This window comes from Castanea sativa, chromosome 1, assembly GCF_040712315.1.
Source record: "Castanea sativa cultivar Marrone di Chiusa Pesio chromosome 1, ASM4071231v1".
NCBI classification, from domain to species: Eukaryota; Viridiplantae; Streptophyta; class Magnoliopsida; order Fagales; family Fagaceae; genus Castanea; species Castanea sativa.
The window spans coordinates 34,044,780-34,116,868 of record NC_134013.1 but is presented as its reverse complement, the minus strand read 5'-3'; the positions used below and the strand labels follow the sequence as shown (position 1 = coordinate 34,116,868).

Genomic DNA, 72,089 nt, shown 5'->3' with positions numbered 1-72,089 from the left:
GTGATAGATGAAAAATACTGACGTAGCTAACGGTCAAAATAAAATATTATTTTCATGCCACATAAACTGTCACATGGATTCCAAGTGGACTAATTAAAACTTGCCATCTCAATTAAAAATCCACCTTAGCCAATATTAACAAAACCCAAATTTTATAAGCATCATTATCTTTCTTCTCCAGAATCCCAAATCTCCTCCTCCTCCTCCTCCTCTCTCTCTCTCTCTCTCTCTCTCTCTCTCTCTCTCTCTCTCTCCATGAAATCACCTATACCCTCCACCATCCACACCACTAGCAACCTTATATTCCTAAACTTCGACAGTGGGATCTTGCAAGAATTCAAGGAATGACATGGACGGGGTCGAATCATAGAGCGGGAGTTACCGAGTTACCATATGGGAAGAAGAGGAAGCAATGTTTGGTGGACATGGTGGTTGAGGAGATCGAGTTGGGTAGAATCGTAAGGGAGTGGTCAGACGGTGCAAAAAGCTCGGATTGGCAAGCCTTTGGGTCGCTGTGTATGTGTAGCTCAGCAAGGGTCTTCGAGTTGTTTGGCTTGCGAGAAAATGAAGGTTTTTACTAAAAATATTTTTTTCAGTTTTCATTTTGATGGTCTAGATACATCTATCATTGGTGTTATTATTTGGTTTTAATGAAGATCTAGCATTATGCTTGAATGGAAGGTATTATGATTCTTGACCGTAGAATAAAAGCTTTATTTGGGAAGAAGAGTGCAAGCTTGGGATAAATGATAATGCCATAATGGAGAGTGATAAAAAAAAATTTGGGTTCTGTTAATCTAATAAAAATCCACCTCACCTTCACCTAACATTTTTTTTAAGTTTACGTTGAGGTGGTGAAACATGTGGCAATTTATATTGCATGAAAATAATATTTTATTTTGACTGTTAGCCATGTCAACATTTTTCATCCATCACTTAACAGTAGGGACCATTTTGACACAATGCCAAAAGGTTAGGGAAACATTTGAAAGGGTAGGGACCAAATTGACATTTAGCCTAAAGGATAAGAACCAAATATGTAGTTTACCCTAATTTAGACATAAGCTACTATAAAAGGAGTAGAATATTAAACTCTAACAAAAATTATTTATGTTTACTTAGAATATAATTTTTCTATTTTATTTATGAAAGTTATGATATATATATATATATATATATATATATATATATATATATTATATTATATATATTTGAAAGATAAATCTTTATATTTATTTGAACAATTTTAGTCAATTTTTTTATTTTTTTACTAATTTAATATGTTTATTTATAATTTAAATAATTATTAAATTAATTATGACATCTATAAAGTCACAATTTGTGCCCGAACCCATCAGTATCAAGAGAACATGCCCAAAAAGCCCAATACATTGAAACTTATAGAGAGTGGGTTTGAAACCTAGGTTCTATGGATGTTGGATAACAAAAATGATGGGCTAGATCCCTAATTCACATGCAACGAACTACTTATGTAACAGAAATTCTCCTTGGACGTATGCCAAGGACAGTTTGTATTGCTTTTTCCTCTTCTAAAGATAAATTACAATTGGGAGTGGTGTGTACAGTGTTTTTCTCTTTCTTCTCCAATCCCCCCTCTTGAATGCCTTTCTTTTCCTTTTATATCATCCTCCTTCTTCCCTCCATCCTCCACGTCTGGATCAGATCACTGATCAAGATACTTGTCCCATCCCCTACTCTCTTGAAGTCTTCAAACAATAGCTGTAAGGCTGATCACCACTGTTCAGATGTCATTTCCTCATTAATGCGACCAGAGAGGTAGGTGCAAAGTCTTTAATGCGGTGGTAGTAACTTTCTCTAAGATATTTCTCATTCGTTCTTCCTCTCTGTGCCCTTGTGGAACACATCTTCATCCACAAGACCTACTAGAATCCTTCTAAACATCATGGCGTATCATATGATCTTCACTTCATTTAGTCAAGGAGATGTCCCTCCTCGGACTATTTTCATCAGCCCCTTTCGCAACAGTTTGCTTGTGAGCTTTTAAGTTCGGTATTGTTACTACCACTAACCCTTCTCGGACAAATAAATACCCTCGGATCAGGCCCAAAGTCCAAGAACATGCCCCGGAACCTTTTGTCCTCACAACATCATTACAGTTCAATCTTGGTTTAACCTGGGTCCAACCTCAAAATTCTTAAATTTCTCCATTTTACGATTCATTGAACGGTCTAGATTTCAAAACTATGATTGTTGTACCTCAAAATTGTAAAAATTTGATTTGGTTGGTTTATTTGAGTTTGTATTGTACGAGCATGTGTAAGTCTCACACATTGGGTGTTTACTAGATGAATATCAGGATATTAGATTTATCAGTGATTACCAAAACCCACTATTGCAACTTGTGAGCTTTTACAAAATTAATTCTATGAATATTAATCAATGTTAATAACAAAATATACATAAACTTTATATAATATCTTATATAAGTGTAAATTGTAATTTATTTATTTCATTACTTATTTTAATTTGCTTAGATGCCCTCAACAATTTTTCATATTTTAAAATTGCTGGATAAATTAAACTACTCTTTGTAATTATGTAAAGAGTATATAATTTAGTAAAATAAATATCTTTATTGCAAAGTAAATTAAATCAAAATAAAAACAAATGACTTATGTAAGAGCACAATTTGTACCCGGACCCAAACGAGTGATGGGCTCGGGCTCAAAAAGTCTTATACAATGAAATTTGTAGAGCGTGAGCTTGAAACCTAGGCTCTACGGATATTGGACAACAGATAGGTGGGCTAGATTGCTACTACCTACGCAATCAATGGATGAAAATAACGGAAACTCTCCTCTGATGTAAGCCGAGAATTACTTATATTGCCTTTCCTTCTTTCAATAAAAGATTAAGATTGAAGATAATATGTACAGTGCTCTCTCTATCCCTTCCTCTATTTTTTCTCCGATCTCCCCTTTCCTCATGCCTCTTTCCTTTCTTATATCCCTTTTTCTCTTCCTTTCATCTTCCACGTGTAGCACAGGTCACCCAATTAGATACTTGTCTCATCCACCACCTTCTTGAAGTCTTCAAACAATAGCTGGAAGGCTGAACATTACTGTTCAGAGGTCATTTCCCCATTAATGCAACCAGAGAGGTAGGTGCAGGGTCTTTAATGCGATCATAGCAACCTTTTCCCTTAATATTTCTCATACATTCCCCCTCTCTTTAACTGTGTGGAACACATCTTTACCCAACAAGCTTTCCAGAATTCTCTACCCAAACATCATGACGTGTCACACGATCTTCACTTGACTTAGCCGAGGAGATGCCTCTCCTCGGACAACCTCATCAACCTTTCTAGCAAGAACTGGCATGTGGACCTCAAAAGCTCTGCTCGAACTGGCTCACACTGCCAAATCAGGCCCAAGGCCCAAATGCATGTTCTGACCATTTTTACCCACACAACTTACAAATAAAACTAATTTTAAATAAATAAATAACGAAAACAACAACTGATCAAGCCTTTGACACTATGTTCTTAAGACAAATGAAATTCACTACTCGCACCTAGCAAACTAAACACTATGTTTTTCTCTCTTTAACAAACTCCAGACATTGCTTGTTGTGTGTGTATGTGTACAGAATTGCCACTTATTTTATTAAGAAAAAAAAACCATTTATAAATATAACTTTAGATTTTAAAGCATCAAGGTATGTTTAACTCTAATTTCATAATCATTAGAAACATGTGGTTGTGCAACATGTGGAGTAGAACTTGTTTAAATTCCACTTCACATTTCATGAGATGCATATGTTTTCCAATAATTTGTTCCTAGATACAATCTATAAAATATAAAATAACAATGTATTTTTTTATCAATGATGACTCTAGGATTTTTTTCTAAGGGGTCAATTGTGTTTTGTTGCAGAGAGAGTAAAAAATAAAATGATTAATTTTTTTCCCTGTATATACAACTTTCATATAATATAAAATAATCTATAATGGTATTCTAAATACAATTTAATACATGGTCACTCTCTTGGAATTATAACACTAAATGACTTCTTGGACTTGAAAATCCATAGAGCACTCATCATACTATTTGATTAGATAGAAAAAATAAAAACATAGAAGGGAGAACGAGAGATAGAGAGAATGAGGAAAGAATCACAGATGCAGATATAGATCTGTTGGTTGTATCGGTAGCGTAATTTTTTGCTAAAAGTGGTGTAATTTTTTACTAATTAAGAAGAAAAAATGCAAGGAAAAATAGTTTTATTCTACCATCAATGGCAAAGTAAGATTTATTTATTTACTTTTTTAAACAAATGAGCAATTTTAAGAGTAGCGCTAATGACACAACATTTTCACACAAAAAAAAAATCTAAGTGGCAAGTTGTTAAAGACCAGTTACAACTTGACACTTAACCTTTATTATAAAATTATTGTAAAAATATTGTGAAAGTAGCACTAAGATAATCATATTTAAGCATATTTTATCTAGATTTAAACAGAATTTAGGGTTAGAGTGTTTAAATTTTTATTTTAGGGTTCAACAAAAATAAAAATAAAAATTTTATATATAATTTTTTTTTGGGTAGCCAACCCCTGCTTTTTATCCTAGTTATATTCTATACAAGAAATTTAGTATTAATTGTTTCCTAGCTACAATATGGAAAAGTAAACAAAAATTGATAAGGAAATGGTTGACAAACTTGATATTCAAAGTCACAGACTAGGTTATATATGGAAGTGAGAATGTGTTAATCACCTATTCCGCACATTCCCTAAATTAGTCTTATGGAGATTGGTGCAAATCCCTTGTTTACTTGTTTCACTCGGATTCAGATCTTCTAGATTTGTTAAGGTACTCTACCAATAGATTTCTTTAAATCCTAACCACTCTTTTATGATTTAAGGGTCTAGATTATGTCATATCAGTATTCCACTAACAATACTCTTAAAATAATAAAATAATGTTGCGAACAAAACAATTAAGATTATTGTTAATGGAATGCTTACATGACAATATCTAAACCATTAAATCATTAAAAAATGTTTAAGATTTAAGGAAATGTATTTGGTAGAATACCCTAAAAAATCTAGAGGATCTGAATTTGATTCACTCAACATGTGAATCTGCATGAAATGCTTGAATGCTAATCATGACATTTATAAATATTAACATAAATCCTAATTGTTGTGCAAATAGCACCCAATGACTCAATTCAATAATAATAAAAGACAAAATTAAATAAGCACACACAATTATGTGGTTTCACAAATTGCCTACCTCCACGAGTGGCAGAAATTTCATTATAAAAGATGCATAAGAATACTCTCAAAAAACCTAAACCCCATAAATACACCATGCTCTCTCTCACACACAATTCATACAACTAGAAGCGGCTGCCTCTCACTACTGCACACCCTTAGTGCGATGGTCATTCTACAAGTATAAGTTTATGGGGTATGGGGGGCAAGAGCCGGGGTTCAAGTCTCTAGAAGGGAGCTTTGCACATATACACACTTAGATTAGGCTAGAGTATAATTTTTATCTTGTAAAAAAAAAAAAATGGTTGCCTCTCTTGTTTCTCTCACACCCGTTACTAAAGCAAAAGGTTTGCTTTTATACATGTTTACATATGTCAGGTAGGGTCAATGTGTAACTAAGTTCGGTCAATATTGTGGCTGACTTGAGCTTGGCAATTCAAGTCACACGGGGCCCGTTTTCTCTCTAGGTCTTCTACAAGGCCCTAGAGGTGAAAAATAGGCTTGCCGTAAGGCAACTTTTCTCTCCGTGTAAACGGTAGAACATTGGTTTCAATATCAATCGGGGTTCATGGACGACATTACGAAGAAGTGCGCAAGTTTAAGATTATTGGGAAGAGAAGGGAGTGAGGTGGATCTAAGTCCACCAGAGAAGGAAACGGGTTTTGTTCTCGCAGGAAAGTTCTACACAAAGAGGAGAGTGAACCTAGAATTAGTGGCGAGAGTATTACGAACAGTATGGAAGACTGAAAAGAACTTTGAAGTTAATGATATGGGTGAGAATAAGGTTCTTTTCCTTTTTTAGAAGGAGGAAGACATGGAAAGAGTTCTCCTGCTCAGTCCATGGTCTTTCAACAAATACCTTCTAGATCTACACAAACTAGGAGTTGGAGAAGTGGTGAACAAACTCAAGTTTAACAAAGCATCATTTTGGGTCCAAATCCATGGCCTCCCCACCATGAGCCAAACGAAAGACGTTGGCTTGCACATCAGTGATACATTGGGAAGGGTGGAGAAGGTGGAGTTTAATTTGAATGGGAGGGTCATCGCCGACGTGGGTGGAGTTTAAATATGAACGGTTACCCATTTTCTGCTATTGGTGTGGGATGATTGACCATGACAATAAGGACTGCATGCAGTGGATTCATAGTAAAGAATCCCTCAGGGTAGAGGAAAAGCAGTATGGACCATGGCTACGGGCAACACCGGATCGTGTTCAGAAGCCTCAATTGGTCTTTGCATCAAAATATGAAGGTAGGAAGGAATACAAGGAGAAGGAGGGGGAGGAGCTTACGGCGATGCGGCAGTGGATCAATTTAGGGAGGGAGGTGGCGGCGGCTGTTCTACAAGGTGCACAAGGGGTGATGACGTGGCTAAGTGTAAGGCAGAGGTGGCTAGATCAGAGGCGATAGAAGGATATGGAGAAATACATATCCTGCGCAATCCGCAAGTTCTGAGATTTGAGGAGTAGTTAAAAGAGATCGACGAAGCTATATCTAGGGAAGTTTTAAAAATGGAAGCTAGTACGCAACAGGTGGCGGGTGCGAAGGAAACATTAAAAAGGATGAGCCAGTTGGAAGTTTCAAATGTCAACTAAAATGTGGACACAAAAAATGATGGTGGGCTGATTTTAGGGCCCAGTGGTAATACGGGCCTAGAAGGGAAGTTTTCAAACCAAAAAAGACAATTGCATCTGAAGGATGAGTTGGACTGGACTTCGGTAAAGTCTAAGGAAATTTTCATTATGGGCTCAAGTACCAAAGGCCTAAGGGTGACACTAAAACAAGAAAGAGCAAGGTTTTGGCCCAAAAAGAGAATAAGTTGGGTCATTGCTCGGTGGATAAGGAAAATAAGATGGATGAGGCTGGTAACATAATACATGGAGAGGATACTGATATGGATATTGTAATGGGGGTGGAAGATAATGAGGTGGGAGCGAAAAGAAGGGGTCAAACTCCGCTGAAGGAAACACCAGACAATGAGAGGACAGGGAAGAAACCAAAAGTGGAAGGCGAGGTACTTACTCTTAGCAAGCTATTGGCACAACAACTTGGAGCAGCGACGGCTGTTGGACAACCCCGCCAGGAGCCATAAGTTCGATATTTTGGAACTATCGGGGGCTTGGGAACCCCTACACAGTTAATACTCTCCAGAAGATAGTTTTGGAGGAAGATCCCATTCTGGTCTTTCTTATAGAGACCAAGTTCGAAATATCAGAGATGACAAGTATCAAAAGGAAATTAGAATGGCAGCAAGGTTTGGTGGTGCTGTGTGTACAACGTGGTGGCAGTTTGGCGCTCCTATGGAAAAATTCTACGAGAGTGGATGTTAAAACATACTCACCCCGCCATGTTGACGCTATTGTAACAAAAGAACAAGGAAACAAGAAGCGGTGGTTCATTGGGTTTTATGATAACCCAAAGACAAGCAAAAGAGAGGAGTCGTGGAAATTTTTGGAACAACTAAGCATGTCATGTAACCTTCCATGGGTGTGCATGGGGGATTTTAATGAGATAATGCACCCTGGTGAAAAGGAAGGAGGTAATGTACGTCCAAATGGGCAGATGAGAAGCTTTTGTGAGGCGATAAACAGATGTAAACTGAGGGATATGGGATACATAGGACCATAATCTACTTGGAGTAGGCGCTTGGGTTTGCGAGGTTGGGTCCGTGAAAGGCTTGACAGGGCACTAGTGTCTACAAACTGGGCTTCGTGTTTCCCATAGGTATGGCTCTTTCACGTGGTAACTTCTGTATCAGATCACTGCATGCTAGTACTTAAGGAAGATAGCGATAGATGACACAATCGTTGGTGACCAAAACTCTTCAGGTTCAAGTCGATGTGGCTGAGGGACAATAGATGTAATGAAATAGTAACATCGGCATGGGAGAGAGGTGTGCTTGGTGGGTCGGAATGTCCTTTTTCAAAATTCATGGAGGAATGCCGTACTTCCTTAGTGTCATGGAACAAAAGCACTTTTGGAAATGTGGGAAGGAAGATATCCTCTTTACAGAAAAAGCTTCAATGGTTGGAGGAATAAAAAGGTAACAGTGTTGACATGGAGGAAATCCACGAGACAAAAATGGAGTTGAACAAAATGCTAAAGGCAGAGGAGGATATGTGGCACTAGAGGTCGAGGAATTGCTTGCTAAAATCAGGGGACCGTAATACTTCTTTTTTTCACACAAAAGCATCTAACCGAAATAAGAGAAACATGATTACAAAAATCATGGATTTTAACTGTGCTTAGCAAGATGAAGATGAGAACATAGGTGGAATTTTTGTGGAGTACTTCAAGGACCTCTTTACCTCTTTGCAACCCGTGGTGAGTGAAGAATTGCTTGATGCTCTACACACCAAGGTGATGGACAAAATGAACTCCATGCTCATCCAAGACTTTTAAGCCCATGAAGTGTTGAAAGCATTGAAACAGATGTGTCAAATGAAAGTGCCAGGTCCCGACGGTATGCCCTCGTTATTTTATCAGCATTTTTAGCCTACTGTGAACAATATTGTTATGCAAACTGTTCTTGGTTTTCTTAACCATGGTGTAGCTCCTCCTAAATTCCATGAAACGCGCATTGTGTTCATACCCAAGACCAAGGTCCATCAAGTGTAACTGACTATAGACCGATAAGCTTATGTAATGTGGTATATAAATTGGCATCTAAGGCAGTGGCCAATCAGTTAAAGATGGTTATAGAACATTGTAGGTGAAAACCAGAGTGCTTTCGTTGTGGAGAGGCTTATCACGAACAATGTGTTGGTGGCTCATGAACTAATGAGTCATATCAACAAGTTGAAGAAGGGGAAGACTGGCGAGATGGCATTGAAGTTAGACATGAGTAAAGCTTATGACCGGGTGGAGTGGGAGTGTCTGCAACAAATAACGAGGAAGCTTGGTTTCCATAAGAAGTGGATTCAGTTGGTCATGAGTTGTGTGTCCTCGGTAACATATGCAGTGTGCGTCAACGGAACTCCCTATGGACAATTCTCACCTACACTTGGGTTGCGTCAAGGGGACCCACTGTCACCCTACCTGTTCTTAATCTGTGCTGAAGGCCTATTTGCACTATTGCATAGAGCCGTCCAAGGAAACAAGTTGAAGGGTGTTGCAGCTTTGGCAAGGGTCCAAAAGTATCACACTTATTTTTTGCTGACAATAGCCTCATATTTGGAAGAGCCACTATGATGGAGTGTAACGAGATACAAAGGGTGTTATAAGTCTATGAGACATCATCTGGACAACAACTAAACCGGAGTGAGACATCTCTGCTTTTCAGCCCCAACACGGAAACAAATATGAAGGAGTCAATCAAAGCCATGTTTGGTGCACAGCTTATTTGACCACATGAATCCTACCTTGGCCTTCCGTCTTTGGTAGGGAAGTCGAAAAGGAATACGTTTGCTCAGCTAAAGCAAAGGATAGCAAACAAGGTATCCAGCTGGAAAGAAAAACTTCTCTCTAGTGCTGGGAAGGAGATATTGATAAAGGCCTTGGCTTAAGCAGTGTCATCATACACCATGAGCTGTTTCAAGCTCCCAAATAAATTGTGCGATGAACTAACAAGGATGGTGAGACAATTCTGGTGGGGACATGTGAAAGACAAGAAGAAGCTAGCTTGGATAAGCTGGGAAAAAATGTGCTTACCTAAAGAGAGAGGTGGGATGGGGTTTAGAGACCTGAAGACGTTCAACCTTGATCTCTTAGCAAAGCAAGGGTGGCAGTTGCTGACAAACTCATCCTCACTTTTTTACCGAGTTTATAAATCCAAGTATTTCCTTAGGTGTGACTTTGTGGATGCAGAGTTGGGTGGCCAGCCATCTTATGCTTGGAGAAGTATCCATGCAACTCAAGCACTAGTAAGAAGAGGTATGAGGTGGCAGGTGGGTAATGGGGAACATATCAGCATATGGAGGGATAAATGGCTTCCTACACCAAAAACATACAAAGTAGTGACACTTGAGAAAGGAAACACACTGGTAACCATGGTCTGTGATCTCATAGATAACGAGAGCAAGGAATGGAAAGTAAACATGGTGCGTCAGAACTTCTTAGCTCAGGACGTGGAGGCAATATTAAGCATACCATTGAGTGTTAATGGAGCTCGTGACAAAATAGTGTGGGCTGAGAATAAGAATGGGAGATTTTCTGTAAGGAGTGCGTACAAGGTGGCTAAGGAGGATGGTTTGGATGGAGAAATGGCAGGTTGCTCAAGTTCATCTAAGATAAGAAAAGTATGGAGAGGTTTATGGGCAATGAACTTGCCAAATAAAGTAAAACACTTTGCATGGAAAGCGTGTGTGAATATTTTAGCCACTAAGGAGAACTTACGGAGGAGAAATATCACGGATAATGGGCTTTGTGAATATTGTGGGACCCATACTGAGACTGTTGGCCACCTTTTCTGGTTTTATGAGCATGCAAAAGAAATATGGTCTTCAAGTAAACTGGTAATGCCTTTCGAGATGATGCCATCATGGGACTTCATGGATGTCATGTGTCAGGTACAACAATGGAATGAGTTTTTGCTAGGTTTGGTGGAGCAGACTGTGATAATTTGTTGGGGAATATGGAAGAATAGGAATGAGATCATCCATGGAGGGAAAGGTAGGCCTGGGAGAGCAGTGGTACGGAGTGCAATAATGCTAATGGATGAGTATCAAAGTGCAAATGAAAGTCCCAAAGTCGGTCAGAAGAGTACACCACGACAGTGAGGTGGAGCCCACCGCAGCAGGAGAGATATAAAGTGAACGTTGATGGCACTATCTTCACCAAGATAAAGCAAACGGGAATAGGGGTGGTTATTAGAGATAGCGCAGGGGAGGTGGTTGCCGCTCTGAGCAGGAGGCTAGCGGTCCCGCTAGGGGCACTGAAGGCAAAAGCAAAGGTGATGGAGATAGGGGTCCAGTTTGCTGCAGAAGTTGGAATAAGGGACATCATCTTCAAAGGAGACTCGCTCATGATCTACAATGTAGTCCACGGTATTGGCACAGCGTCTTCAACTATTCAAAACATCGTCACGGGTATACTCCAAAAAGTTCAAGGTTTTAGAACTTTTGCCTTCTCACATATTAAAAGGCAGGGGAATGTCCCAGCTCACATACTGGCCCAGTATGCATGCAAGATTGATGACTATGTCACTTGGCTAGAGGAATGTCCTAGTCCAATTGATTGTGCATGTGCTTAGGATGTATGTGCTTTTAATATTTCATGAATAAAAGTTTTAGTCTTCCTATCAAAAAAAAAATCACATGGGCTCATGTCAACAAATCTCCTCCTTGGCATAAGCTATAAGCCATTGACAACTCTTTCTTGTTTCATCACCAATGGAGCAAAAAATATTCTAATATCTCCAAATATTTGCCACAAAATACCAAATAAAGATTACCACAAATACAAAAACTTTATCTGCTTAAAGAGTAATGCTAAGGACACGTCCTGCTTGTGCATCAACTTTTAATTGGATTTTAGCACTTTCACATTTATCCACCACATGTACTTGAAGATATGCTATTCATTCAATAATTGACACACAAATAAGGTGTAAATTTGGGTGTGGAAAAAGGTGTGTTCTAAACATTACTCTTATTCAAATGATCTACTCAGAAAAAGAAAAGGAGCAATCGGTATAAATTTTAAACCAAATAACCATATGAGAAAAAGGCAGAAACAATAAAATCATATAAAAAATATATATATAGAGAGAGAGAGAGAGAGAGAGAGAGAGAGAGAGAGAGAGAGAGAGAGAGAGAACTGGGTTTGAATAATTGAAAGTTTCAAGATCAGAGCCTAACTTTGCAAATTGGTTTATCACGCTCAACGAACCTAGAATAGTTGTCCAATAACATAACCCTTGTCAGACCAAATTGAGATAGCCGCCCTCTGAATTGACCCTCAATTCTTGTACCTTTGTCACTTAATCTAGAAGGGAAGCAAATGGGCGGATAAGAAATGCACATTACCTATGGCATGTCCATATATTAAGGATGTTATTACCCACATATTTAGAAGGACAAAGCTTGGCTCCAACCACCAATAGGAAAAAAACATTAATTTTTGTCATGTACACATGGCTCATTTAACTCATCCAACCAAACAAGTCATGCACATTACACATGATGAGATGCATGTCATCTTCCTAGTGATTGGAGTCAAACTTTTTCCTATTTAGAATATTGTGCACAACAAGACTAGCCTTTTTACAAATTTGTATATAAAATTTCAACTTATCTTTGATGTGTCAATAATATATGAATATAAATATCGACATACAAAGAATATTGTCCACAATCAGGAATTAGGATTAATAGGTTCTGATATTATATTATGATGTCGGTTTCATTTAGTTTAATTGGTAAAGTTTCTTATTGTCGAATAAGAGATTTGTGGTTCAAACCCCTATATAAAAAAAATCAATTGGTATCTATGAGAGACTGCATCTCCGGCCCAATCTTTTGAAATTAAAAGGCTTAGCATAACCCACACGAAGTGGTGGAATTGTGTTAATGCCACTCAAGAGTAGAGGTTCTATTGATGTTATCTAGCCTCCTAGGTCAAAGGTTTTACAAAAAAATTGTCAATTATTTAATTGAAAAAAAAAACCAAATTGAAAAGATACATCTTTATTGATGAATTAAAATTGTACATCGTTTTTTTTATAAGAAAAAATTACATTGCTTTGGCCCTAGAACCAATCTAAAACAAAAGTACAACACTTTGATTGCTAGAATTTACAAAGGGAAATTTATAAGGAAAAGCATAATTTACTAACCCTTGATCTAAGTTCGGAGATTAGGTTACAAGATTGAGAATGTGTTAGGCACCCAACCTATCCGGTGAAACCGGTTTTCAAAACTTTAATTGGTGGCCAATGATCAATATCATATCATTCAAACCGTTTATATCATCTAAGAACAAGTGATTAAAAAGTAAAACATTCAAGAGCATGATGAAACCCTATTCTCGGCATGCAAATAATTGAAATTGAAAGACATGTTGAATATGTGTGTAATGTGGAATAAACCTTAATCCAGAGCATGTGAACATGTTATTGAGTTCTTAAACCTATAATTAAATTAGAGACTAAGATTAATAGATCCAAATAGATTTTGAAAAATTTTGAAATTTGAAAAAGACCTTCGGATTTACAAAAAGATTTAATTTTGAAAAGAATTTTTTATTTTGAAACATATTTCATTCTTGAAAACAAGTTTGAGAATTTTAGATCGAAAAATGATATTCTTGAAACTATAATAGAAAATTGATTTTATCATTGGTGCAACCAATATTTTGATGTAGAAAAATATTTAATTCAAAAAGTTAATTTTAAACGGTGCAAATTTTTAATGGAGATAACAGTGCAAAATTTTATGCTGAAAACAGTGCAGATTTTTATGTAGGAAATAATACAGAATTTTATATAGAAAACAATGCTGAAATTTTTGCAGAAAAAAAATGTAGAATTTCATTTTAAAAACAGTGCAAAAAATAGTTCTTCGAAAAACAAAGTAAAGATCTTCTTAACAAATTAGATCTATGAACCAAACTTTAATCAACAAAATAAGCATAAATCTAATACACTTGCATGCAAGAACATGTGATTCTAGTATTTTAAATAAAAAAACATGGAAACACATTTATAACTTGGAAAACCATAATTCTAAACATGTGATGAGCATAATATGTGAATTAAAAAACCCTAGAAACGTAAAAACTATGAAAAATTAAGCAAAACCTAGATCTAGCATACTAACAAATAAGAACTAACTAAGAACATGAAAATAAAGCATGCTTAAATCTAAAAGCTAGGGCATAATTAAAAAATAAAAAGAAGAGGTTTAGAAACCTTACTTGCATGCACCAGCACTTTAAAGCACTCAAAGCAAGAAAGCTTTTCTAGAGCGGGATTCATAAATATGAAGTTGGTAGCCTGAGACCAGAAGGTGGAAGCTATCACTTCTATTGAATTGAGACCAGGAGATCCAAGACACTAAAGCCACCTTCTTACTGTTAACTCTAGAGAGTAGGATAGAGGGAAAGGGGGAGAAATCCTAGTTTACTAAAAATTTCTAAGGATTTTTGGAGTGCTTTGAACTGTTGATGGAGGGGATATTTATACTGGATGTTGGAAAGCTAGGGATGATCTCTGGACAATGTGGGACTTAAGAAAATAGGGTTTTTTAAAGGAAAAATGTAGGGGGCAAAGTCAACTTGAGTAGGGAGCAAGCTAGGCCAAAAAAGGAAGGGATTCTTAAGGATCTGGTCCAAGTGCAGATCGGCACTTGGTCCAAATCCTCTTTGGATCTTTCTATTTTTGGTTTCGTCTATTTCCATTTCAGTTGTGATTTGATTCCTTCCTAATTTCAAGTCTATCTTCTAACTTTCTTAGTCTACAAGCTTAGTAAATTAATTTCAAACGTGCCCAATTAATTAATTAATTAATCATTTTTTTACCAATTTTGCAAGTAATCAATAAATATTGTCTCCGGATTAAATCGGGTACATGTAATACCATAAACCCTATCCTTAGCCAATAGTGTTATGACACATCATTTAATTTAAATTGAACTAAAATTTGACAAATTAGAATTAAGAATTTATAATCACATGTGATCAGAACTTAATTCATGCAAATGCACGTTACCATTAAAACTTGTTTTCTTGATATCTTTTAATTCAGTAGTCCAATTAAGACCCTTGAACTATTATTTTGATCTTTATAACTTCAAGATTTATTTCATGAAATGAATTTGGAGATTAAATGGCTAAAATTACAATTTTGCCCTTGTGACATGATATGGTGATACTATACAATGCAATGCAAGTTAAATGCAATGAAATATCATATATTATATTATATAATATTATATTATATAATAAAAACAACAATTACAATAAACCCACTTGTGGTATGACCTGTTTTCACTTTGCCTACCTGTGGTTTAAAACTTTACACTTTGCTCACTTGAGGTTACTTCCGTTAGGGCTTTGTTACCCACCTCCATTAAAAAGAAGGTTAAATATGTATTTTTGCACCATTCTTTTGTCTCTCTCCTCCCAAAACATAAAACACATAAAATTTCAAGAGAAAACAAGATCAAAATGTGCTATTGGTAAAAAATATTATGCAATTTCTTAGAACTTCAACTTGTATTTGAACTTACCATCTCAACCACAAACAAACTAATTATACATCTGAAAGCATGATAAAGCCGTATGAGAAAAATTGGATAAAAATTAAAACTCATAATCTAACTCAACAACGTTCAAATAAATAAAATCAAATTTCCTACTCATGTCCAAAAACTAGAAACCCAGAAAAGTACAAACAACAAAAATTGAAACTCCTCATGTCCAAAAACTAGAAACCCAGAAAAGTTTAAACAACAAGAATTGAAACTCATCGTGTTCAAAAACTGGAAACCCAAAAAGTTGAAAACCCAAAAAACTTCAAACAACAAAAATTGAAACTCGTCATGCCAACAAAAATTGAAACTCGTCGTGTCCAAAAACTAGAATTCCAGAAAATTTGAAAACCCAAAAAACTTCAAACAACAAAAATTGAGACTCCTTATGCCAATAAAAATTGAAAACCCAGAACTGCCACCAGCACACCCACAATCCATAACCACTACCCCAAAAGTTTCCCGATTTTCCCCAAATTTTTCCGAGCAAAACAACACCCAATTGCCCGAACATGAGGTCGTTGATTTCACGGTGGCAATGGTAACCTCAATGGAGCGGTTGTTGAAGGATCGAGAGTCGTTGTTGGAGTGTAAGTAGAGGGATTTTTACGGCGTTTTGGTGGCGTTAACGAAGCTAGAAGAGGAGCGGCAGCGGAGGAAAGATGGGCTCGTCGCGAAGAATCAGCTGTGAGTTTGGAGGAAACTCAATACGGCATCCACCAACGGCGATGGTGACCTCGATTTCACAACGTTGAGACAATTTTAGTGTGTTACAGAGATGAGAGAGATATTTGATTTGATTTTTAGCGTGAGAGATGAGAGAGATATTTTCTATGCTTAGGTTATGGCGTTTTGTGTGTTACAAAGATATTAAAAAAGGTCCCAATGTTGACCTTTTTTAATGGTTCATCATAAACAATCATATCTTTCTTGCCTTTTTCATTTCTTGATTATTTTTCAAAGGAATTTCAGTAAACAACCTGTAATTTGCATAGAGACACAAAACCCCATAACCCAAGCTCTTTCAAGAAAATTCAAATCTTAATTTTTTGATTCGTGTTATGTTATGTTTTGGTGGTAAAAGTTGTTTTTTAACGCAAAGCCAAAGGTGGGTAATAGAGTCCTAACAGAAGTAACCTTAGGTGGGCAAAGGGTAAAGTTTTAAATCACGGGTAGGCAAAGTGAAAACGAGTCATATCATACGTGGGTTTACTATAATTATCCCTAAAAACAATGTCCTACATGTTAGAAAAATACTATATTTAAAACATTTTCACAATAAATCTTAAGTGGTAGGTTTTTACTGGTTGTTATTATTGAGACAAAAAAGTAATCTCAGTGACAGGTTCAAATTTGAACTAATAACAATTAACTAGTAACCACCTATAATTTGTTGTGAAATGTTGTGGACATAACACTTCTTTACATATTATGGTTACACAAAGTGAATGCCCTTTTTATTTTTTCATTATTAAAATTTTTCATTTTTTTTCTTCATTAGATCATTCCAAGTATATCAAATTAATTAAAATATTTTCTCTTTACTCTCAAAGTTTCAAAAAGTATAAAACAATTACACTCAATAAAATTCTACTACAATAAGAGTTTTTAAACTTTAAAATAGGTTTTTTTTTTGTTTCTTTTATATTATTTTAATGATTTATGTTCTTTCATTTTTACTATTTATTAAATTATTAAATTATATTTATATTATCAAAAATATTTATTTAACTTATATATATATATATATAATTTTTAATTTATCCGTTCCTTACATGAATTTCTTGATCCATTTTCAAATTTCAATAAGTTTATTTTATATTCCTAATTATTAAAAAGTATTATGGGTCCGTTTGGTACATGTGTTTAAAAACTGAAAATTGTTATTTGAAAATATTTGTGAAAATACGTGTGGATGAAAAAGTGTATGAAAATTCATGTAATGTTGTTTAAAAATTGAAAATTGTTGTTTAAAAACACAAACCAAACACAAACCTATTTTCCTATTTAAAAGACTTTTTTTCATCTTTAAAATTTTGATTTAATTTATTTATTTTTTTATTTTGGAGTTTGGACTTTTTGAGTGTGTTTGGATAGAACTTATTGCTGAAAACTGAAAATACTGTAGTAAAATAATTTTTAAATGTGTAAAAAGTACTATTTATGCAAAAAATTACTGTTTATTGGCCTAAAATTACTGTTCATGGCCAATAAACAGTGACAGCCGCACTTAGAAAAAAAAAAAAAAAACCCCAGACGTGGACGTGGACGCACAAACGCGCTATCCAAATGCCACCTTTGAATCCCAAATTATTGAAAAATTAATAAATAAAAGTCTTTAAAAAGTCAATATATATTTATGTTAAAAAAAAACAAAAACAAAATTCAAACGACATCAATATATTTTTTACGTTTGAAAAAACAAACTGACCGGATTTGTGTGTAGATACAAGATAGGAAAAATGATGGCGGAGGATCTGGGTGTGGAAGCGAAGGAGTCGGCGGTGCGCGAGGTCGCGAAGCTATTGCCGCTGCCGGAGCTTCTTCAGTCCATCGCATCCATCAAAGCCGATTACATTACTCGCCAGCAGGTCCCGTTTTCATTCCTCTATCTATCTATCGCGTTACAATTTGGTTAATTCTACGGTTTCCTAGTTTATTGTTTGTTCATAAATTGAAGGCGTTGAAATCTAATTTTGCAACTTAATTGAGGAAATTCAATCACTATAGTTAGAGAGAAATTAGTTATGATGGACGAGATTAGATGTGTTTGATTGATATGTAGTGTTCTTGACTCTCATGTGTTTGATTGTATTATGACACGAGCAATTTCTGAAAATTTATAATGTCTATTGACAATGCTTTGGGTGGGAATGGGATGCCTTTATGATGTCTATTGACAATCAAGAGCGTAGCACTACGTTCAATGCTTCTATAATCTGACTTATTCCGAAGATAGTTGTTGCCCTAGATATTAAGGATTTTAGGCCTACTAGTTTGGTGGGTAGTGTTGCTAGTGTGCTCTGACTCAAATGACACTTCCTCTTCCCACAAGTATAGGTGGAAAGTAAGGTTGCAGGTTCAAAACTTGCCAATTAAAAAAAAATAATAATGGCCAGTAGTGTTTACAAATTACTTGCTGAAGTACCAGCTAATAAATTGCAAAAACTACTTGGAGATGTAGTCAAATTATGGATTTGGTGTTTGTGTGTAATAGGTGTTTGAATGGTAGATTTAAGTTGTGTATTTGGAGATTTGTGTGGGGCGGATCTTAAAGAGCCGATTAAGTCAATTGTGTGGTGTCTTGGTTTTGGAGACCATTAGAGATTACAGATTTACTTTGTATTTCGACATGTATAGTTTCCATTTGGATTGATGGTGATCCTAGCAACTTTTACAGTAGTTTTAGTCTTGCAGAGTTTTAAGGAAAACACACCCACTTTCACAACTTATTTATTTTTTTATGTTTGAGGCACTTAGTTTGTGGTTTTTTTTTTGGAAAATATTATCAGAACATTTCCCGGAAAATATGTTTGGGGCACTTTTTCCCAGAAAATATTGGTCAATAATACTTTTCTTCAAGTTTCTCTGTATCTGGGATTGGTGAGGTTGTTTCCTTAATGACTAGTTCAAGAAAGGAAATTGGTTTCTTTAATAGCAAATGAATTTTTTGATTGGTTGGTGAGAATTGGAAGAAGTGAGTAGCATTTTGTATGTCAACTGTGAGATTTTGGGCAATGCTTTGTTACTTTGTTGCAAGTATTATTCTCATGCATGTAGTTAATAGGATGGAGAAGATTCAAATAAATGAGTTCAATTTTCATTAGGTTGATTTCACCTATAAAATTTAGTGTTCTGGGAGTGAGGAACTTGATAACCTTTAATCAAACTTTGCTTATTAGGTGTTTATGGAGGTTTGTTGAGGAAAGGCAAAGCTTTCAAAGATGTCTAATTGGTATAAGATATGGGTAAGCATGGGGTGATTGGACCACATACTTGGTGGCAAGGCCTTATGGGTGTAGCCTATGGAAGGTTATAAGAGCTGGATGGGAGAAATCTGCTATCAAGGGCAGAAAATAGGTCAAACCATACACGAGGAGGTTGCCTCAAACTGTACAAAGCCTTTCAAAGTTGACAAACAAGGTGTTCACTACTAGTAACAACATATCCAGGGGATAGGGTGATTGAAAAGCAAAAAGATATTGAGTTGAAAGAAACTGTATTTGTTGAAAGATTAAAGGGTGACTTTTGATCAAGGGCAGTTTATTGAGTTGGCCCACATGTTTCTCACCTCTTTTCTATACCTGTCCTATTGAAAATATAATTGAGAAATTACCAAGATATTTTCTTGAGCTTACCTAGGATATGAATTCAAATATCATGTGGTGAACTGGTAAAGGTGTCTTCCCATTTTACAAAATGGATTTCGGGTATCAGAAACCTTCATGTTTTCAATCAAGCATTATTGTTATTGGATAAAAGGTTGTGGGGATATTTGAATGAATGATATCATCTATGAAGGCAGGTAGGATGGACAGTGATTAATATTGCTGATGTTGGAGGCACCTATTGAGTGGGTTTATGGAAAAACATCGGGATCGGATTTTATTTATTTATTTAAAAAAAGCTGATTAGAGCATGTTTTTGGGATACCCTAAATTGTGTGGATTTAATTGAATTGAATTGTTTGAGTGTGTTGTGTGGGTGTATGATGAGTCCCACATCAGGCATATACTGGGTAACAACTACAAGGAGCCTAAATTTTAACTTGACTAGTCCTTTTGGGGTATAAGCGTAGGTGTAGTTAGCGCTTTCCTCATGTCATTATAAATTGTATTAGAGCAAATGGTATTGCCATGTGGCTCGAAGACATTATAGCACAATGTAAGCACTGACGAGGATGTCAAAAATTTAAGTGGGGGAGATTGTGATACCCCATTTTGTGTATTTAATTGAATTGGATTGTATGAGTGTGTGTTGTGTAGGCATGTGTTGAGTCCTATATTGGGTGTTTACTAGGTGGATCTTGGATTTATAAGTGATTACAAGAAGCTCAATTGCAACTTGACTATTTCTTTTGGGTTGTAACCGCAAATTTGGCTAGCGCTTTTCTTAGTTCGTTATAGTTTGGACATAGTTCTTGTTGAAAGTTTATTTGCTTATTTGCTGAAAGTTGGTCGAGATATGGTTGTACTTGGAAAAGAGATGTTTTAAAAAGTTGGTTAAAGTATAATTGTAGTTAGAAAAGGCATTATATTGGCTTTTATTTCAATGACTTTCTTTATTAACCTTTAGATTGTCAACTCTGAATGTTGCTATTGTTTTTATTGACAGGCAAATGATGCACAGCTTAGTACAATGGTCGCAGAGCAGGTTTATACACAAATTCCATTCCTTTTTGTGGGGAAAGTTGCTGTCATAATTATTTTCAACCATGTCTTTTCTCTTACGTTCTATACAGAGACTTTTACAGAGTTGAGGAAGCTTAACAAGTCTCATATTTCAATGTGCTTACATGATACTTCTTTGACTCTGCAGGTTGAACAGGCACAAGCTGGGCTGGAATCTCTTTCCTCATCTGAGAAGACAATAGACCAACTCCGTGAAAACTTTGTTTCTATTGAAAAGTATGTTGTTGATGAGATATATTGAGGGGGTGTTCTAACATTATAAGGGGTTTAATTTGGCATCCTATTTGTAAACTTCCATTGCAATATTTATGTATCTGACTTTGTGGTTAATATTACTGCCTTGTGCATCAGGCTATGTCAAGAATGCCAAAACTTAATTGAAAACCATGATCAAATAAAGCTCCTTAGCAATGCAAGGAACAACTTAAATACAACCTTGAAGGTGGGTGTGTTTAGCTGAGTTGAATAAGCTTTTTATCCTGAATATTACGTCTGTGTGTTGTGCTAGTTTATCTATACAATTTGTGCACTCTGGAAATGGAGTTATATTGTTCCATTTTCAAAATTTCCCATCTATCTTGGGGCTCAAGAAAAACCCCAGTGGTTCCAGTAACTCCTGTAGTGTTTCAGCACTTGTGTTTGAACCCCACCAGTCCCATGCAACTAATCAGCAATCAAGTGGAATTGGAATAGCCTGATAAAATGTTCTCTTGCCAATTGGAATAGCCAGTGGACCAAGAGGCCATTGACTATTCATGTTGTTGATTTTTTGTGAAGCATGCCTATTTATGTTTTAAATCTAGAGGCATGAATCTTTAGAATCTAATGATTTGTTTTTTCTACTTTGCGGTGTGTTTGCTGCTAGTTGACGTCTTGATCTTTTGATAGGATGTTGAGGGCATGATGTCCATTTCTGTTGAAGCAGCCGAAGCACGGGATTCTTTGAGCGATGATAAAGAACTTGTTAACACTTATGAGGTAATAGTTATCTTTCTTATGTACTTATTATTACTTGGAACTAACTTCAAATACTATAGTGTATGAGTACACTTTCTTTTTATTTTTTATTTTTTATACCTATCAAAAAAAAAAAAATTGCACTCATAGTCTGGTCTTTGGATTTTGTCCTTAAATTTGTCTTAGAGGTTAACAGCTCTTGATGGGAAGCGGAGGTTTGCATTAGCAGCTGCAGCATCTCACAAGGAAGAGGTTGGCAGGCTAAGGTCTGTATTGTCTTGTAAAGTTCTTTGTCACATTCTTGACTGGTGCTAGCAGGGGCCAGGGGATCCCTTTTTGTCATTCCTTTCGACAGAGGCTCTATGCATCCCTCCCACCCTTCTCTCAACTTCTATTTATTTGTCAATTCACCCAACTAGAATGATACTTTCCTACAAGCTTACAATCTATATTAAAGCTTGGGGTGATTCTAATAAGTAAATAGTAACAGAAAATCGAAAGTTTCAAAACTAGGTGATTTATTTTCATTTGTATTTCCATCACATGTTCATATTGATAAATACAATTATAGGAGATTATATGTCAAGCCAAAGTTGTTTAATTTGTAGAAGAATAAGAAAGAAACTGCTCCAGCAATTATCATTCGACATTAGCAGACAAAAGGGAAAAACTAAGATACAGTACCTTGGGTATTGTTTTTTAGGTATCCCTCTTAAATTTTAGACATTTGTCTATTTTAAACATCTCATCAAATGTTGATAAAAACCTATCTTTTTGTTTACTTTTTTTTTTTTTCTCCCTAAACTCACAAAAATCCAATGACTTTAGATTTCTTCGGACTTCTCACACTCATCCGAAGAAGAAATCGCTTCAGTAAAATCCACAATCCATGGTTTGTTTTCGAAATTATGAAACGCTTTGACTTCAATTTTTATCCAAAATATATTTCTTGGTTGGAGAGATGTGCTTTGCTGTACAAAAACTTCAAGGTTCCTTGAACTCTGTTTCTAATTCTCTCATTGGACCGACAATTTCAACACTAGAAGCTCCCATTGATGGCAACAGAGAAACTATCACAAAAATTTCCTTACCACCTCTAATGGATGTCTTTCACTGGCCAATTTATTATATTTGCTGAGAATTGAAGGAATGACCAATGCAGTCAACAAGTTGGAAGGCCTTGCAGATTTCAAGCTTGCAATGGACCAAATCTGAAGGAATACAAAAGGATTGTTGACTACTGAAGCCAAATTTCTTATTCAGTTTGAGATGTGGAGAGATCTGAAGCCATTAGGTTTTCACAGAGAGAGAGAGAGAGAGAGAGCTGATGTGAGCCAGAGAGAAAGAAAATGGAAAAAGATTATGTTTTAAACAATGTTTGGTGAGATGTTTAAAAGTGACGGATGTCTAAAACTTAAAAGGGTTACCTAAGGAACAGAATTCAAGTTACTGTATATAAGTTTTGTCCTAGACAGAAAGTTACTTATACTTATTGGGTACTACTTAGAACAGGGGAAAAAATGAACAAAGAAAAAAATGTTAAGCTAATTGTAAGCTCAGTACTTGCCAGTTTTCCAGCAAATCTTTTGGTATTTTTCAATCCTAATACTATAGCCTATTTATGAGGATTGGGAAAATTCTTATTGTGGCAATTACTATGACTCTACATCCGAATTAATTTTTTTTTATAATTGTATCAATGAGCTTGACGTTAAAGATGCAATTGAGTGGCTAGTTTAATCTGGAGTTGCTGATGATTGGTGGTTTTTAATTCTTGGTTCAAAGCAGCATTGGTGCTTTCATTTTTATAAATTAAAGTTCAAACTATCTGTCTTCGATGTAGTCAACATTTAATTACTTTGAAAATTTGAATGATTTTTTTTTTTTTGGCTGCAAGAACAACCTTAGTGTGGAAAGTAGAAATTGGCTTTGATGATGATGGTGCCTTTAATATTAAGCCTTTAACTTCAATAGTTTTATTTCTATGATTTTTTTTTGGTTAATTCTACTCTGAGGCTTAGTGACTTCTCTCTCTCTTATTTGGAACATGAAACAGAGAATATTTTGAAGACGTGGATCAGACTTGGGAGACATTTGAGAAGACATTATGGGGTCATATTTCCAACTTCTATAAACTTTCTAAGGAAAGGTACATTTTTTTTTTTTCCAATCTGGAAAAACCTGGAATTTGTGATAGTATTTTTTACCATATGAAATTCTTTTTATTTCTTGCACCCAACTTTAATGAGGTTCTTTCTGATAATGATTTTGTACTTATTCAACCTTTATAAATTATGTATTACTTGAGATTTGATATAATACTTTGTGTTTGGTGGTTTGAACTGGCCTGAGATTTGGCTTTGATCCATGTTTTTGAAAATGCTTATTGGTATTTACTTGCCTTCTAGTTTATCTTATTTGCAAATGCCACAAAGTAAAAATGTGCTGAGAAATTAGTATGATAAGCATGTTAGCAATTATCTCTGGCTTGCTAAGAGTCATCTCTACCTTTCTCTTTCTCTTCTCTTCTCTTCTCTTCCATCATTGCCCCACCCAAAGAATAAAAAAGTAAAATTGAGATACATGTGGGGCCAGAGGTGGTAAACACACACATATATATATTTTAAATTTCTCTGCTTGAAGGTGGTGTGCATTTGATGTACAGGCAACTAATTTTTGAGGGAGACCATTGAGAATGGCACACTGCATTGATGACCAAAATTAGGCCCAACGTAGTGAGAGATCTGTTTGATCCCGCAATTTTGTGCAGCAAGTAGCCGAATACTAAAGCTTATATTGCTTAAGCTTTAAAAATGTGGAAGTTGATGGCTGTGATACAGTTTTGGGTTGATATTTGGCGTCGAGACTGATTGGCTTTTATTTTTATTTTTCCTGGTTTAGGCTGTTGATCATTTTTGTGATTTCATGTTTATTTGGGCTAGATTTTGTGAGCAGAAGAATATGCTTAGCTTAGATGAATTACTAGCATTTTGTATGCTTCACGTACAACTGCTGCAGTCCCTCATGCCCCTTGTAATGATTGTATTAACTAACTTATATCGTCAACCATTTAATCATAAATAATCTGAAAAAAAATATATTATTTTTAACGAAATTATTAATTGCTTCCTCTGTCCCATATTAAGGATCTTGCTTTCCATTTTGGGATGCACCAAAAGGAGTGTTTACTTCCATTAATAACAACAAACAGCAACATCAAAGCCTTAGTCCTGAAATTTCGCGGTCAGCTATGGATTCTCAACAAATTAGTTAGGGTTGGCTACATATATCTTCTTCTCCATTCAATTCTATCTAAAGTTATACTCTTTGTTACTTCCTTTTTTCACATGTCATTTTTTATTACTTCTACTAATGTGATTTTTGGTCTTCTTCTACATTTTTTTTTTAAAATTCCTGCAACTTGGATTAACTCACTCTTTCTTATCAGTGCATTAGTTGCTCTCCTCTAAACATGACCAAACCATTCCAAGCGACTCTCCCTCATATTTTCATCAATAGGGGCTAATTGTATCTTTAAGTGAATTTCCTCATTTCGAATTCTATCGTTTTGTGTTCCACTTATCCATTTTAACATTCTCATTTCAATCATACTCATTTTATCAATATGTTGCTTCTTAACAACCCAACATTCAGCTCTATAGAGCACAACTGGTTGTATAACAGTCTTATAAAATTTTCACTTTACCTTAAAAGGTATTCTATGATCGCACAATATTCGTGATGCACTTTTTCACTTCATCCACCCTACTCTTATCCTATGATTCACATCACATCCTCTTCAATTTCTCCATATTTATGAATTATTGATCCAAGATATTGAAAGCTGTCGCTCTTTGGTATCACTTGACAATCAAGTCTTTCTACTTCTTCATATTTGTTTCTATTTTTGCTAAACTTACATTCCGTGGACATTTTTTTAGTCCTACTTAATTGAAAGCCTTTATATTTTAGAGCTTCTCACTAAATTTGTAACTTGGCATTAAATCCACTTCTAGTTTCATCCATTAAAACTATATCATTTGCAAAAAGCATACACCAAAGGACTTCTTATTGTGCTGATTTAGTGAGCTCATCCATCATTAGTGCAAAGAGACATGGACTTAGTGCTGATCCTTGATGCAAACCTAGAGTGATAGGAAACTCACTTGTGATTTCTCCACTTGTTCTCATACTAGTTATAACTCCGTCATACATATCCTTAATCAACTTAATATATTTCAGAGGGACTCATTTCTTTTCCAAAATCCACCACATAACCTTTCTAGGGACCTTATCATATGCTTTCTCTAGATCAATCAAAACCATATAAAGGTCTTTACAGGCATCTCTAAAAGGATTGTTCACTTCCAAAAAATAAAAAGCATTTTTAACTTAAGACTCCCATATTTTCCCTTATTTAAAACAAAATTCATTTCACCTTCAGGCATTTTGGTAAGGTTATTATCCTCTTTCTTGGTCATTAGACATTATTTCATTTCAAACTATGACATTTAAATTGGAATAGAGGATTAAGCTTGTTAATGGTCTCTTTCTTGGTCATTAGACATTATGGATTTATTTTCCTCTCTTTTGGTACACATGCTTCAAAATTATTATTGCTTAAGTTACATATGGAATTTGTTTTGTGATTCTTCTGACGATCATTTAATTGTTTTACGTCTGATCTTTTTTGCAGCCCACAAACTTTGGTTCGTGCTTTGAGGTATGTCTCTGTGATGAACATCCTTAGTCTTTATCATCTTATATATAATCTTGTATATTATTTTTGGATTTTTTTTTTTACTTTCTTTCTTTCCTCTCATTCTTCCTAAACTAGTGTTGTGGGGTTACTTTGGTATTACTATTTTTTTTTTTCAAAAAAAAAATGATGTGCCTTTTGTTTTTAAGAATCATAGATGTTTTTATTAAAAAATAGAAAAATAATACAAAATTATATACCAATTGAAAATTAGGTATCAATCCCCTTCAGAGAATGACATGTGCATTTTGTTTTGATAGGTGACAGAAAATTTATAGAAAATAATTCAAAGTTATAGACCAATTTATAGAAAATAATTCAAATTTTGCAATGTTTGGGATCCAATGGGTAATGCCGAGGTCAGTTAGCTCTTTTTTCTTTATCTAGAGAAACTGGTTTGGAAAACATCTTTCAACCATTTGGAATATGGTCCCAACATGTTTAATGTGGTTAGTTTGGCAGGAATGCAATACTCGCATTTTTGAAGAAAATGAGAGAACATTAGATCACCTAAAATCTCTCCTCTTTGGTACTCTGTTTCATTGGGCTCGTAGTTGGGGTTGTACAAATTGTATTCCTTTATCTGAATTCTTTGCCTCTATTTCCTTTAGTTCTTGATTAGATTGTATTTGTTTCTTGTTCGGAGTGTTCACCATCGTGAACATGATGTTCAATTTTTTTCAATAAAAGTCTGATTATCTATCAATTTTTTTTTAAAAAATTCCGTACCAATCCCCTTGAGAGGATAACATTCCCAAAAAAATCTAGAAAAGGTAAACACCCCCCCTTCCCCCCCCCCCCCCCCCCAAAAAAAACCCTACAAATGCCCTGTATATTCCATACCACCAAAAAATCCCCCCTAAATCCAGAAACACCAGAAAAATCCTCTGGACTCCTTCAACATGCATAAAACCCCTCATTATTTCTAGATGTCCCTCTTCTTCCTCTCCAACCCCTCATCATTTCTGATTTCCCTCTTCGTCCTTCCCTTTTGCTCCTTACATCATAATTAAACCATTATACCCCTATCTGAAACCCCAATTTAGGAAACTGGCTTATGTTAGTAGAGTGGGTCTCACTTAGATTTTAGGATGATTTGGTCCAGAGTGGGGACTTTGCAACCCCGGATTTAACATTTGGGATTTTGACTTTTCGACCCAGGTTTTTATATTTTTTAAAGGAAAGTTTGGCTTCAATCACCAATGGAAAGATGGCATTAGTCCTTGTCATGTGCAATGCACATGACTCACTTTACCCAACCAACCAAGTGAGTCTTGTGCATTGCATATAATGTTACACGTCATATTTCTATTGGTGGTTGGAGTCCAAGGCTCTAAACATGTTTGGAGTCAAACCTTTTCCTTTGTTAAATGCACCCTCTTGTGAGTCATTGCCTCATGGGCTTTCAATGTAATAGACTGCACACCCTGCATATTATTTTTCTTTTGATGGATATCAGGCCATCCATATGATGCCATGCGGAAACGGGATACGAGAAGTTTCAAGGGTTGTGAACGGTCCATCCTTGAGATTAAATCTCTCTTTTTTTTTCTTTTTCTTTTTTTTTTTCTTCTTTTTTTTTTCATTCTTTTCTGAATTGGAGTGTAGCCTTTGCATCTCTTCCCTGTTCTAATCTTTTAGATTTGCTTGGGCATTTTAATTTGAAAACTTGATCATTCTGCTCAACAAGTACACCCTGGTAAACAGGGGCTTCCTCTCTTTTTTTATCAATAAAATTTTGTTACTTATAAAAAAAAAGATGCCGCGCGAAAACAGGAATGGGAGATACCCATAAAGTTGCACAAGTACCAGTCAACCACCATTGACATGCTATTTCCATAGAAGAGTGTAGGGCGTACAAAGGCTCCTAAGAAAGTTGTTATCTTAAGGAAAATGGCTTTGGGGAAGATTATGATGGGGCATAATGTAATTAAAAGAGGTATCACTGTCGTTATTGCAACAGTTGACCATATGCTAATTTATTGCACAGTTTCTTATGAGTTGTTCGCTTTATTTTGCTGTTCGGGGTATAGTGGTAACGCCTAAGGGTCATAGATGTATTCATTTGTTGGCCATCTTTATTTTTGCCTGAGTTTTGTTGCAGATTTAATTGATTTCCTCTTTTCTTGTATGTAACAATTGGAGGGTGTAAGTGAACATCATTTAATGCGTTGTCTTTTTTAAATAAAAGGTACAAATTTTCAAAACAACCCTCATTAATTTAATTCTAGTGAAGGAAGTATATTGACTTTTTAAATAAAGTAAAGGGTAAGCTGGAAATTTATTTATTGATTTTTCAAAAAGGACTACATTTTGGGACGTCCAAAAGTGGAATAAAGAAATTAGAATTTGGGACAGGAGTTTTTATTTAGGTCATTTTGGTTCATTTCACTCTTGTGCTAGTCTTGTAGTGTATAATCATGTTCCTCTTCTGTTTCTATCCCTTCTAGGGTTGTTGAAATGCAAGAAATCCTTGATCAACAACTTGCTGAGGAAGCCGCTGAGGCTGAGGGAGTTGGTGCACTGGCATCAATTGCAAATCCTCGTAGAACTGCCAAGTAAATATTTTGAATTAATTTTCTATTTCAGTTACTTTCTTTCAACTTGAAGTTTGATTGTGATTTCAAGTCACGGTTCCTTATATTCATATTGCGTATAATCTGTCACAGAAGCTTTCTTAAACTGTATATCACAACCTTATTTTTTAAGATGCACATATAGTTTTATTACTTTTTTCTTATTTCCTGCAGGAAGTCAACCAATGTAACAGTTTCTTCAACAAATATAACACCACAGCAGAAATTGAAGGTTCAGGAAAAAGGCTATAAGGATAAATGTTATGAGCAAATAAGGAAGACTGTTGAAGGACGATTTAACAAACTTCTGACAGAGGTATTCTTTTAATGTTTGCTCTGATATATAAAAATTGAAATGTTAAGTATCTCTTATTCTGACAGTAATTTGTGTATTAGCTTGTTTTTGAGGACCTTAAAGCAGCGTTGGAGGAAGCTCGAACAGTAAGTACAACTTAACTTTACAATAGTTATATTTTTGTGCTCTACTTCTAGGTGGAGACTGAAGAAAAGTATTTCTGATACTAGTGTATGTACTATTGAGTGGACACACACTCGTGTGTGTGTGTGTGTGTAAATTATTAAGTTAGAGAGTTTTAAGTTAGTTATAACTTATAAGATGAGTTGTCTTACAAAGATATCATAATCTCTTATTGATAAGAACATAACATTTTTCATCCCTAAAAATAAATAATCATGTCCCTTGATTTAGATTAATCCAGGTTGTATGTAATAAAAATAATTCAGAAGCAAATATCTTTAAATAAACTAAAAATAAAGTAGGCTGCCATATTACCACTTGAACAATATAGCTATATAAACATTATTTCTTTATTATACATTTTCAGATTGTGTTCCACATTATTTCTCCGCATGTTGGAAGACAACTTGTACTCGAGTTTGTTTTCAATATCCTGCTGTCTATTGGAATTCTGAATAATCCTTGCTGTCCTTTCTTTCTTTGTCACCTTGCCCAATATAGAGCAAGCTCCTTAGCTTCAATAAGTCGATCAGATTTTTATGCATAAAAAAACTTGAGCTTGTGAATTCTTCTTCAAATGAACAGTAGGCAATGAATAACAAATTAGCATCTTTAGGGAACATGCAACACATGACTTTGCCCTTTTCATGGTAGGTAGCATTAGAAATAATGATTGCATTATTCAATTACTATTATGAGCTTGTAGAAAATCTGATTTAGATTTTTGTTTCATGCTTTTCATGCTAGGTAGCGTCAGAAATAATGATTACAATATTCAATTACTATTATGAGCCTGTAAAAAACCTGATTTAGATTTTTGTTTCATTCATAATGTTGGTTGTTTCTTTTTTGACATTCAGATTGGAGAAGAGCTTGGAGATATTTATGACTATGTCGCCCCTTGTTTTCCTCCAAGGTTTGCACTGTGTCTAATTTACCTCTTTCTTTCTTCTTCTTCTTCTTCCTTTTTTAAAATTTTTTTTTTTAAAACTTTATCTGTTTTCTTAGTGAGCATTCAGTTAGTGTATCCATCTTTCTCTTGATTTGAGGTTTGTCATTAAGATTAGCTTCTCTCTTTATCATCTTTTTACTCCTTGATTATTCCCTTATGGTGTACTGTTGGATGTCTTAGTCTTTTGACCTAAATAGGCTTGGTTTTACACCTGTTGTTACCTTCTACTAAAGGTTTTGTTTGTTGGTGTTGGTAGTAGTTAGATGCCAAACAATTGGCTTCCCTGTTTGTTAATCTAGTAGTGAATGGCTCAGCCCTCCAAATGTAATTCTGTTCTTCCAGGGCTCAAGAAAGATTTTGGCGTTAATTTGAGTCTATATCTCTCTTTTGCTGATCCAAATTTCAAATCTATGCAAACTTCAATTCACAACATTTTACCAATGGAGACCCAAAGTCACATTATTTTCTATAATTCACCTTCAGCAAAGCACTACAGTTTTTGCCTTGAACTCTTAAAAGGCAGCAGTCTGAAAATTTCTGGAGGAATATGGGAATGAATGGTTCTGTAGCTTGTTACATCTTACCATTTTGTTTTCATTAAAAAAAAAAAAGAGTTTCTTAACAGCCATACACCTTACAGACAATCCAATACTACTGAGTGCAAATTCTAGTGGGTTGCAATGTAATAATTTAAAAGGAAAGATTGATTGTCTATGAAATAGTAAGATTGATTGTCTATGAAATAGTTTGAAATAGTTTGAAAACTTTCTTTCATTTATAAAAGTTTTCTGATTACTTATCCAAAAAAAAAAAAAGAAATAGTTTGGTAGAGGTCCTTTAAAAAAAAAGTTTGATAGAGGAGAGCGATTAATGCACCAATGAGAATGAGTGAGTTGATTCAAATTGAGAGAACAAAGATAGGTAGAGAAAGACCTAGAATGGCATTAGTAGAAGTAAAAAAGCACGTCAATTAAGGAGGTAAACCAAGAGTATGCCTTTAGATAGAATAAAATGGTGGAAAAGAATATTTGTCCCATACTTGACTAGTTTGTTGATAATCCATAGCTGGCCCCAAAATTTTGGGATTAAGGCTTGGTTTTAGTATTGATTGTCTTTGTACCTGTTATTAATTTATATTTGGGCTACATAGGCTCCTGGTAATTATATGGTTTACTTTGGTGCTACATGTGTGAGCCAATGGTCAAAGCCCAGTCGAACTTTTGTGAGCAAGGTTCTTGTTTATTGGAATGGTTAACTCCGCTAGCATTATAATTTTGTAGTTTGTGCAGGTGTATGTGTGTGCGTGAGCTCACATGGATGGGTCTGTCATCATATTTGCCTGTACTTAAGTTGAGCTTAGGAAGCATTTTTTGTGTTGAGGGCTATATTCCATGTAAATGTTTTATTTGTACTGATTCAGTCTTCCACGCTGGCAGATATGAAATATTCCAACTCATGGTAAATCTATATACTGAGAGGTTTATTCAGATGCTTAGATTGCTCGGTGACAGGGCGAATGAACTAACAAATATAGAGATTTTGAAGGTATTTTGCTCAATTCCTTATGATTTTCAAGCAAGCGTCTTATTTTTGCGAATAGTCTTTGCAGAAGTAAACAGACCATGTGCTATGGCACATGGAACAACTTGTCCATTTGCAAGTTAACTCATATCAAGATGTGCCATTGTAGCTATACTTGCACTTTGGATTTTGATGGAATCTAGTTTGGATAAATTCAATTTTTGTTACCATTGTAAAGATATTATAATAGTAACAGTTATGCTAATAGAAGTTTGTTAGCATTTCCTTTGTTTATCAAGTGATGAATGATCTAAATTCATAAAAATTGCTGATTAGTTGATGATAAACTCCACTTTGCTGTTTCTGATGCTGCTGACTGATGTAATTATTGGTCCAGAGGTCATTCATAGTGCTCTACAATTGGGTAATTACATCACTGGAGTGCCCTACTGCCTAATAATTACATCAGACATGGCACTTTTCTTAGAAGCAACTGTGGTTAAAGTACTTGGGGGTGGAAAAATGGTTTCAGTATTTTGCTTATTGAAGCATATTTTCTTTCTGACTTTTTTACGTATAATGTGTTTCATATTATCATTTGAATTTCTTATTCCCGACTTTTTGTTTCTCTTTCTTATTGCCTACAACTAGGTAACTGGTTGGGTAGTTGAATACCAAGATAACCTGATTGGGCTTGGTGTTGATGACTCTTTGGCTCAAGTTTGTTCTGAGAGTGGTGCCATGGATCCCCTCATGAATGCATATGTAGAGAGAATGCAAGCTACAACAAGGGTAAATTATTTTCCAGCCTTATCAATCTGTTGCAAATCATATTTGATAATTTATGATATTGCGCAAATCACCTTGCTTGTTGAGCCAGACCACTTCTCCCATGTAACTATTGCTTTTTACGGGTTTTGTTTTCTAGAAATGGTACTTGAATATCTTGGAGGCTGATAAGGTGCAGCCACCAAAGAAAACTGAGGATGGAAAGCTGTATACACCAGCTGCAGTTGATTTATTCAGAATCCTAGGAGAGCAGGTGCAAATTGTTCGGGATAATAGCACTGATGTCATGCTATACAGAATTGCTTTGGCAATCATTCAGGTGATTAAGCCAAACTTTCATAGACATATTTGATATGCATTAATCCCTTAAAAATTAAATTACAACTCTTAAAAGTTCAAAATAATTCTTGAATTGGTTCACATAATTTAGTAATTATAAAGTGTGCATGAAACAATTTTTTTTCTTCAATTTTCTCCATGTATATGATTTTTTCAGTCTATGCTGCAGTCATAACAACACTCACATTAATAAAGTAAGTTTCTTATATATATATATATATATATATATATATTTAAAAAGTGAATACTGCCTTGGGAAGTAATCTTGGCCATAAAAAATGTCTGCTCTGTATTCTTTGTTGAGGGGATGAAATGAATTGAAAGTTAAGCTTGTTGAATTTTTACTTGGAATTGTCCTCCCTCTTCCTTCGTATCTAATCTTATCTCTCGTTGCCTTTCTCAGCTTTCTCATGTCATATTCCTTCCTAACCTGATTTTCAACAAATCAAGTTTTTTGCCTTCTACATATCCAACCTAAGATTCTAAATCTTACCCACTTGATTCTCACCACATTCCTAGAAAGAAAGCCCCTTAATCACACGTATTCTAAGACTGTCCTGCATCAAGTTGGACTATGACATTACAAAACTTACAGAATTAGAGTGTGGAATATAGTTCAACGCTATTTTCCGGACATTAAGCTGTTCTTCTTTAAAACCTTGTTGGATTGGATGTCAGTTGTGGGTTGCTATTCATTATGTTCAATTTATGATTTGATTGATCATTGTAATCCGTGGGCTTTGATTGTACTGTCCCCATTTGTATACATCCTGTATACTTGGGTGACTATTTTTTTCTGGTATCAATAAAGTTTCATTACTTGTAAAGAAAAATATAGTTCCATCTCGTTTGAAGTGGCAAATTTGGAGTGAAAGGATTAGGAGGACTTTTGCGGGGCAAGAGCCATCTATGGAAAGAGTAAAATCTCATTGTGCTGGATCTCTCTTCTATTTGACGACATTGGATGGAAGCAGACCTTCCAAGGGGTCTCTCTTCTATTTGATGTCAGTGGATGGCAGTTGAATGATGCAAAAGAAAATTTTGGAATTTCAAAGAAAGAGAAAGAAAGTGGCAGCATAATGAGAGAGAATTCTCAAATCTCAATTCTGATTTTTTTTAATAAGTAATGGTTTTTTATTTTTATTTTTATTTAAATAAATAATAAAAGTTTTATTCAAACATTAAAAAAGAGAGTCACCCAAGTATACACGACGTATACAACTGGGGATCAATACAATCAAGAACACAAATTACAAGCATCCATCAAATCATAAATTGAAGAGATAGAGTGGCTTTCTGCAATAGACATCCAATCTAGTATCGTTTTAAAAAATAAAAGTTTTAGATTCATTATTGTCCTTTCAGAATCCTCAAAAAATTGGTTGTATAGCTCCTGCCAAATGCACTGCATCAAACAAACAAGGAGGGACAGCCATCCAGAGAATATTGTTGTGATGACAACCGAACTTCCCTTGCCAACATGCTAGAGGTTCAACCACAGACTTCGGCATTACCCAGTAGAGACCAAACAATGTGAATACCATAGACCAAAGCTGGATTGCAATAGGCCAATGCAATGAAAGATGATCTATTGATTCCCCACTGCATTTACACATTTAACGCCAATCTAGAACCCATAATTTTCTCGTGTATGTTATCAATTGTCAAAATTTTCCCCAAAGCAACTGTCCAAACAATGAATGCTACTTTGGAACAAAAAATTTTATTAGAAAGAAAACAACCTAGTACACCGGCGGTGTACTTAGAGAGAAGTACAATCAGTTCAAAATACACTGATCAAACAAATTTAAGAGAGAAAAACAAGGAGGAAAAATAAAAGCAACACTCTAATCCAATAAAGTACGAAGGAAGAAGGCTTTAATTTCAACTATATTTTGTTCACATCCCTCGAAACTTCTGGAATTCCGTCAAATCTCAATTCTGATTCTAGAGGAAATTTTTATTCAATGACAAAGTTGAGTTTACAATGTCCAACCTTACTATTTATACACTAAGGGGTTGGTTATGCTAACCGCAGGTGGACATCATCCCTAATAACAACCCCTTAGCAAACTATAGCTAGCACATGCAAAAACAATTAATCATGTGTTAAATCATAACAAACTATAGCTAGCACATGTAACGCAATTATCACACGTTTAAATATCATAACTATAACCTGCCAAGAGCCTTGTAGCTCAACTGGTTGGCATCTCCTGGTGTGCTCATGATATCTAAGATTCAAATCCCCCCTCCCCTATTGTAACCATCGAATGATCAAAAATTGTAACTATAACCTGCACATTAAAAACAATTAGTCACATGTTTTAAAATAACGTCCATTGCCATGTAGATTACTCAGCCATGTCATCATCCCATGTGGATTAGAAGGCCAACTCATGATGCCCATGTAGATTATTTGGCCATGTCAGCATGCCATGTGAATGGTTGGCCACATCATAATGCCCTATATCATAGACCTTCAAATTTGTATGATTTCATAGATTCAATGTATTCATGATCTTTGTAGCAGAACTCTTGGGTATACAGCCAAAATACACCACTTGTTCCCTATTTACTTGTACAATCTTTCATCAATAAAATTCTTACAAAAAAAAAGTTACTTCTTTCAAATATGAATGTATTCAATTGCTTCGCTTGAGGGAGTTATTAACGAATGATTTTTCTTAGTTTCTCTTGATGATAATATCTCTTATGTAGTTCTTTACTGTGTGAGTGGGTTAATTGATCAGTTATTATTGCTAGAAGTCATTATTATATAATTAAGAGATTTGATGTGGATTTTTTTTTTTCCCCCATTTTTGGACCTCACAGTTTATCTTGCTTCAGGTTATGATTGATTTTCAAGCCGCTGAGAGGAAGAGACTTGAAGAACCTGCTTCTGAAGTTGGTCTGGAACCTTTGTGTGCAATGGTGTGTGAGTTATTTGATCATGTAGCCTGGGACAATGTTTGGCACTTGCATTGAAATTAACTTATTATACGTTTCTGCTATTGACATTGTGTACATATTAACAAAAATCTCCTGTTGTCATTGTGTACAGATTAACAACAATCTGCGCTGCTATGATCTTGCAATGGAGCTAAGTACTAGCACTATGGAAGCTCTTCCACAAAACTATGCTGAACAGGTTATATTTTTTATTGATCTGAGTTCTTTTCTCTTCATCTTCTTTTATATTCCTCTCTCTCTCTCTCTCTCTCTCTCTCTCTTGGGTTCCTGACTACTGCAATGCTAAAATAAGTCATGACCCTGCTACATTCCGTATATCAATTGGTTCCTTTTAGCTTTTGTACTCTAATGTATTTCTTGAACTTTTGTTCATATTACGTATATCCCCTTGGAGTAAGCATGTCATGAATTCATGTGATTGTATGACTTTGCTGCCTTTCTTTTTGTCTTAATTGGGTTTACTGGCCAGTCTCATCTAAATTAATTAATCAGTGTTATACTTTGTTCAATAATTTAGGTAAGCATGTCTGTTGGTAATCCTGAAAAAACATTGTCCATCATCTCTAGAGTCAGCAATATTTTCCAAGCAAAGGAGAAGCAATTTTTCATCTTCTTTTTAATTTTTTTGTTTCTTTTTAAATAAAATTAAGATAACAGGCTGAAAAGATGGACGTCACTCCTCCCCCATTGTAACTATCAAATTATACAAAAAAAAAAAGGATGACTTTTCTCCCACTCTTCAAATGAATCAAATCGCTCAACCCAAACAGATTGAAACTGAGTGCCTTATTTTTTGTTGTTTTTTTCCCTGTTCATTTGTTTTGTATTTTTTTTTCCTTCATGTGTGTGTTTTTATTGTGCTTTTGCCCTAGCGATGTGTTGTGGTTATGGGTTTGACATAAGTGAGAGCCTTGTGTATTGGGTATAATCTTTTTATGTGTGTGCTTGGTGTGAATAGTAATTAGCATATCATAGGCTCCTCCATTTTTCTTTTTTCCGTTGATGTGAGCTCTTGGGGAAGACCAGCCTATTATCCCTAGAGTAACTTTTTTTTTTTATTTAAAAAGTTCGTTTGTATTAGTCGTTTTCTGATTTATGAGGGATTAGTCGCATAAAGTCTTGTTACAACAAACCCAAGGAGTAACCAGGCATAAAGTCTAATATTACTGCCACTTATTATTTTGGCTTAGTGAGTCTTCTTCTGACAAACTGTTGGCACCACTCCCCAACAAGCTAACCAGGCATAAATATTTAATCTTCCTAGGTTCCATCTTCTTTGGCATCAAGGTGATGAATTCAGCATTCAAAGATTTCTCAAACATTCATGTCTCATAAACATTTTGGAGAAAAGATTGTGACGTCCCCCTCAATTCTCCCTGCCAACAACAACGCAGGCAAGGCAGTGAGAAGCCAAATTCTTTTTAATTTTTAATTATTTATTTCTTGTGTTAGGGGTAATTCTGTAATTTTCTGGTTTATGGACATGGGTTGTACTATTGGTCCCTTGGGCTTATTTTGGTGTTTAATTATCTGACACAGGACATGGACAATAATAAAATGGATGTGACCAACTAATTGAAGAACAAAAAAATAAAAAAGATAGATTACTTAGGAGTCAGCACTCAAGACTTACATGGAATCAGCATCAAGTAAGAGAGAACAAACCTAGAAGTCAGTACCTGGTGTTGGATATGTTTAACATAAGACCATTAGAAAATTTAAGAGAAATGTTATTAATCAAGCACGCTTGTCTCGTTGCAGTATAATAGCATTCTCATATAGAGTGCTAGAACTAAACCCTAATTTTAGTTGACTTAGGAAAGCCAATTAGTGAATCTTTTTTTATAATTGTTACAACAAGTGGAGGTAGGGGGTATTTGATCCCTAGTTCTCTTTATAAAGGAGACTAGAAAATGCCATTAAGTTACAAGGCTCTTGGTGGGAAGCCAATTAGTGAATTACAAAAATAACCTTGACTTTAGGAAATTAATTAAAATACTAATAACCTAATTAACTATGAATGCCTAAACTAAAATTGAATTGAAAAATAGAAATACAGCTGACTTCCAAAAAGAAATAAAACTAAATTAAAATATATATATATATATATATATATATATATATATATATTCTTTGCACTTCCCATATCATTATTTGATTTGGTTTTCTTTGTGAGTTTATTTATTTAGTCTGGGCTAGTTATCAAGCCCAATGAGTCATATATGACAGATTTAACCTTAATGAGACTTTGTCTCCTTTGGCTTTGATACCTAAGTCCAAACTAAATAAATAAACTCACAAATAAATCCCACTAAAATAAACAAACCCCAAAATAAGACCCAATCAACTAATAGTACATCTCATGTCCAGATACAAAAAGATTGCAGCTTACGCTTAAATAAAATTAAAATGAAATTGGCTTCTCATTACCTGAGGGTGGTTATCCCACCATAGACCCGTCCCAATCCAATGTAGATTTGGAAATACAGTCCCACATTTGTCTCGTCTAAAAAGCGTCATCCTTAAACTTATCCCATCCCATCCCATCCCTTTTATTTCTTTCAGAAACTATCTTTCAATCCAAGAATACCTTCATTCTATGGGGGTCTTCAAAAGAGTGTTTCAAATATTCTTTGGTGGCTAGGGAGAAGGTGCGTTCACCTTTAGATATAAATGGTTTGGGGATTAGGAAGTTAGTGCGTTTCAATCAAGGCCTATTAGGAAAGTGGTTATGGAGGTTTGGACTAGAAGGAACCCATCTTTGGCAGAGGGATGTTGCAACTAAATATGGAGAGGGTCAAGGGGGTGGAATACTAAAGTATGTAGAAGGGCCCATGGGTGTGTTCTTTGGCGTGGTATTAATGAAGGTTGGGAGAGAGTCTCCAAACATTTGGCCCTAGTGGTGGGTGATGGCTCTTGTATTCTTTTTTGGCATGATAGGTGGGTTGGGGATATCTTACTTAAAATGCTCTACCCTCAGTTGTATGCGTGTTCAAATGACAAGGAAGCTTGCATTTCTGATGTATTGTGTCATTAAGAGGGTGGAAATGATAGATTTTGGAATTTGAGATTTTATAGGGACTTTTGGAATTTGAGATTTTATAGGGACTTTCACGAGAGGGTATTAGAAGTTGTCTTCTCTTTCCTCGATTTCATTCAAGTTCAAATTCCTAGGGGTGTTGGGTGTGACAGTTCCCATTAGTGTCTTGATGGGAATGGCCAGTTTGATATTTGGTCCTATTACAATAAGATCTGGGGTGGTTCTATCCCTAGTTTCACTTGGAAGGGTATTTGGAAGGTTAAAGTTTCTAAAATGGTGGCTTTTTCATGTGGACAACAGCTCATGGTCGGATACTTACCTTGGATAATCTGATGCTCCGGGGTCTTTCTTGGGCGAATCGGTGTTGTATGTGCTGCTGTAATGAGGAATCTGTGGATCTTCTCCTACACTGTCCTATAGCTCACTCGTTGTGGGTACAAATGTTACAAGTATTTGGGATCCAATGTCACAGGTTCTATGGAGAGTTTGGTGTCTTGTTGGAGTTTTTGGCTAGGGAAATTTACTTCAGACATTTGGAATATGGTTCCTGATTGTTTGATGTGGGTTGTTTGGATGGAAAAAAATTGATGCTCTTTTGAGGCTAAAGAGAAATTGATTGTTGAGTTACAAGCTCTAAGCCCGAGTACTTTGTTTGATTTGTCTAGGCGCTGGGGTTCTTTGACTTATTCTTCCATTATTGAGTTTCTTTCTTCCCTTAGTATTATCCCCTAAGTTGCTTTTTCTATCTTTGTTGTTGTTTGTTGCTTTTTCTAGTGTTTACCATCGTGAACACCTTGTACTTGCTTTATTTGTTCCTTCTTCATGATTAATACTATTATTATTACTTATCAAAAAAATAGAATACCTTCATTCTAGTTCCATAATTTAAGCTCAAAACACACAAAACCAATAATCATTACTTCAAACCAATAAGCTCAAAAAAATGTGTATATATATATATGTATGTATGTATGTATGTATGTATATGTATATGTATGTGTATAGCCAACGAGTCATTCCTTATTCCATAATAACAAGATGGAAGGTGAGGTCATGGGTTCAAGATCCACTAGGTGCGTGTGCAGATTACCAATAAAAAATTGTACGTATATGCTTTCTTAATATAACTAGTGTGAAGATTTTATTAGAAAGATGAACAGCCTAAGTATAGAGGTTGTACTAAGGGTTTGAAAGAATTAGAATTTAATATCATCAAGAAAACCTACAAGAGAGAGAAGAGACACTGCCAATCACATTCACTCACAAATTTATATGGATTTCTACTCAGAAGTAGATAATTAGCGCTGTTGAAAATACAATTGTTTCTCCGTCCAAATTGTTCACATAAGGCAGAGTGGGGCAATGCCCTAAGTTGGACCATTTCTATGTCTTAAAAATACTTTAGGAAACAAAATTGGGTTTTGAATATTTAGCACAATCCATATACTCAGATTAGATCCAAAATATAATTGCCTAGATGTATCTAGGGAGAATTCACTCTGCAGCAACTAATCCCTAGATATACATGTTGCGATATTTTATTTCACAATTGAAGCGTTAAAAAAAGACCTAAAGTTAAGGGTTTATCAATTGGTAATGTCGCTCCAATACCCAACCAAAAGACTACTTTGATACCAATCTAAAAGTCCGTTGTTGCTAATTGCCAACAAAAATATTAACAACCTTTTTTAAATGTAAGAAATTTATTTAAAAAGTGCAGCAAAGGGTACAATCCTAATACGTGGGACATATGCAATAGGTACACCAATAATCTATTAGTGTACCTAACAATAAAAAAATCAACATACATAATCAAATTTGAAAAGGAATGACAGCTACTGTATTTTTTTTTTCTTGGTTTTATTTTTGTAGTTGACTTGAGCTCTGCTATAAAGATTTTCATCTCTCCCCTCAACTTTATTGTTTGGCCTTTCTTATCTTTTTGTGTTAATGCAAATATTATATGTTAGAAATTGTAAAATATATGCCAAGAATTTTTCTCTTTTTAAGCTTGCTTTTCCTTTTTCATATATAGGTTAATTTTGAAGACACTTGCAAGGGTTTCCTAGAGTTTGCAAAGGTATGATCAAATTTGAAGGTTTTCATTATATACTTTTTGGTGTATTTTCCTTCAAATTTCACATGCATAATGCCCTACATACTATATATTTATTATTCTATTACTGCATTATATACTTGTTAAAGAAGGGGGTTCCTTCTTCCTTCTGTGGAAGAAGGGGGTTCCTTCTTCCTTCTTCGTATTTTCGAGAGAGGCAGAGGTTCTCTACAGTCTGTTTTCATGGGAAAAGAGTCTGCTAAGAGACTGTTATCTTTGTTGGAAGACTTTATTTACTCCAAACCCCCTGGACACTTTGCAAAAACTGTTAGAGATGGAGAGAGCCGGTTTTATTCTTCAACTCGGGTCTCAATGCACATGGCTCTTTCCTTATGATCTGCGAACTCCTTCATGGCCGGCGTAAAGGCTTCATTGTAGTGCCGGAAGGTAACCGGGCTGAAATTTGTGGTTGGAGAGGTTTTGGTTGTCACTTGAGAAAGGCAATAGCTCTGAATCTCACGCCTTTAACCGGCCCCAAGTTCTTACAGGGTCCGAGATTCTTAGCCTCCAAATCCTTTGCGGCCATTTGTGGAGCAAGGCTGTTGTAATGAACCCCTTACTTTCTGGCGAGGTCGTGGCGGCGAATCCTCCTCTCGTCCCGAGATCCCGTGTTGCGAATCCAACTCATTTAATGTTGGACCCTCGAAAGTCCAACTTTGCAAATCTGAATTCTCGGACCCGGGATTCTCGAGGGAAAGTCTTGGGAAGGTGGATTCTCTGACGAGAGAAGATCTTTTCGGTAAGAAAGTGATGATGGGATGAGTTTGGAACTCTCTTTTAAGCCAGTCCAGTGGGCCCGGTGGTAAGTGGGAGATCTGGGTCCAATGTCAAGGGAGGTGGTTCCTTCTATGGGCCTAGCTTCTAACTTCAAGCCCACCTTTTCTTTAAGCCCAGCTCCTCCTGTTTAACCATATTCCAAACCCATTACCATCTCAAGCCTCTAACCCAAAGCCCTTTCCTAACCCAAACCCACCGCAATCTGTCCTACCCGTGGGCCTAACTCCAAAGCCCAAAACACATCCTTCCTGCCTAACTCCAAACCCAAACCCGTGGGCCTAACTCCAAACCCAAACCCAAAACACTCCAAACCCCGAAAACCGTACCTTTAAATGGAAACCCAAACCTTCCAAGCCCCTCGTGTTTAAGTCTCGACCCACCCACTTGGCTTTCTTCTCCTCGCAAGCCCTCGCTCCCACCTTGTTTCGTCGGCGCGCAATTACGGGTTACGCTAAGCCGTCGGCGTGCTGTCTCTTCTCGGAGCACATCGCGCTTGGAACCAACGTGCACCGAGAAGTCTCTCGGTGCGATATCTTCGAAGCCTCCGTGAATGAGTCCCACGCTGCTCCGATGCCTCGGTGGAGGTGTCCCTGTGCTCCGATAATGATGGGGGTGAGTCCCTGTGTTCCGATAATGAAGCGGTTGGGTCCCTGTGCTCCGATAATGTTTTGGATGAGTCCCTGTGCTCGGATACTGAAGTGGACTTGCATCGTGACATCCAACGGATCATCCATGAGCACACAGACAAAGCCATCAGGAAATGGGGTAATTCTGAGCAATGGGTTCTTGAATTACGAGACGGTAAGAGAGTGGCTGTCCCGATTCTTATTTCTTTGCCATCGGATGCTGCGGTTGTTGGAACGAATGAGTCGAACCAGTTGGTGTTGGTTCCAGAGGAGTCATCGGAACCTAGGGAGATTAATTCTGATCTGGATAATGGGGTTGAGGTTAGTGTGGAGGATTGGGTTTCAGATATTGGTTCAGAGGATGTTTCCCAATTCTCTGATTTTTCGGCTCCTCTCAATGTTGAACCCCTGGCCGTCTCCTTACCTACGGGTGTCAGGGATATTCCTGAAGGGTCAACAACTTTGGTGGATAATTTGTTGGGAAAGGGCAAGTACTCAGTGTGGTTTCAGGAAAAATTCAGTGGCTTTGATGATTTTCTTGGGACATCCCTCAAAGGTTTGGAAGAGCCAGTTACCAAATTCCTGTTGGCTGTGGAAGCTGAGTTACAGCAAAGGGATTTTAAGGTTCATTCTGATAAAGCATTGAAGAGCTCAGGGAGGAAAGGGATTAGGGAATTGAGGGGTTTGTTTAGCTCTGTCAATTATGGTCCAGCCTCTTATAGGCGCTTTTATATTGGTAAGTATTGGGCTCTTTTTATTTCACAATTAATGTGACGATTATATCTTGTACTGTCAGCGGTCTGAATGGCACGAAAACACGACTCAAGGTTCGTAATCTTTTACGCTCTTGGAAGGCTGATATAGTGTGTTTGCAAGAGACAAAACTGGAATGGATTACAAGAGGCCTTGTTAGAAGTATATGGAGTTGTCCTTTCATAGATTGGCTTTACTTGGGTTACGAGGAGCTTAGGTGGTATTCTGCTCTTGTGGGATAGAAGGGTGGTTGAAAAAATTGAAGAAGCAGTGGGGTGTTTCTCAATTTCGTGTAGGTTTAAAAACGTTAGTGACCACTTTGAGTGGGCCTTCACAGGTACCTATGGCCCTAATTTTTATAGAGAGCGTCAATATTTGTAGGAGAATTGGCTGGCTTGATTAGTTGGTGGAATTTACCTTGGTGTTTGGGAGGGGATTTCAATGTCACCCGCTTTCCTTCGGAGAGGTTAGGGGCGGGAAGATTCACCCGCTGCATGACTGATTTTTCAGATTTTATTTCTCTTCATGGGCTAATGGATAACCCTTTGGAGGGAGGCCTTTTCACATGGTCTAACTCTTCCTCGGCCTCTAGAATTGATCGGTTCCTCTTTTCTCCGGCTTGGGCAGATCACTTCTCTCATTTCTCTCAAAAAAGGCTTCCTAGAGTGTTATCCGATCATTTTCCTATTCTTTTGGAGAGTGGGAATCTTCGCAGAGGGCGAACCCCCTTTCGTTTTGAGAATATGTGGTTGAAGGCAGATGGGTTTCTTGATAAGGTGCAGTCTTGGTGGGGTAATTACCATTTTCAAGGGTCCCCTAGTTTCATTCTTGCCAAGAAATTGACTGCCCTAAAATCTGACCTTAAGCAGTGGAATGAATCAGATTTTGGCAATATCTCAGTTAAGAAAAAGTTGTTATGGAGCAAGTTGAATTCTCTTGATGTCAAAGCGGACACTCAACCTCTTTCAGATCAAGAAATGTTGGAAAAAGCTTCCCTTCGTGTCGATCTTGAGAAGGCAGCCTTGTTAGAGGAGATTAGCTGGAGGCAAAAGTCCAAAGTGTTGTTTTTAAAGGAGGGAGATTCCAATACGAGGTTTTTTCATAGGATGGCGAATTCTAATAGAAGAAGTAATTGTATTGAAAACCTTATCATCGATGGGGTTTTGTCTTCCAACCAGGATAGAATTGCTGACCATATTGAACAATTCTATTTGAACCTTTACTCGGAGCGACAAGAGCAAAGACCCTTTCAGATGTTTTGGATTTTCCTAGGATTTCTAGGGATAATGTGGATTGGTTAGAGAGACCTTTCGAGGATTCGAGATTTTTGATGTCATCATGGAGTTTAATGGGGATAAATCTCCTGGGCATCGACGGTTTTTCGATGGCTTTCTTTCAATCTTCTTGCTGGGGGATTCTCAAATCAGACATCATGGCAGTGTTCCACCACTTCCATGATACTAGCCAATTTGAAAAAAGCTTGAATGCAACTTTCATTGCTCTCATTCCCAAAAAAGTTGCAGCAGTGGAAGTAAAGGACTTCCGTCCTATTAGCCTTGTTGGGGGGATTTATAAAATTCTTGCCAAAGCTTTGGCTAATCGTCTTCGCATGGTTTTAGGAGAGATCATCTCAGCTCCTCGAATGCCTTTGTTCTTAATAGGCGAATCCTTGATTCATTCTTTTACGCCAATGAATGTCTTGATAGTAGATTAAAGTCCGAAAATTCGACGGGGGTTGTTATGTAAGTGGACATAGAAAAAGCCTTCGATCATGTGAATTGGAGATTCCTTAATTACTTGCTTGAGCGTTGCGGTTTTTCGCATAAGTGGAGACGTTGGATTTCCTTCGTGTATCAACGGTTCGTTTCTCTATCCTCATTAATGGTACTCCTCATGGGTTTTTTGGAAGCTGGGGGTTGCGGCAAGGTGATCCTTTGTCCCCTTGTTATTTGTTTTGGTTATGGAAGCCATTAGTAGAATGTTGGATAAAAATTTGCCCTTGAAGGCCGTTTATCCGGCTTTAGAGTTGGTGTTTACGATGGTAATCCTTTGATGGTTTCCCATCTCCTTTTTCGTGATGATACTCTTATTTTTTTGTGATGCTAACATTGATCACTGCCGACTCTCCGTATGGTGCTCATTTGGTTTGAAGTGTGTCGGGTCCGAAGGTTAATTTGGGTAAGTCTGAGCTGGTGGCTGTGGGGTCAGTGCAAGATATGGATCTTTTAGTGGCTGTCTTAGGTTGCAATCATGGGTCCCTCCCTATGAAATACTTGGGTCTTCCTTTGGGGGCAAAATTTAAGGACAAGTCTATTTGGATTCCTATTCTTGAAAGGATGGAAAGAAAATTAGCAGGTTGGAAAAAATTATATTTATCCAAGGGAGGTAGAGTCACTTTAATTAAAAGCACTCTCTCCAATCTTCCTACTTATTTCCTTTCCTTATTCCCTATTCCTGCTTCTGTGGCCAACCGAATTGCTAGACTTCAACGTGACTTTCTTTGGGGTGGTCTAGGAGATGAGCCCAAATTTCATCTGGTTGATTGGTCTTCGGTGTGTTCTCCCCTCTCTTCAGGTGGGCTGGGGATTAGGAATCTGAGAACCTTCAATATTGCCTTATTAGGGAAGTGGTTATGGAGATTTGGGCAAGAAAGGGATGCTCTTTGGCGTCAAGTGATTGCGGTGAAGTATGGTTGTGATTGGGGTGGCTGGTGTTCTACCTCTTTCTCTGGTCCTTATGGTGTCAGTTTGTGGAAAAACATCAGACGGGGGTGGCACTCCTTATCTCGTTTAATTATGTTTGATATTGGAGATGGATCAAAGGTGCTGTTCTGGCTAGATCATTGGTGTGGTACTTCTTCTCTTGCCGTTCGCTATCCGGAATTATTTAGGATTTGTCGTAGAAAAGAGGCTACTGTGGCGGATCTTTTGAGGTACACCAATGGAGTCCTCCATTGGGAGTTTCAGTTTTGTAGAGATGTGCAGAATCGTGAATTGGAAGCTTTCGGGAGCTTCATCAATTCCATTTATAGCACTCCCGTAAGGGGGATTGGGGAGGACAAGTCTGTTGGCTGCCTGTAAGAGTAAGGGGTTCACGGTTAGTTCTTACTACCATCTTCTTGTTGGCCATAAGGAGCAAATTTTCCCTTGGAAAAGCATTTGGAAGAGAAGATCCCCTCTAGATAGCTTTCCTTGTTTGAATTTGCGGCTTTGGGAAAATGTCCGTAGACAATTTAAGAAAAAGAAAGATTTGCATCTTTGGATTGGTGTTATATGTGCAAGTGCAATTGTGAAAGTGTTGACCATCTCTTTCTTCACTGCCCGGTTGCCATGGAATTGTGGGACATGGTCTTCGGTTTATTTGGAGTTTACTGGGTTATGCCAAGGTCTGTTGTGGGGCTTTTGGCTTGCTGGCAAGGTCGTTTTGGTCGCCATCGTAATGGAGATATTTGGAAGGCCGTTCCTCATTGCTTGTTGTGGTGTATTTGGAAGGAGAGAAATAGTAGATGTTTTGAAGACATCGAGAGTTCCATGCCTGTTCTTAAGTCTCTTTTTTTCCGAACCTTACTTGATTGGTTCTCCGTGTGGAGAAACCTTCCTTTTCTTTCTATTTTGGATTTCCTTGTTTTTTGTAATGTTCGTCTTTGATTTGTTCTCCCTTGTATACTTCCTGTGTACTTGGGTGACTCTCTTTTTTCAATAAATTTCTTTATTACTTATCAAAAAAAAAAAAATATAGAGAAGCGGAAGTCAGAAAGAGAGAAGAACACAAGGGATTATGTGGTTTGGCCAACGGCCTACAGCCACAAGATAAAGCCCTAGCAGCTACATTTTTATAGTATACTCAAGTAAACTATTACACTGCACCCTTAATAGGATATATAGAGAGACTAGAAGCTAGGGTTAGCCCAACATCAGGTTACACCATAACTGGGCCTCTTAGGCCATTACATTGACATAAACATGATACTTTAACAAAACTTAAATGCTTTATCATTAAACTTGTGAATTGTACTTGATGGCATATTGAATAGCTTAAAATGTATGTTATGTCTTATAATATATCTTGTGACATATCGGAGTTGGCCTTACTTTTCACACTACATTTCGTTTGAGGTTGGGGATGGGTCTAGAGTGAAGTTTTGGCAAGATTTTCGCTGTGGGGAGAACCCTCTAAATATGTGTTTTCCAGAGTTATTCAAGATCAGCCGAGATTAGGAGGCTTTTGTGGCAGATCTTATGAAGTTCTTTAATAGGGTTTTTTATTGCAATCTGAATTTAATGAGAGTTATTCAGGATTGGGGGCTGAAGTCTTTCTCCAATTTTATGGATATTATTTATGGCATTTCTATGAGAGGTTGGGAGGATAAGATGTGTTGGAAGTCAGATAAGAGAAGGGCTTCCGAGGCTAGTGGCTATTTTTGGGTTTGGACTTGTAGTGATCACTTTTTACCTTGGAAAAGCAGATGATGGAAGCCAAAGATCCCTTCTAGAGATTTGTGTGTGTGTGTGTGTCTAGATTGCCGCATTGGGGAAAATTTTGATGATTGATAATTTACTGGAAATGAATGTTTGGATTTTGGATTGGTGTTATATGTGCAAAAGTAACGGAGAATTAGTAGACCATCTTTTACTTCATCACCCTATTGCTACTAAGTTGTGGTGATGCAAGGAGCCCCAAAGTCAAAAGAGCATTTATGTTTGATTTTAATTTGGAAGCATGCATGGTACATGCATGCTTAGCTGAAATTGTTGATTTGTTTTTCAAAGCAAGCTTGATGTGTGGTGATTTTGCAGCTTGATGTGCGGCAATTTTGTTTTAGCATGTCTTTCTTGATGTAATCCTCGAACCCTATAAATCTAGGCTATTGTAATGGTGAAAGACAATATATTTTGGAATAAGAATTTAATGAGTTGAGAATGAGCTCCACTTTTGTTTGGTGGTGATGCCAGACACCCTTAGGTGGTGATACCTAAGGTTTCTAGGCAGATTCTACATGGTGAAGCTTAGGATTTGTTTTGTTTATCCTTTTTGTTACTCATTTAACATGTCCTGCATCGTGTGGTCTATGATGTTCGGTATGTTTGGAGTTTTTTGGGTTATGCTGAAGACTCTGGTTGATCTACTAGCTTGTTGGCAGGGGCAATTTGGGCATCATCGCAATGGTGTTATTTGGAAGCCTATCCCTCATTGTTTGATGTGGTTTGTTTTTGGAGGGAGAGGAATAATCAGAGCTTTAGGACTCTGAGAGGACTTTACTGGATTTTATACTTTTTTTTCTTTAAAACTTTGTTGGATTGGATGTCAATTGTAGGAAGTCATTATCTTTGTTTGATTTGTGATTTGATGGATTTTTCTAATTTGCGTGTTTGGTTGTATTGGTCATTATGGTATACTTCCTGGATTCCTGGGTGACTCTTTTTTTAGTTCATGATATATATATATATATATATATATATATATATATATATATATATATATATGGTTGCGAATTACTCCACCTTCCACTCTTTCTCAAACAAGTTGACAATAAACCTGTATATGCTTTGTCTGCTCATGAAACACATGCTTAGAATTAATGTGAATTGCTACTTGATTGTCACAATATATGGCTATAGGGCCATAGGCAATTGCACATCAAACCTAATTCCATGAGAAGGAACTTAATCCAAATATGCTCACATGAAATATGTGCCATGGCCTTGTACTCGGCCAATGTACTAGATTTGAAATGCAACTATAATTTTTTGTAGTATCCATTTGGATCAGTTCAATCCTAAACTGGCCCAAGTGTATTTCCTCGTGCTCGATAAAGTTGTTATATGTGCTGTTAGCATACATTGTAAATTCTGATGGGTTAATGTGTTTGAAATAGATGTTTAGAACTAATATTTAAATTCTGCATTGATGATAGGAAGCTGTCCATCAAACAGTTCGTGTAATATTTGAAGATCCAGGAGTGCAGGAGTTACTCGTAAAGCTTTATCAGAAAGGTAAATTATTTTAACCATTTGCGGTATGTTACTACATTTGAAGATCCAGGAGTGCTGGAGTTACTATTAAGCTTTTTCAGAAAGGTTAACTAATTTTACCATTACTTGTCGGTTATACAATGGAGATCAGTTTTGTTTGGAATTTTTCATTTGTTCATTGTCCTAGTGACGATAGGGCTAGATGAGGGCTTTGGGAGCAATTGGCGAGGGTACGTTCATGGTAGATCACTCTCCTATTATTTTGGATTTCGGGGAGGGTGGGCGTGCTTGCGCACACGTGCGCCGGGGGGGGGGGGGGTTATGCATTTGGGAAAAGACTTTTTAGGTTCCAAACCATGTGTCTCAAGGCAGAAGGATTTTTGGATAGAGTGCAACAATGGTGTAGTTATTAGTTTCAAAAGGACCCCATTTCTCTTTTAGGTAGGAAGCTCAAGGGGCTGAATCTAGATCTTCTTGCTTAGTAATAAACTTCATTGAAAAAAGATTTAAAAAAAATACAGACCACGTGCTAGAGGCAACAGGGAAAAATCTAAGTAACAAAGAAAGTACAAAAAGCAAGCATATTAGGTAAAGAAATAAAAGTAAAAACACCCGTAGCATTTTCCTAGTCAACAAAGTCTAAAAAAAGAGAAGCTTCAACTCATGAATCAATCTTTCAATGGTACGTGTATTCCTTTCCTCCAAATGACCCACATAAGACAATGAGGGATCATTCTCCAAAGCACCATAGATCTGAGTCTGTTGAACTTGCCTGACCAACTTGCTAAAAGTTCCACAACACTATGTGGCATATGACCCAATGAACCCCAAATAGTGAACACATCATATTCCACAACTCTTGAGCTATTGGGCATTGTAGGAGTAAGCTGGGATGCACGGACGCGGCACCGGAGGTGCCGCACCCGCGTCCGACGCGGCGAGACTCGCCGACGCGCGAGGGACGCCACTGCTCGCGCGTCGGTGCGGCATCCGGCCACGTGGCATCTTATTTTTCCCGCCGACTCGCGCCGATTCGGTCCGATTCGGCCAGAATCGGGCTGTTTCGGCCGTATCGGTCCGTATCGGCCGGCGACCGAAACGGCCGAAACGGGCCCGAAACGGCCGAAACAGGCCGAGAATCAGGTTGCAACAGCCGAAATCGGCTCTAAATGAGATCCAAAAACCCTAAATCTATCATTCCTTAATTTTATTTTGAATATTTGTTGCTTCTTTTGTGTTTTCTTTTTGGTTTTGTGTTGTGTTTTGTGTTTCTTGCTTTTTTCTTTCTTTGTTTTGTGAATCAAGGCATAGTAAATTAGTAATATGTTTTTTAAGAATATTTTAATAGTAAAAATATATAGAAAATATAAATAAAAATATTTTTAATAATTTTTTAATTGCCGAGTCCCGCCGCACCCGCACCCACTTTTTTCAAAAATTGCCGAGTCCCGTACCCGTACCCGCAACCGTACCCGCACCCGCACCCGCACCCGCACCCGTGCTTCATAGGGAGTAAGTGGTCAGTGGTCTCTCTGTTCCTCTTACACATGCAACACCAATCTACCACCACCACTTGTCCCCTCCTTAAATGATCAACGGTTAAAATTTTCAGAATACTATTTCTTCTCTATAAAGGACCAGAGATGCCTTGCTTACGTATCATTGGGAAGTGCATTAACATAAATACGGCAGTAAGTAGAGGTAATACAAAAGTGTGTAAACTATAAAAACGAGTCAGGGTGGATTGTCCTACACTAGCACTTCCGCGCAATAACTCTACCAAAGGCGATCCTATTACAGGAATAGCTTCCGGTACGCCTGTTACAATTTTGACTGCCCAATAACCAATTTGGTCCCGGGGTAAGGAATAACCAGTCACGCCAAAAGATGCGGTCAATACAGCTAAAACTTTTAACCCAAAGCTGTTGTCCAAATAAAGGAGCTAACATTTGTTGGCACTTTTGGTTTCCACAGAGGTTTCCATGGAAAAAAATTCCGGGTTTGGGGGTTGTAAGGCCCTATAATAAGAAAGAACATCAAAAACACCCCTAGGAGAGAGTTTCCAATATTTTATCCACCCCCATTCCTTCTCCAAGATCCAGAATATATAAGGTCCATAAAGGATGCGACCAACTCTAAGTCCCAATCTTGAACTGATCGAGTAAATCTGATATTCCAACGGTAGTTGGCCTCTGAGAATGTCAACAGCTAGCCACTAAAGCGTCCTCGTTGCTAGCAATATTGTACAATTCTGGGAAGCTATTTTTCAAAGGAAGCCCCTCACACCACGGGTCACGCCAAAATTGAATACAAGAACCATCCCCCACATTAAAGATGATAATAGGATAAAAGTCGTTGTACCCCTTCCTGATATAATGCCATAAACCAACCTCATAAGGCCACTGCACACTACACGAACACCCCTTCCCCCAACATGCTACCATATTTAGCTTCTATTACCCTTCTCCACAGGGCATTCATTTCCATAGCATATCTCCACAGCCATTTCCCCAACAGAGACTTATTAAATAAAACCAGATTTCACACACCCAAACTCCCATATTGAACCAGTACACAAACAGTCTTCCACTTAACCAAGTGATACTTAAACTCATTGACGTCCATGTTAAGAAATGTGGAATTTGGAGGAAGTTCATTGATGTGTGCGTTAAGAAATTTGCCCTTGTAGAGGAGATTAGATGCTAGGGTATTATGAGCTAGTCAGGCAAAGACCTCGATTTACTTTCATCGATTTAGTTAGAGCATAGTGCCTAGTTTACTTACCTACTATATGTTGGTAAGAGAATATACGTCAGTTTTTTGTGGGAGCAGATAAAGGGATGTGGTGAAGTATAATTTCAAGAATTGGGTGATGGCTTGCTCTCAAATTCCTTCAAAAGGTTTGGGCAGTAAGAGCAAAATATGGGGAGGGCTGCAGTAAATGGTATACCAGTGAGGTTAGGGATGCACTAAAACAGATAAAAAAGTCTAGAAAAATAATCTATGCCTGAGATTTGAAAAAAATATTAGATTGGTTTGGGAAATTTCAACTTTTTATCAGGTTTAATTTTAGGAATGGCAATAATTCCGTTTTTACATGACTTGTGGTTTATGGTGTGGAGAAGATCCTAGAAACTCTTATTTCTGGGATATTTAGAAATTGCAGTAGACATAAAATTGAGATGTAGCCATAGCATGTCATATGCATTGTGGGCATTATAGGACTGCAAGCTTGAATCTGTTCAACATCTCATTGATTTGCTTTATGTGTCTGAGTCCATTGGAGTGGGGATGAATTGGATGGGATGCTATTGTTGGAAGGATCCAACTGTCTGGCAATAAGAAAAGGAGCAGAGGTTAACTTCAAGTGGTGACACAATCAGCTGGGGCCATGCCTCATGAAGTGGAGGTTGCTAGTTAAATCTCCTTCCCGCTTATCCGGGAGAGAGAGAGAGAGAGAGAGAGAGAGAGAGGACGGCATGTTAATTTTCCTTGGCACCATTTGGAAGGAAAAAGCCTCTAAAGGTGGCTCTTTTAATTTGGGCAGCAACACGGTAAAATATTGACAGCCAATAATCTCAAGAAGAATAGCAAGTTTATAACTGATTAGTGCTACTTGAATAATGAGGGGACACAGTGAACCGCCTTGTTCAATGTTAACTTGCCTGGGAGCTATGGTCATAAGTATTCTCTTTGTTTGGGATTTGTAGAGTTTGTATTACTGACTTAGTGGTTGGGTAATTGGTGTGTTAGTAAACAGCAGAGTAGCATCATTTTGGATTTCTATACCTCTATGCCTTATGTAAGAATTTGGAGGGAGGGAGGTTAGGACCTTTGATGGGACTCAATGATCAATATTTAAACTGAATACTCTTCTTTGAGGTGGTTGTTTGATTGGATGAGAACAATTGAGAGATCTTGTTTTGGCTTTCTTGAAATTTGAAAACTTTTGTAATTTTAGATCTTAGTATTTTACTATGGTGTTTTCTCTTGTATAACTCCCGTATTTAAAGGCTATGGCCTTCTTGACTTTATTGGCATAGGAAACCCTAATTGCCTTGTTACAAAAATAACCTTGCTTCCAAATAGTAAAATACTAATAGCCTAATAAACTACTAAGAACTAAAACATAAAAATACAATTGACTTGCAAGAATAAATAATACTAAATTATAATAAAAATCACCTTGTGCATCCTGCATCATTCTACCCTCCCTTGGTTGGAGAAAACTCGACCTCGTGTTTTGAAGTGCTGAAGGATCAAAATTTTGCCAAGTAACACTTGCTTCAAGTCTGGAATCACCTTGGGGAACATTGAGAATAGAAAATCTTTGCATTTCAGGATTTTCAGCACATCATTAAACTCAATATGGAATCACAAAATCAATGTGTGAAATCAACATAATCTTATCTTGAATATTATGAACCATAGGGACCACTGTGGTATCAACCTTTTTAACATCACCAAGTTGTAAATCTTTGGGCACTATGGAGTGTTGATCTGTAGCACATTCAACAACTTCAACTTTCACATCATGTACTCCCTCTAATGTGGTAGTCTCTTGTTGAATCTTCTCTTCGTCAAGTATAATGGAATCGTCCTTCTCAACAATAGGCAATATATCTCACTCTTCAATTGGTTGAATTAAATCTACTATGAATGGTTTAAATTGCTCACTTTCTTGTTTAGGCTCTACAATAATGTCTTTTGCATGTGAAATTTTACCTTTAAAGTTATTGTTCACCTTTTGAGACGCTTCAATTAAGTTTGCAGAAAGATTTTGGAGGTTTGTCAATTTCTCTATTGCTTTCTCCATGGTAGACTGCGCTGGAGTGGGCTTAGGACTAGAAACTGCACAAACATTCATCCTATTTTCTTCAAATTGTGCAATTGGTTGTCTGTTCCATTGCCTTATACTGTCTCTTGGATCTTGAAAATTGCAATGAGAAGATTGGGGTAGATCCTTGTAAAATACAATACAAATGTATTCTTTCATTTTTTCCCAAGTAATTTGAGACCGGTGACAACTAAAGTGAAGCCACTCATAATGGTCCCAAGTCCTAACACTCTAAATCTATACCAGAAACTCTCATTTTGACATACCAAACCTTTTCCTTTGCATCTGATAAACTCACTTGTGCTAATAATTGGTCCACGTCGAATAACCAATTCTTGAAAAACCATGGGTTGTTGTTTGGAAAACCATAAAATATAGGTGGTTCCAATACCACAATGGTTCTTCTGGAATAATCTTCAACAAATAATTGCAACTAGTGACTCAAATGATTGCATGTGTGCTGGTTGGAGTAACCTAATTTATTTATTTATTTATTTTCACTTTTTTTTGTGGATGTTTGGGTCGGGTCAAAAGGCATACAAACAGGTTTTTTTTTGGGGGGTGGGGGGGGGAGGGGTCAGTAAGGTGGGGTTGTAATCTAAAATGGACTGGGTAGGGTATCAAAGGCTATCTAAAGAAGCTGGGTTAGGGGAGCAACTCAGATGGGAGACCATTGGGTTACCTTTTGAGATTTGGTCGGTGGGTTTGGCATGACTGAGCAACGTCGTGTGAAAGTAAGGCCTGCCAAAGGGATGGCGGCAGTGCAGTGTAGAGACAGTGACAGTGTGTGGCAACGCAATGTGGATGAGGACCCAGATCGAACCAAAGCAGGGCTGCCCTTTGGTGCTGGTCATCGGATCCAAAAACCAGGCTTGAACTCTGGTGGTTGTTTCTGGGCTAGGTCTTGCAGTCATGGGTGGAGTCCAGTGGTTTCTAGGCTATGGGATCTGTGGTCAGCAAGAGGTGGTTTTATTTTTGGAGTGTGTAGGGCCTTGATTGTAAACTGGGGCCTCAAGTGTGCACTGGAAAATAAAGGATAGAAACCTAGGAGTCGACAACTAGGCTTGCTTGGAGATGGAGTCAGCACCAAGTGAAGAAAAAACCACTAGGAGTCAGCACCAAACCAAGAAAATATCTTTTTTCATTCATCAAAATCATCTCCAAGAGGAGTAAAAATAGTTGCTATATAGATTAACTAACCCCAAATTTTAATTGGCATAGGAAACCCTAATTGCCTTAAAAAAAATAACCTTTCTTCCAAATATTAAAATACTAATAGCCTAATAAACTATCAAGACTAAAACAAAAAATACAAACGACTTTCAAAAATAAATAGTACTAAATTAAAATTAAAATCTCCTTTTGTATCCCGCATCACAGGTACTTTGCCAATTTTACCGTATCCATGCATCATAGTTTTGATAAAGCCAAAAGAAACTTTTGGAAGCATATTTTGACATACCATTTAGACCATAGTGTAACGTCATATTTACCAGAGTTAACTGTTTAACCCTCCAATTTATTTTCTGAATTGAATTTACTCTGAACCATTTAAAACACTGGTAGGACCAGAAAAGCAATGAGTTACTGCAGTTCACATGACCTGGCTTGTTTTTGTGCAGGTTATTAAAATATCTTATAATAAGTGATAGGTCATTGCCATGAAATATGGGGAGGGAAAAGGGGGTTGGTGCACTAGAGCTTGTCGTAGGGCTCATGGTTGTGGGTTATGGCGGAGTATTAGTGAAGGGGTGGAAACTTTTGCAAAGCATGTCTCTTTTGTGGTGGGGGATGGTTCTTGTATCCTTTTGTAGCATGATAAGTGGAATGGAGATGTTCTTCTTAAATTTCTTCATCCTCAGCTTTTTCTATGTTCATCCAATAAGGAGGCCTTTATTTCGGATGTGTTAATCCCTCCTATGGGTGATAATGGCAGAGTGTGGAGTTTAAGATTTTATAGGGAATTCAATGATTGGGAGTTAGCGGCTTCCAACTCCTTTCATTTCATCCAAACCCAAACTCCTAGGGGGGGAGGGTGCGACAGCTTAGTTGGGATCTTAATGGAAGTGGGAAGTTTGATACTCGGTCTTTTTATCATAAAATTCGAAATATAGCTCCTTCCACTTTTCCTTGGAAGGGCATTTGGAAAGTTAAAGTTCCTAAAAGGGTGGCTTTTTTCATATGGACAGCAGCTCATGGTCAGATTATAACCTTGGATAACCTTATGCTTCGTGGTCGTCCTTTGGCATATCGTTGTTGTATGTGCTGTTATAATGCGGAATTTGTGAATCATCTGTTACTTTTTTGTCCAATGGCTCATTCTTTACGGATGTATATGCTTCAATTGTTTGGGATCAATTGAATCATGCCAGGTTCAGTTGTAGACTTATTATTTAGTTGGTATCATTGGCTTGGGAAACATAGTTCTGATATTTGGAATTTGGTTCTAGGCTGTTTAATGTGGACTATTTGGTCTGAATGGAATCGGCGGTCTTTTGAGGATGAGGGGAAAATTGTGGTTCAGTTTTTAGAGTGCTTGCCAGCGGACCCTCTTTGACTGGGCTCGATGTTGGGGTTTCTCGGATTGTTCTATCCTTATGGATTTTCTTTCGTCTATTAGAATAGATTAGGGGCTACTTAAGTCTTTTTGTTTCTTTTTTCCTTTGTTCACTACCGTGAACTCTTTGTATTTTTCTTGCTTTTCTCTTATTAATAATATTCTCTTCTTATCAAAAAAAAAAAAAAATTTAAGAAAAAAAAAAAAGTGATAGGGATTTGATACCAAAATTATGGAACTATGTTATCTTTGCATGCTTGATAAACTTTTATCTTTTTTATACTCTTATTTATAGAGGTTAATAGAGAATAAACACATGGAATTTATTCCCTTAAGCTTTTAGGTTATATAATTGTGGGCAGCTTCCAAAAATTTAAAATTTAAAATGTAAATGTCAGTATTTTTTCTTGCCAATCAAATGTAATATTAAATGTGTAATCAACAATTAAGATTTTTCTAACATTAGAATGTAACTTCGGTATGATTGTAGTCAGCCTGACAGTGGACCCTTTGACTATCTTCTTGACAGTTACAAGTTGGTTGTGTAATGGGCCTAGTGGCCACTGTCACATCAATCCATAAGTTGTGGATCATTAAAATAAACACGCTTTCATCTTAACCAAAACCCAAATGCTTATTGTTTTGTGTGGATTTAGTATATCAGGCTTCAATTTGGTGGTCCAAAATGTAGTTAATTGTCCCCATATATATATGATTATGTACGTCAGTTCTAAATATGTGTACTGAGTTATATTTCACCTTAAATTTTAAGGAAATTTCTCCTTGATTAAGAGTAAAGGACAAATGCAATGTCCAAAATGACATGGACAGAGATGTTGAGAAAAAACTATACATTGCTAAGGACCTAACAGCAGATTTTGTTGTGATTAGTGCAAAAGTGTCCACATGGACAAGCCCATGTAATTGGAATTAAGTTGTCATTGAGTTAAGTTCAAATTATCTCTTGGGGAAAAATAGATTAGGTAGGCAGAAGGCAGTGTCTCTGGAAAATATGCTATCACTGAAGAAAAGATTTCATGATGGATGTCATTATGTACAAGATACAACCAGACCATCAGTAGATGCATTTTGAAAAAAAAAAAAAAAAAAAGTGATGTGGGCTTTTCATAGTATTTATGCATAAGATCAGGAAGAGTCCCAGTAAATAAAAAGTGTATAAGAAATTTATGTTTATTACTTTTCAACAACTTGACAAATTTTGAGCATGTGCCCAATAGATCCCATGGAACAACTTGATACATATTGCTTCAAAGTTAATCAATTAGTGATTTTAAATCATGCGGTCATTGCTTTTCTTATGCAATTTACGCACTTGTTAATGATGAAACTGTTTTAATTGGAAATGGTTTCATTGATTTTGTTACTTATTCTTCAAACAACTTTCTTTGTATCTGAGTTGGGTTTTCACCTTTTGCATATTCCAGAGTGGTGTGAAGGACAAGTTACAGAGTACCTGGTTGCAACATTCAGTGATTATTTTTCAGATGTGAAGATGTGAGTTTTCTTCCTCTCTGACCTTGGAAACCTTATTTTTCGCTGTTTTTAGGTTTCAATACTGCAGGCTTTTGTTGGTTCAACACACATTTTGTGTACCTTTATTGTTTTGAATTAAAGTAGTGTTTGACTTGGACAGGATTACAGCCTTTAGTGTGCTCCCTTCTTCTATCTTATGGCCATCTATTATCCTTGATATGTTTTGTGTGCATCAGGATGGCATCGTAAATTAATCATTTTTTCTAAATATTTTTATCCTGAAGCATAGCCTTTATAAGATGGGACTGGCAACTATTTGAGGTGGTTAGGGACCAACATTCAGATTAAACAACATATTTGATTGGATTTTCAACATGCCTTTTCTTTTCTTCAATAAAAAGAAGAAAGCTTGGAGCTAACTTTAGTGGTCCCCTAAACTGGTATCAGGGACATATGGTGTTAGTGTGTGGAAATCAATTAGAAGCAGTTGGTTAGCTTTTTCAAAATTTCTTTGGTATGGCATGGGTGATGGTACTAATGTGAAGTTTTGGGAGGATGTATGGTGTGGGGATTGTTCTCTTAAAGAAGTATTTCCAGAGTTGTATAGTATTAGTCAGGCAAAGGAGGCTTCTGTGTCGGAGGTCATGCGTTTCTCTCATGGGAGGATTCATTGGGACATCCGGTTCCGTTGCCCAGTGCAGGATTGGGAGGAGGAAGCGTTGGATTTGTGTTGGGGTATGCTTTATTCTACAAATATACGGGGCTTTGGTGCTGATAAGGTTTGTTGGAAACCAGCAATGAGTAAAGGTTTTGAGGTTAGAGATTTTTACCACGCTCTATCCCCTTCTTCTAACATTTTGTTTTCTTGGAAAATGGTGTGGCAATCAAAGATTCCTCCTAGAATAGCATTCTTTTCTTGGATTGCCTCTTTCGGTAAGATTCTAACTACAGATAATCTTTGGAATGGACATATTGTAGTGCTTGATTAGTGCTATTTGTGCAAAATGTGTGGTGAATTGGTGGATCATCTTCTTCTTCACTGTCCGATAGCATATGAGTTGTGGTATATGGTATTCTATTTGTTTGGTATCCATTGGGTTATGCCATATAAAGTTATTGAGTAGTTGGCTTCATGGCAAGGCAAGTTTGGAAGATATAGAAATATAGATTTCTGGAGGTTTGTGCCACATTTTCTGTTTTGGTGTTTATGGCGGGAATGGAATGCTACATGCTTTGAGGACTAAGAATGGTTGATCCTTGATATAAAGTCCTTTTTCTTCCATATTCTCCTTGAATGGAGCTTAGTTTTACCTTCATGTGCTTCTTTGTCCCTCCCTATTCTTCTTGATCATTGTAATTCGGGTCACTAATTTCTTGATTCTCAAAAAAAAAAAAAAAAAAAAAGGGTTACTAATTTCTGCCACTGTAGTACATTTCCAGTGTACTTGGGTTGGCTATTCTTTAATAAAAAGTTCTTACGTTATTTATCAAAAAAAAAACTTTAGCGGTCCCCTAGTCTTTTTCTTTTTCTTTTTTCTTTTATTTTTTTTAATAATGAAAACAAAATTTTAGTATGATAACCAATGAAAAGGGGATGATGTAGGATGATATTGGTCTCCTAGTTCTTGCTTGGGTATAATATGTAGGTTGAATTTATCTCCTCCTAATTGTCTTATTGACACCAGGAGTAAGGAATGCCTGATCCTCAATATCACACAAAATCAGTTTTTGCAAGTTACTTCATGTTATTACAATTGTACGTGTTGTACCACATTGATCGTATGATATTTTTTTAGTTTCCTCTCTTCCCAAGATAGTAGTGATGGTTTATGCCTTTTATTTCTGAAGGATATTTTCCTTTCTGAATTTTGAGGAGAGGAGGGATTGTTCCCAAGACCCCCTTATGGTTGGTGCATGTTATGATCTTCTCTTCTGCTAGTTTTAATATTAACAAATGTGTCTATTAAAATTTAATAAATCCTTGAATCTAAGAAATGAATAGTTCTGTTCCTTGAACATTCCAGATGAACTTCTGTTATGTGTTCTAAACATGCTTGTGCCTGAGTCTTCCTTCTATCTGATCGTTTTGTTTTAAATTAACCCAAAAATCACTCATTAATTCGCCTTAGACTTGTTTGAGTATCGCCAATTTTGGAACTCTGGCTTCAGGAAAGCCTGGCCAGAACCACACGTGCAAGTTTCCCTGCATGTAGCTCGTCCGTGGTAACTTCTTCAGATTTGCATGAACTAGCAGGCCGATCACTAAGTGGGAATGCATTTTGAACAATTTTGCTGTTGTAGAATACAGATTTTTCCCCTTTTGAGGGTTTTATACTTAAGTTTGGTATTATGGTGATTATGTTACTGCTGTATGTCTCATACAAATTAAACATTTATTTTTGGCATGTTATTTTGGGTATTTAAGGTACATTGAAGAAAGATCGTTTCGGAGATTTGTTGAAGCTTGCCTGGAGGAAACAGTGATTGTTTATGTTGATCATCTTTTAATACAGGTTTTTTATTTCACATTAAAAAGTTGATCATGCTTTTGTTTGTACTCTCTTGTAATTTATATCTATGCTGTTATTTTTATTTTACGACATCATGAACCTAATGATGCTTGTGACTGTAGAGAAACTATATCAAAGAAGATACCATAGAACGGATGAGGCTGGATGAAGAAGTTCTTATGGACTTTTTTAGGGAATATATAACTGTTTCTGTAAGTTTTATATATGTTTTCGAACATTTATCTTTTGTTCCCCAACCTCCCCCCAACTCCCCCCTCTCTTTTTGGGTGAATTTCCAAAAAGTATGCTTATCTGCCGGAGTGAATTCCTGTCAAAGAGAGATTTAACTTTTTTTTATTCTTGGTTAGATTGTTCTTTCAATTTCTTCCAATGCTTCTTTATCCCAATTTTCCTCACTTGGTTGCAGAAAGTCGAAAACAGAGTCAGGATACTGAGTGATTTAAGAGAACTTGCTTCAGCAGAGAGCCTGGATACCTTCACGCTCATTTACACGAATATTCTTGAACATCAACCTGACTGCCCGGTAATCTTTTTTGTTAATGAAGAAATCTCTGAGTTTTCCATCACAGTTTTGTTACTGGAAATTTCAAAATGCACCTCCTAAGTAAATCAATCAATCTTTTAAGGTTAATAAAATAATTAAGTAATCTAAATATCAATAAATTATATATTTAGTGACCATCTCTTCTAGTTTCTCCCCTACTTATTGTTAATAAACAATAAGGTGCTGTTAGAATTACCTTCTGGTTTACTGTATTATTATAAATCATGGTTTATCTGTCAACTGCTAATGAAAGCATTACCCTGAGATAATATTGGGTCAGTGTTTCATTACTCTCTTTATAAGTTTATTGCTGATTTTCTGCCACAGAAGTTAAGGTATAGAAGTCTTGACATCTTTCAAAGTACCTGAAGATTTCAGATTCTTCCATTAATAAATTATTGATATTTTCCTCTTGCAGCCTGAGGTTGTTGAGAAACTTGTTGGATTACGGGAAGGCATACCAAGGAAGGATGCAAAGGAGGTATGTGCGCAATGTTTTAGTTCTTTTCCTCAGCTTTAAATCAAAGCTGAACTGTTGGATGCTAAAATATGAGAATTAGTTTCTTCAGGGTGTGTTATGATGTCTGATGGAAATCAAATCACTTCATAGTGCTTTACAGGAGGGTCCTAACTCCTAAGTAATGGTGCAATTCAGTAGCTAATGAGATTTGTACTGCTTTATAAATGTCACAAGGACCAAGTTCACTAATTTTATAAACCACAGTAGAATGTATTTTATATGTCTTATGTTGAACATATAACTTTAGGGAACTTTACATCCCCCATTGATTTAGGAAGTGTCCCAAAGTTTTACTGAAATTTTTACCTAGAGTGACTTGGAGCTAAATTGTTTTTTCTGTTGCAGAATCTAAATTTTCTTTGCTTTTGTTTCATTTACCAATGGTGCTTTGGAGAAGTTGCTTGAGTTCTGCCCTCCGCAGGTTTGATATTTCTGTTATTTATGTCCAACAGGTAGTACAAGAGTGCAAAGAGATTTACGAGAATTCTCTTGTTGATGGAAATCCCCCAAAGGCAGGGTTTCTTTTCCCAAAAGTGAAGTTCTTATCAGCTTCCAAGGGATCTATATGGCGAAAGCTGACTTAGTAATGCAATTTCAATACCCTTGCTTGGATCGGATGACCATGCTATTAGTTGTATAGACCTTTGATCTCTTTGTGATGGAAGGGTATTGCTTTTATAAATAGTGAAGAGGCTTTGTATAAAAAAAGTCAATGGCGTTTGTTTTATAGAGCTGTTAATTTTTTTTTCTTTTAAGGAAAGGTTACATTTGTATTAATTTTTATTTTTTATTAATGGCGAAGAGTCTTTGCTATCTTGTGCACATGCTGTTCTCTCTCTCTCTCTCTCTCTCTGATAAATGAAATTCAAGTTGTATAAAGTTTATTAAATTACTTGCAACGATATTCTTACATTTACTTCCTATTCCAAAGCTTCTCTAAAGAGCTCAATCAAAGGCGGAAAGAAAATTTTATGCCTGGAGTTTGCATCTAGAATAAGTGCTGGATTATGTTATCAAGATTCATGAGCTACATAGGTTCACCAGGTTTTCTTTTGTTGCAACTGTTTTTTGACCTCACAAGGCATGAAATCAGGTTTAGATTGGAGATTTTTTAAAAATAATAATAATAAAATCTAACTATTGATATCAGTCTGTTGATTGAAAATGTGAGGAATCTTTGTGCAGGCCGAAGATTTTATCTATTTTACCTCTTGATTCCTGTAGCCCTCTTTGATATAGGTTCGATAAGAGGGAGAACTACTCAACTGGTTTGTCATATGGTCAGAGATAAAGACTTACCTGATATGGTATTTATCTAGGCAGCCAGGTCAGAAAATGTCTCAACCAGCCCTCTTTGGGATTTATTTGATATTACTCGAACTGTTTGGTCTCTAAATTCCTGCTGTTCATCTCTTTACAATTAAGATTATATACATGTGATCGGGAACTAAACAAGATTAGTTTTTTTATGGAAGAAAAGCATGTAAGAACTATTATTTATTTAGGTATTTCCACCCCCCGGGGGGGGTGGGGGGGGCGATAATATTTTGTTGGTCCCTATGGTTGGCAATCTCGTCTAACTGGTGGTCATAAACAATAAGCCTTGTATCCGTAGAGTGAATAAATTTATGAGAATACAAATGAGGGTCCTGAAATTTATTGGTAAGCATGCATGCATCCCATGGCAATATAGACATATTTGTTAGTGAAAACTGGTTTATTGGATGCGTGAGGGTGCACCAAAAGAGTTTTGCACCCGTTAATGAGAAACCAAATGGGGTTAATGGATGTGTGAGGGTGGACCATATTGGTGGTGGGGTAATTGGATATACGAGAGTGCGTCAGATTATGGTGCAATCACCCATCACAACCGTACACTGATATCTCCAACTCGACCATACACTAATTCATGCTGTTAACTCTAGTCGATATGCATCATGGTTCCCATGGTTTTGCGTCATGCTAATGCTCTTCTATGACACCCATAGATCGGCATATATGTGTGATCTTGGCCAATTTGTCTACACATTTTTGTCACCTCATACTTGTTGCATCTTTTGTCATATACTACTTTTGTAGAATACTGGATGACTTCCAATTCATTGTCTTTCAAGAAAACAACATCAGTACCATAATCGGTCCAGATATCGTGGTTTAGGGATACAACCCACAACCATGTTGTGAACGACAACTTCAGCTATACATACCAATCCATGTCTCGATCTGCGCTGAAATTTTTGTTTCCTATTTGCTTTAAGATAGAAATTTTTAAAGTTTTTCTTAAAACGACCTTATTTACGAGTGTCTATTGCAACAAGCTCAATTGTGCCATGAAGAAAAAATCAAGTCGTTCATATAGTAATTAGCCAAATAGGGGTGTAAGACAATATTCGTGCTACATAAGATAATCACACTCACCATCATCATTTTCAAAATTGAAATAAAAGACACTCACTTTTAGAGAAAATTTGACTATCTCAATTGCACCAAAATATAGAAATTCAAACGATCACAACTCATTATCACATTGGAACACCATTTGCCAGTAATACTTAACCTCAGAATCATTTACATTCTCCCAAAACCTCTAAAATGATAAATACACTGTTAAAAGCTCCAAAAATGATTGAAGTGCCTTTAAACCTTGTACGTGCAAGTTAGATTTGAGCTTTTGTAAGGAACTAAAATAAATTATCTAATAGTACATCTACATGAAAAAGCCTAAGAATGACAAAATGACAAGGTTTTACGTGACAAAGACTAGGGTCTAGATCCAACCACATATGCATTCTCTCATGCCTTGGTGGTGTAATGTACAAACCTCTAAAGTGATGAACATATCCCTAAATACCTAAAATTATCAAAATATTTTTGAAAACTCCCAAATACCCATGGAAAATATCTAAATTGACTTAAATACTCTTGAAACTCCAAAATGATTAAAATAACTTCAACCTCCAAGATGATTGAAAAATCCTTCATATCACCAAATGACAGTAAATGACTTTCGAAACCTCCAAAGTGACTGAAATACATTATGGAAGTTCTAACATGACTAAAATACTTATAAACTTCTAAAGTAACCAAAATACCCCCAACAATTACCCAAGTGCCCCTCGAAGCTTCAAATGACCAAAATATGAAGCTCTAAAATGATTGAGATACTTATTAACTTCTAAAGTGACAAAAATACCCCACCCCCCAACAATGACCCATGTGCTCCTCAAAACTTCAAAATGATCAAAATACCACTATACCTTTAAAATAAATAACATACCCCTTAATTAGCTTGAGGATCCTAGGAGATATTTTTGTGTGGTTTTTAAAAATTGAGGGAAATTCCATAAATTTTAAGGCATAATGCAGTCATTTTGGATGAGTTATCTTAAGTTAATTCGATGATTTTAGAGTTATGTTTAGTTTTAGGGGTATTTTAGTCTTAGTAGAACTCTTTAGGAATTTCTTTTTGGACATTTCAATGTTATTTTGGTCATTTTATAGATTAAGAGGTACTTCAATCATTTTGGAAATTTCCTAGTATACAAACCCAACCTCAATCATAATTATTTGTCTCTAATATGTTATTTTCTTTGAAATGAATAAGTATTTAAGACAATAAAAATGTTTATATATGTGTGTGTGTGCGCGTACGCGCAAGGAAATAAAACAGGCATAAAATGTGAAACTAAGTACAGATTTTAAATAATAATATTAATAACATTTTTTTTACCTCTAAATGTCTGTTGGAAATAATTTTTATTGCATCAGATTTTGGTTCCATTGCTAAAAAAAAAAATTTAAAGAAATTTTAACTATTTATGATGTAAGAACGTTTGTGGCAAATACCAAGCAATGGAAAATTTTTTTTTTTTTTTTTTTTTTTTGATAGTCAAAAACTTTCATAAGGTTTAATATTTCCGACAGTCATTTTATTTTCCTTGGTAAGGTTTTTTGGTAGAATTTTTCTTGGTAAATAGTACTTTTTTAAAAAAAAATATTTGAAGTTATTCAAAAAAAATGTATGGGAAAATACTTTATAAAATTAAATAATAATAATAATAAAGAGAGAGAGAGAGAGAGAGAGAGAGAGAGAGAGAGACATTTTCGACAAAAAATATTATAAGTATTTGAGATAGTTTTTTTTTTTTTCTTTAGGGGATAGAAAATGTTTCAAAATTTTGACAAACAATTTCCAACGAATTTGACGAAAAATCTATTTTATCCGACGACTTTTATTTTTCATAAGAAAAAGTTTCATCATAATCATAAGTAGCAACTTATGGTAGACGACCTTATGCACTCGATATCATGACACGCTATTAGGATGGCCCACTGAGCCATTCTCTTACACAATTGAGGGCAGGTTAGGAAATACTTCAGATAATTGCTTTTGGTCACCAACTGTACATGATGCCCTAGAAAGTAGCGACTAAACTTTGACACAGCAAAAGCTAAGGAAAGGCATCCCTTTTCAGCTATGGAATATCTCAATTCTGGTCCTTTCATAAGCCTACTAATGTAGTATACTAGCCCCTCCATGCCTCCTTGTTTGTGAGATAATAAAGCCCCCAGTGATTGCTTTGTATTTGTTATACACAAAAAGAGAGGCTTTTCAAGTAATGGAGCCACCATGCTAAGAGGATTTGTCATAATTGTTTGTATCTTCTTAATTTCCTTCTCATATTGAACACACCACACAAAGGCCACTCCCTTCTTGGTTTGTTCAACCAAAGGCTTCAAGATCTCAGCTAAACTGGGGATAAATCTCATCAAATAAGACACCTTTCCCACAAAACTTCTCAACTCTTTTAAAGTTTCTGGTGAAGTAAGAGCAGCTATTGGCTTAGCTTTCATGGGATCTAAATCAATCCCTCGTCGATGGACACGAAATCCTAAAAACTTCCTTGAGGACACCCCAAAGTCCACTTGCTTGTGCAGCATGTCACCAAAGATCAGAGTCATGGTCTTCTAATATGTTGCACCAGCATTCTTCAATCCGAAAGACATCATCTTATAGTAGAAATTCCCAAAAAGTGCCCTAAAGGTAGTTTTTTAAGCATCTAATGGCTCCACGAAGATCTAATTGTAATCACTGTAACCATCCATAAAGGAAAAATGCTTATGTCCAACAACTACATCTACTAGAATATCAACGTTGGGTAGTGAGAATTCATCTTTAGGGCATGCCTTATTAAGATCCCTAAAGTCCACACAAATTCTTATCTGCCCACCTTTCTTCTTTATAGAAACTATGTTGCACAACCATTCTGGACATTTGATCCCTTCTATGAACCCTGCTTTCAAAAGTTTGTTCACTTTAGCTTTGATCTTTTCCTCAACATCCAAACGATATTTTTTTTCGTTGGCTGCTTTACAGACCTGGCTTTGGGGTCAACATTCAGCTTATGTGTGACCACCTTTGGATCCAATCTAAGCATTTCCTCGTAGTCCCAAGCAAAGACATCTTTGTCTTCCTTTAACAAAACTATCAATTTCCTCTTTTTCTCTTCTGGTAAACCTTTAATTTTCTTGACCATCCTCTCTTTTCCTCCTTCGTTGAGATTGACTTCAACAAGTTCTCCCTAAACATTCTTCACGATATCATTCATAAACTCAGGGGCTTCCTTGATAGGTTCTTCAACCATGCATTCCCTTCCTAGCTATTAAGGGAAAAAGGGGTCAGGCCCACCATTCTCTCAACCCCCTTCCTTTAGCCGTTAGAATTCGTAGACCACCTTGCCATCAGGCTTGGTGATCCTCTTAATCTTAAGAGGTCTTTCAGACTCTATGACTTCCCCATTACCATCATCATCCTACTCTAAAACAGTGGCATTGAAAGGAAGAACCATGTTTTCTCCTTCAGGTTTGAACTCCTGATACAAGGTTACCTCAGCATAGTGGAGCTCTGCCCTATCAAAAGGCGTCCTAGTGGCTTCAATGGTCACTGGCCTTCCTCCCCAAATGACTTTCACACATTGGTGATATGTGGAAGCCACTGTTCTATGTACTTGAGCCAAGGGCAACACAAAATAACATGATACAAAGTATCACCATCCATCATGTGCATGAGAGTACGAGCTCTGATAGGTCCTACATTTAGGTCCAAGGACATATGTCCCAGGGTATACTGTTGCAATGACCCTATCCCTGCCACATGGAATGGCTCTCGAATGATTCTTTCTCATGGAATGCCCAATGCATCCAATGTTAGGAGGGGTCGAATGTTGGTGGAAACATCAGTGTCTATTAAGGCCCTCTAATTCTGAGAAGCTCCCAGGAAAGTTGTAACATACAAGGGCCTCTCGCCATCCACGACCCTGTTGGCTAAATCTCTGAGAGAGAAGGTCACTGATTCCTTGGTTTCTTGGTATGCCACCTGCAGCTCACTTCCCTGGGAGGCAGCTGCTCCCTGGCTCCTCTTCATTACTCAAGTTAGGGCTTGAGCTGCCTCTCTTCTAGCTAATGGCATGAGGCCCATCCATTCAAGAAAGGCATGCACTTTATCATCTTGTTGAATTCGTAGCGTCATTTTTTTTATCTTGCAATGGCGCAGGTGCAACGATGCTACTAGCTATATTCTCAGCCTCTTCTTCAATAGGGTCATCACATCCTATGAAGAAAGTCATTGCCACTTCAGGTCTACACATTCTTTGATCTACACACTTTCCATTCTTGATGACCAAATCACCCTTGGCCACCTTCTCGTGGAATATGTTTCTTAAAGCATAACAGTCCATGGTGTGGTGATCGCTCCTCCTGTGATACTGACTATAAAGTGCACCTCGCTTTTCTTCTTTTGCTGGTTCACACTTACACTTAGGCAGAACCACCTTGCCATCCTTCACCCAGGCTTTAAGGATATTGTATAACTCCTCAGTTGAAACAGAAAAGGGAGGAGGAATACCACTTCTCTCTCTCTTTCTGCCTTTGAGGGCCTTCTTAAGCTCTTCTACCACAACTACCTCTACCTTTTTGCTCTCAGTTCCAAGGTTGTCTAGGAGCACTTGTGGTTTGTGAAGTCAAACCTTTGGATGGTTTCTTCACTGACACGCTCATTCTCCTGAATGCTTCTACCAACCTTGTGAAGCTTGAGATCTATAAATTATCCAAGTAAGGCCAATACTCAAACAGCATGCCAACAATGCAAATGTCCACCAATCTTTCTTCCTCCACAAGATCATAGCACATTAAGGAGAGGCTCTGAACTTAAGGATGCAGTCCAACAGCCCTTTGGATACCCTCTGCCTTTCCTACTGCAGATTTGGTAAAATAAGCTTCTCATCTAAGGAAAATAACTTCTTCATGAACTGGGTAGCCATGTCATTCTAGCTCAAAACTAACCCTAGTAAAAGGCTGGTGTACTAGGTAAAAGCACGACCTTCCAAACTTAGAAAACTCCCTGAGCCTTAGCTCGTGGTCATAAAAATGAGTTGTCAAGGCATCCACGTACCTCCTGATATGCTCTTTGGCATTCCCCTCCACGCCATCATACATGGATAAATGGGAGGTGTGTAGTTGATAGGATAAGGCTTCCTAGCTATCTCTTCTAGATAAAGTGGCCTTGTGTCGATGTAAGCAGAGCTCTCTGCTTTTCTGGCCTCGAGCAGGATGGCTGCAATGTCTTCCCTAGCTAGATAAGGAGATGCTTGAGGCCTTTTGGGCTGTGAGGGCACCCTTTGGTTGAGAAGAGGCTCTAGATGTGATCTTTCGATCTCTCCCTTAGGTCAGCCACCTTGTGGGGTCTGAGGAGTAGCTGTCCTCTAGTGTAAAGATTGGAGCTTCTCCCACATGAAGGCCTGAGAACGTTAGAGGTTCTTAATGGCCTCCATGATGTCTCTATATCTGGCTGTCTGACCTTTTCAGATGATTCTAAGCCCTCAGTGTGCATAGAGACATACTCTAGATTCACTTCTGCTTGTTGAATCTCTCTTGAACCAGCAGTGCCCCTACATTTTTCTTCCTTAGAGGCATCGAATAACTCAAAGGGAAGATAATTGAAAACAAGAATGTAGGAGAATAGATGGTATACAACTAAAAGGAAGGATAACCAGAGATTCTCTCCAGCAGAGTCACCAAAAATGTACATGCAATTTAGATTTGTAATACTCGTATGAAAATTGTATGAGATATCTAACAGTACATTTTGATGAAAAAGCTAAAAAACTATAAAAATGGAAGCTTTAACATCATAACATCGAGAGAAAAAGAAAGTAGTGCAAGAAAAGTAAAGATAACAATGGGATGTATGTGGAAAACCCTTTGAAAGGAATGAAAAATCACAGGTGAGCAAGGGTGAATGTCTCTTGCTCTGTCAAGCTTTCTATTATCTAAAAATGGAGGTTTCCTTTGTACATTAGTAGTGTTCTTACTAAAAAGGAAGCATTTTCTCTACCTCACTTCCTTACAAACTTTCAACCATTTTCTTTATTGTTCTATCTTGGTTCTTGCCCTAATAGTCCAGCAACATGCTCCTCTTATAGTCCGAGGAATGTTGCTAGGTACACAATACAGATGTCACACTGTGATTCCCCCATTTGAACCCTAATACAGCTACTGTACCATATAGTGGCTGGAGGAGAGAGAGTGAGCACATCGAGGTTAGTATAACAGCGTGAAAGGTGACCTTGACACTACATTAGGTTTAATCCTTGGAAAAGGAAATGGACATCAGGGGCATTGAGAGTAATTCACATGTCCCCAACAGTGGTCCAACACAAGCACAACCAATAGGAGGGAAGGATTTCATAACCTCTAACCACAGAAGGTAACTATCTCCCTTTTGTGAGAGCTGGGTATCCATGTCAGGTGCAAATCTCACTCTTCCCCAAGATAGTCACGCCATTGGTATGGACCAAAGATCCCTTCTTCCAACCAACATTCCTTTTCTTTACTCACAGTCATTCCACGTGTAGAGTCCGGATCCAGCCATGTCAACATTCCCCATGCCTTGACTAGTGTGTTGTACACACATCTAATAAAAAAAATTATTGAATAATGTAATATTATTTAATTTAAACTTATCTTTTTGATTTTTTGAAAACTTTATATAAATATAATTTTCCTTGTTTTCTTGTTGTTGATAATATACATAGATAGATAGATAGATAGATAGGGTTGGGTTCAAGTTACACCTAGTGTAACTTTAAATAATGTTACACCACTCAATATTTTTTAATTAGATGCAAATTTTGACAATTCTACCGTTAGATTACATTATCTTCATATATTTTTCATGCTTGCAGAATCTAAAGATGATCAATAATCAATGGCCATGTCATCAATTAATTGTTTAAATTCAAATTTTTGTAGTTTAAAATAATATATAAAAAATGAATTTATGGATTGAATGGTAAATTACATCCGATTGGTATGAAAATTGGCATGCATGTTAAGAAAATATAGAACATATAATTCAACGGTAAGATTCTCAAAATATGAATTCTATAACAAGTTATTGGGTGATGTAACATTGCTTAAAGTTACATCAAGTGTAACTTGAACCCTACTCACACACACACACATACACACACACACACACATAGGCCAAAATGGACTTTTGCCCTTTTCGCGAAAAAAAAAATCAGCATGTTACCCCATTTTCCAAACTAATTAGGGAAATACCTATTTTTTGAAACTCTATTTTCTCAAAATCGAGCTAAGCCCTATAGCAACGTTTTAAGAAGCCTATAGTAACGTTTTAATGACCTATAGCGGCGTTTTGTAACTCGAGCTTCATGAAATCGAGTTATAGGTAAAAAAAAAAACTTGCATGTAACTCAATTTCATGGAGGTCAAGTTACAAAATGCTGCTATAGGTCCTTAAAACATCACTATAGGCTCCTTAAAACGTTGCTATAAGGCTCTAGAAATTTTTTTTTGAAACTCGATTTTCTCATTTCCTTAATTAGTTTGGGAAATGGGGCATTTGTTTTTTTTTTTTTTTGTGCGAAATGGGCATTTGCCAATTTTCGCCTATATATATAGTCCGAATTTGATAAAGATTGGGTCTAAAACTCATGTTTTACACTATCTAATAAGAGACTTTCACATCAACATTTTACTTAAATTCAATACATCCTACCACACCTAATAATATCTCACTAAACTCTTAATTTGAT

At 36.6% G+C, this 72,089-nt stretch overlaps 1 protein-coding gene across 1 annotated transcript; it reads left to right on the top strand.

Annotated features, from left to right (window-relative positions):
- Positions 1-17,848: 17,848 nt before the first annotated feature.
- Positions 17,849-62,787, top strand: LOC142619674 (exocyst complex component SEC6). Its single transcript, XM_075792885.1, has 25 exons — positions 17,849-18,040; positions 20,784-20,822; positions 20,988-21,076; positions 21,212-21,302; positions 21,749-21,838; positions 22,004-22,083; positions 23,874-23,966; positions 26,514-26,540; positions 29,027-29,134; positions 29,327-29,468; positions 29,549-29,593; positions 30,491-30,546; positions 32,019-32,127; positions 32,755-32,895; positions 33,032-33,211; positions 36,082-36,165; positions 36,296-36,382; positions 41,280-41,324; positions 49,431-49,509; positions 58,328-58,397; positions 60,802-60,889; positions 61,009-61,098; positions 61,314-61,430; positions 61,870-61,932; positions 62,424-62,787. Exons 1-25 carry the CDS (start codon positions 17,912-17,914, stop codon positions 62,553-62,555), a joined length of 2,274 nt encoding a protein of 757 aa, XP_075649000.1. The 5' UTR covers positions 17,849-17,911; the 3' UTR covers positions 62,556-62,787.
- Positions 62,788-72,089: the final 9,302 nt, after the last annotated feature.

Coding starts and splice junctions, on each gene's coding strand:
- LOC142619674 (XM_075792885.1), top strand. CDS start 17,912: ATGATGGCGGAGGATCTGGGTGTGGAAGCGAAGGAGTCGGCGGTGCGC. Junction 20,823..20,987: donor GTACAATGGTCGCAGAGCAG/GTTTATACACAA, acceptor TTGACTCTGCAG/GTTGAACAGGCACAAGCTGG. Junction 36,166..36,295: donor TGGAACCTTTGTGTGCAATG/GTGTGTGAGTTA, acceptor CATTGTGTACAG/ATTAACAACAATCTGCGCTG.